We start from the raw sequence: 72089 nt of genomic DNA, 5'->3' as shown, positions 1-72089 counted from the left end.
TAGTTATTAGCTAGATGGCTTCTTCTCTCTCTTTGGATCTCAATACAAAGTTCTCCTCGATTCTCTTGGAGATCTATTCGATGTAATCTTCTTTTGCGGTGTGTTTGTCGAGATCCAATGAATTGTGGGTTTATGATCAAGATTATCTATGAACAATATTTGAGTCTTCTTTGAATTCTTTTATGTATGATTGGTTATCTTTGCAAGTCTCTTCGAATTATCAGTTTGGTTTGTCCTACTAGATTGATCTTTCTTGCAATGGGAGAAGGGCTTAGCTTTGGGTTCAATCTTGCAGTGCTCGATCCCAGTGACAGTATGGGAAACGACACGTATTGCATTGTTGCCATTGAGGATAAAAGGATGGGTTTTATATCATATTGCATGAGTTTATCCCTCTACATCATGTCATCTTGCTTAAAGCGTTACTCCGTTCTTATGAACTTAATACTCTAGATGCATGCTGGATAGTGGTCGATGTGTGGAGTAATAGTAGTAGATGCAGGCAAGAGTCAGTCTACCTGTCACGGATGTGATGCCTATATACATGATCATACCTAGATATTCTCATAACTATGCTCAATTCTAGCAATTGCTCGACAGTAATTTGTTCACCCACCATAATACTTATGCTATCTTGAGAGAAGCCACTAGTGAAACCTATGGCCCCCGGGTCTATCTTCCATCATATTAATCTTCCGTCAACTAGCTATTTCTGGCACCGTTTATTTTGCTATCTTTACTTTCAATCTATATCATAAAAATACCAAAAATATTTATCTTATTATTATTATCTCTATCAGATCTCACTCTTGCAAGTAGTCGTGAAGGGATTGACAACCCCTTTATCGCGTTGGTTGCGAGGTTCTTATTTGTTTGTGTAGGTACGAGGTGACTCACGCATGGTCTCCTACTGGATTGATACCTTGGTTCACAAAAACTGAGGGAAATATGTATGCTGCTTTGCTACATCACCCTTTCCTCTTCAAGGGAAAACCAACGCATGCTCAAGAGGTAGCAAGAAGGATTTCTGGCACCGTTGCCGGGGAGATCTACGCCGTCAAGACATACCAAGTACCCATCACAACTCTTAACCTTCGCACTACATTATTTGCCATTTGCCTCTCGTTTTCCTCTCCCCCACTTCACCGTTGCCGTTTTATTCGCCCTCTATTCCTTTCCTCCTCTCCTTCCGTTCGCTTTTTCTTCTTTTCGCTTGTTTGCTTGTGTGTTGGATTGCTTGCTTGTCATGATGGCTCAAGATAATACTAAATTGTGTGACCTTGCCAATACCAACAATAATGATTTTATTAGCACTCCAATTGCTCCTCTTACCGATGCTGAATCTTGTGAAATTAATACTGCTTTGTTGAATCTTGTCATGAAAGATCCGTTTTCTGGCCTTCCTAGTGAAGATGCCGCTACCCATCTAAACAACTTTGTTGATTTGTGTTCTATGCAAAAGAAGAAATACGTGGATAATGATATTGTTAAACTTAAGCTATTTCCGTTTTTGCTAAGAGATTGTGCTAAAGCTTGGTTTTCGTCTTTGCCTAAAAATAGTATTGCTTCATGGAATAAGTGCAAAGATGCTTTTATCTCTAAGTATTTTCCTCTCGCTAAGATCATCTCTCTTAGAAACGATATTATAAATTTTAAGCAACGTTATCATGAACATGTTGCACAATCTTGGGAGAGGATAAAATTAATGATACGTAATTGCCCTACACATGGATTGAATTTATGGATGATTACACAAAAATTTTATGCAGGATTGAATTTTTCTTCTAGAAATCTTTTAGATTCGGACGCGGGAGGCACTTTTATGGAAATCACTTTAGGAGAATCTACTAAACTCCTAGATAATATTATGGTTAATTATTCTCTATGGCACACCAAAAGATCTACTAGTAAAAAAGTTCATGCGATGAAGAGATTAATGTTCTGAGTGGAAAGATGGATGAACTTATGAAATTGTTTACTAATAAGAGTGCTCCTACTAATCCTAATGATATGCCTTTGTCTACTTTGATTGAGAATAATAATGAATCTATGGATGTGAATTTTGTTGGTAGGAACAATTTTGGTAACAACGCGTATAGAGGTAATTTTAATTCCAGGCCGTTTCCTAGTAACTCCTCCAATAATTATGGTAATTGCTACAACAATTCTTATGGAAATTATAATAAGATGCCATCTGATTTTGAATCTAGTATTAAAGAATTTATTATTTCGCAAAAGAGTTTCAATGCTTTGATTGAAGAAAAATTGCTTAAGATTGATGAGTTGGCTAGGAACGGGGATAGAATTTCTCTTGATGTTGATTCTTTGAAACTTAGATCTATTCCACCTAAGCATGATATCAACGAGTCTCTCAAAGCCATGAGAATTTCCATTGATGAGTGCAAAGAAAGAACCGCTAGGATGCATGCTAAGAAAGATTGCTTTGTGAAGGCGTGTTCTTCTAGTTTTTATGAGAATAAAGATGAAGATCTAAAAGTAATTGATGTGCACCCCATTAAATCCTTGTTTTTCAATATGAATCTTGATAATGATGGGATTGGAGATGAGTCAACTTTAGTTAGAAGGCGTCCCAAAAATTCAGAGTTTTAAGATCTTGATGCAAAATTTGGTAAAAGTGGGATTGAAGGGGTTAAAACTTTAGATAGCAACGAACCCACTATCTTGGATTTCAAGGAATTTAATTATGATAATTGCTCTTTGATAGATTGTATTTCCTTGTTGCAATCTGTGCTAAATTCTCCTCATGCTTATAGTCAAAATAAAGCTTTTACTAAACATATCGTTGATGCTTTGATGCAATCTTATGAAGAAAAACTTGAGTTGGAATTTTCTGTCCCTAGAAAACTTTATGATGAGTGGTAACCTACAATTAAAATAAAAATTAAAGATCATGAATGCTATGCTTTTGTGATTTGGGTGCTAGTGTTTCCACGATCCCAAAAACTTTGTGTGATTTGCTAGGTTTCCGTGAATTTGATGATTTCTCTTTGAACTTGCACCTTGCGGATTCCACTATTAAAAAACCCATGGGAAGAATTAATGATGTTATTATTGTTGCAAATAGGAATTATGTGCCCGTAGATTTCATTGTTCTTGATATTGATTGCAATCCTTCATGCCCTATTATTCTTGGTAGACTTTTCCTTAGAACGATTGGTGCAATTATTGTTATGAAGGAAGGGAATATTAGATTCCAATTTACGTTAAGGAAAGGCATGGAACACTTCCTTAGAAATAAAATTAAATTACCATATGAATCTATTATGAGAGCTACTTATGGATTGCCTACCAAAGATGGCAATACCTAGATCTATCTTCGCTTTTATGCCTAGCTATGGGCGTTAAACGGTAGCGCTTGTTGGGAGGCAACCCAATTTTTTTTGTTCCTGTTTAGTAATAAATAATTTATATAGCCTCTGTTTTGGTTGTGTTTTTTGTGTTTAGTTAGTGTTTGTGCCAAGTAGAACCGTTGGGAAGACTTGGGGAAAGTCTTTTTAATCTTGCTGTAAAAAACAGAAACTTTAGCGCTTGCGAGAATTGCTGCCATTTTTTATTGGAGACATATATTTAGTTAATTCTTTTTTAAGATGATTAATAAATAAATTCCTCACGTGCAGCAATTTATTTTAGAATTTTTGGGGTTCCATAAGTTTGCGTTAGTTACAGATTACTACAGACTGTTCTGTTTTTGACAGATTCTGTTTTTCGTGTGTTGTTTGTTTATTTTGATGAATCTATGGCTAGTAATGGAGTTTACAAACCATAGAGAAGTTGGAATACAGTAGTTTTAACACCAATATAAATAAATAATGAGTTCATTACAGTACCATGAAGTGGTGTTTTGTTTTGTTTCGCTAACGGAGCTCACGAGATTTTCTGTTAAGTTTTGTGTTGTGAAGTTTTCAAGTTTTGGGTAAGGATTTGATGGATTATGGAACAAGGAGTGGAAAGAGCCTAAGATTGGGGATGCCCAAGTCACCCCAAGGTAAAATCCAAGGACAGCAGAAAGCCTAAGCTTGGGGATGCCCCGGAAGGCATCCCCTCTTTTGTCTTCGTTCATCGGTAACTTTACTTGGAGCTATATTTTTATTCACCACATGATATGTGTTTTGCTTGGAGCGTCTTGTATGATTTGAGTCTTTGCTTTTTATTTTACCACAATCATCCTCTCTATACACACCTTTTGAGAGAGACACACATGAATCATAATTTATTAGAATACTCTATGTGCTTCACTTATATCTTTTGAGCTATATAGTTTTTGCTCTAGTGCTTCACTTATATCTTTTAGAGCACGGTGGTGGTTTTATTTTATAGAAATAATTGATCTATCATGCTTCACTTATATTATTTTGAGATTCCTTTAGAACAGCATGGGAATTTTCTTTTGATATTATAAAAAAACTTTCATATAAGTGCATTGAATACTAAGAGAAGTTTGATATTTGATGATTGTTTTGAGATATGGAGAGAGTGATATTAAAGTTATGCTAGTTGAGTAGTTGTGAATTTGAGAAATACTTGCGTTGAAGTTTGCAAGTCCCGTAGCATGCACGTATGGTAAACGTTGTGTAACAAATTTGCAACATGAGGTGTTATTTGATTGTCTTCCTTATGAGTGGCGGTCGGGGACGAGCGATGGTCTTTTCCTACCAATCTATCCCCCTAGGAGCATGCGCGTAATACTTGGTTTTTGACAACTTGTAGATTTTTGAAATAAGTATGTGAGTTCTTTATGACTAATGTTGAGTCCATGGATTATATGAACTCTCACTCTTCCATCATTGCTAACCTCTTCGGCACCGTGCATTGCCCTTTCTCACCTTGAGAGTTTGTGCAAACTTCGCTGATACATCCAAACCCCGTGATACGATACGCTCTATCACACATAAACCTCCTTATATCTTCCTCAAAATAGCCACCATACCTACCTATTATGGCATTTCCATAGCCATTCCAAGATATATTGCCATGCAACTTTCCATCGTTCCGTTTGTTATGACACGCATCATCGTTGTCATATTGCCTTGCATGATCATGTAGTTGACATCGTATTTGTGGCAAAGCCACCATTCATAATTCTTTCATACATGTCACTCATGAGTCATTGCACATCCTGATACACCGCCTGACGTATTCATATAGAGTCATATCTTGTTCTAGTATCGAGTTGTAATCATTGAGTTGTAAATAAATACATAGAAGTGTGATGATCATCATTAATAGAGCATTGTCCCAAAAAAAGAGAAAGGCCAAAAAAAGAGAAGGCCCAAAAAATAAAAAAATAAAAGGGGCAATGCTACTATCCTTTTTTTCCACACTTGTGCTTCAAAGTGGCACCATGATCTTTATAATAGAGAGTCTCTTGTTTTGTCATTTTCATATACTAGTGGGAATTTTTCATTATAGAACTTGGCTTGTATATTCCAACAATGGGCCTCCTCAAGTGCCCTAGGTCTTCGTGAGCAAGGAAGTTGGATGCACACCCACTTAGTTTCTTTTGTTGAGCTTTCATACATTTATAACTCTAGTGCATCCGTTGCATGGCAATCCCTACTCCTTGCATTGACATCAATTTATGGGCATCTCCACAGCCCATTGATTAGCCGCGTCAATGTGAGACTTTCTCCTTTTCGTCTTCTCCACATAACCCCCTTCATTATATTATATTCCACCCATCGTGCTATATCCATGGCTCACGCTCATGTATTGCGTGAAAGTTGAAAAATGTTTGAGATTACTAAAGTATGAAACAACTGCTTGGCTTGTCATCAGGGTTGTGCATGATGAGAGCTTTCTTGTGTGACGAAAATGGAGCATGACCAAACTATATGATTTTGTAGGGATGAACTTTCTTTGGCCATGTTATTTTGAGAAGACATGATTAGTTAGTATGCTTGAAGTATTATTATTTTATGTCAATATTAAACTTTTAGCTTGAATATTTTGGATCTGAACATTCATTCCACACTAAATAAAATTACATTTAGAAATATGTTTGGAAGCATTCCACATCAAAAATTTTGTTTTTATCATTTACCTACTCGAGGACGAGCAGGAATTAAGCATGGGGATGCTTGACAGGTCTCCAACGTATCTATAATTTTTTATTGCTCCATGCTGTTATATATTCTATTTTGGATGTTTAATGAGCTTATTTATACACTTTTATATTATTTTTGGGACTAACCTATTAACCGGAGGCCCAACCCAAATTGCTGTTTTTTGCCTATTTCAGTGTTTCTTAGAAAAAGAATATCAAACGGAGTCCAAACGGAATGAAACCTTCAGGGGCGTGATTTTTGGAACAAACGTGATCCAGAGGACTTGGAGTGGATCTCAAGCAACCAACGAGGAATCCACAATGCAGGGGGCGCGCCTACCCCCTGGGCACGCCCTTCACCCTTGTGGGCCCCTCGTGGCTCCACCGACCTACTTTTTCCTCCTATATATACCTACGTACCCTGAAAACATCGGGGAGCACCACGAAAACCTAATTCCACCGCCGCAACCTTCTGTACCCGTGAGATCCCATCTTGGGGCCTTTTCCTGTGCTCCGCTGGAGGGGGCATTGATCACGGAGGGCTTCTACATCAACACCATAGCCTCTTCGATGATGTGTGAGTAGTTTACCTCAGACCTTCGGGTCCATAGTTATTAGCTAGATGACTTCTTCTATCTCTTTGGATCCCAATACAAAGTTCTCCTCTATTCTCTTGGAGATCTATTCGATGTAATCTTCTTTTGCGGTGTGTTTGTCGAGATCCGATGAATTGTGGGTTTATGATCAAGATTATCTGTGAACAATATTTGAATCTTCTCTGAATTCTTTTATGTATGATTGGTTATCTTTGCAAGACTCTTCGAATTATCAGTTTGGTTTGGCCTACTAGATTGATCTTTCTTGCAATGGGAGAAGTGCTTAGCTTTGGGTTCAATCATGCGGTGCTCGATCCTAGTGACAGTAGGGGAAACGACATGTATTGTATTGTTGCCATCGAGGATAAAAAGATGGGGTTCATATCATATTGCATTAGTTTATCCCTCTACATCATGTCATCTTGCTTAAAGCATTACTCCGTTCTGATGAACATAATACTCTAGATGCATGATGGATAGCGGTCGATGTGTGGAGTAATAGTAGTAGATGCAGGAAGGAGTCGGTCTACTTGTCACGGACGTGATGCCTATATACATGATCATACCTAGATATTCTCATAACTATGCTCAATTCTATCAATTGCTTGACAGTAATTTGTTCACCCACCATAATACTTATGCTATCTTGAGAGAAGCCACTAGTGAAACCTATGGCCCCCTGGTCTATCTTCCATCATATTAATCTTTCGTCAACTAGCTATTTCTGGCACCGTTTATTTTGCAATCTTTACTTTCAATCTATATCATAAAAATACCAAAAATATTTATCTTATTATTACTATCTCTATCAGATCTCACTCTTGCAAGTGGTCGTGAAGGGATTGACAACCACTTTATCGAGTTGGTTTCGAGGTTCTTATTTGTTTGTGTAGGTACGAGGTGACTCGCGCGTGGTCTCCTACTGGATTGATACCTTGGTTCTCAAAAACTGAGGGAAATACTTACGTTGCTTTGCTGCATCACCCTTTCCTCTTCAAGGGAAAACCAATGCATGCCAAAGAGGTAGAATCATTCAACTTAGTAAGATGTGCCACAATAGTTTTAGATTCATAACCATAGAAAGGATCAGATTCAACCAAAGTAATTAACTCAAGATCGACAAAGAATTCATAATCCTTATCAGTAACAAAGATAGGTGAAGTAGCAAAGTTGGGATCATATTTCATTCTAGCTTTCAAGGATTTTCCTTTCAGCTTAGCCAACAATTTCTTAAGATCCTCTCTATCATTGCAACCAAAGAAGTCTCTAGCAGTTTCTTCATCCATAACATAACCCTCAGGTACAACAGGCAATGCATATCTAGGGGGAGAATCATAATATTCAGTTTCAATAATATCATCCGTTTCAGTAATTTCATTCTTTCTAACCCTTGCAAGTTGTTCATCAGGAAATTCACCTAGTGGCACAATACTATCAAGCAGAGAAGTAGTTTCATCATAAGCATCATGCATAGCAGAAGTGGCATCGAAGTTTCATCATAAGCATCATGCATACTATAATGTAGGCATGCATTCCGAATATAGTCATACATGGTTATGGAAAAGAACTTGCATGACATCTTTTGTCCTACCCTCCCGTGGCAGCGGGGTCCTAATGGAAACTAAGGGATATTAAGGCCTCCTTTTAATAGAGTACCGGACCAAAGCATTAGCACTTAGTGAATACGTGAACTCCTCAAACTATGATCATCACCGGGAGTGGTCCTGACTATTGTCACTCCGAGAGTGGTCCTGACTATTGTCACTCCGGGGTTGCCGAATCATAACACGTAATAGGTGACTATAACTTGCAATATCGGATCAAGAACACAAATATATTCATGAAAACATAATAGGTTCAGATCTAAAATCATGGCACTCGGGCCCTAGAGACAAGCATTAGGCATAGCAAAGTCATAGCAACATCAATCTTAGAACATAGTGGATACTAGGGATCAAACCCTAACAAAACTAACTTGATTACATGGTAAATCTCATCCAACCCATCACGGTCCAGCAAGCCTACGATGATATTACTCATGCACGGCGATGAGCATCATGAAATTGGTGATGGAGGATGGTTGATGATGACGATGGCGACGGATTCCCCTCTCCGAAGCCCCGAACGGACTCCAGATCTGCCCTTCCTGAGGAAGAACGGGCTTGGCGGCGGCTTCGTATCGTAAAACGTGATGAACCCTTCTCTCTAATTTTTTTCTCCCCGGTGAATTTATGGAGTTGGAGTTGAGGTCGGTGGAGGTCCAGGGGGACCCACAAGGATGGGTGGCGTGCCCCCACCCTTGTGGCCAGGGTGTGGGCCCCCTTCACTTGATTCTTTCACCAATATCTTTTTTATTAATTTTAAAACTGATCTCCATGAATTTTCAAGACATTCTGAGAAATTTTATTTCTGCACAAAAATAACACCATGGCAATTCTGCTGAAAACAGCGTCAGTCCGGGTTAGTTCCATTCAAATCGTGCAAATTAGAGTCCAAAACAAGGGCAAAGCAGTTTGGAAAAGTAGATACAACGGAGACATATCAGCAAGTCTCTTTACTCATTCCGTAATACATCATCTTGCAACTAACTCCTTAGTCACTTTCCTTGCAAGGCTTCTTGTGATATGTATTACCGAGAGGGCCCAGAGATACCTCTCTGATATACGGAGTGGCAAACCCGAATCTTGATTCATGCCAAACACCTTCAGAGATACCTGTAGAGCATCTTTATGATCACCCAGTTACGTTGTGACGTTTGATAGCACACATGGTATTCCTCTGGTATCCGGGAGTTGCATGATCTTATGGCCGAAGAAACATGCATTTGACATTAAGAAAGTAGTAGCAATAATTTGAACGATCATATGCATGCTAACGGATGGGTCATGTGTTGGAAATATGCCCTAGAGGCAATAATAAGGTGGTTATTATTATATTTCCTTGTTCATAATAATTGTCTATTGTTCATGCTATAATTGTGTTATCCGAAAATCGTAATACATGTGTGAATACATAGACCACAACATGTCGCTAGTGAGCCTCTAGTTGACTAGATCGTTGATCAATAGATGGTTATAGTTTCCTGACCATGGACATTGGATTTCATTGATAACGGGATCACATCATTAGGAGAATGATGTGATGGACAAGACCCAATCCTAAGCCTAGCATAAGATCGTGTAGTTCGTCTGCTAGAGCTTTTCTAATGTCAGTATCATTTCCTTAGACCAGGACATTGCGCAACTCCCGGATACAGTAGGAGTGCTTTGGGTGTGCCAAACGTCACAATGTAACCGGGTGGCTATAAAGGTGCACTACGGGTATCTCTGAAAGTGTCTGTTGGGTTGGGACGAATCGGGACTGGGATTTGTCACTCCGTATGACGGAGAGGTATCTCTGGGCCCACTCGGTAAGACATCATCGTAATGAGCTCAATGCGACTAAGGGGTTGGTCACGGGATGATGTGTTATGGAATGAGTAAAGAGACTTGCCGTAACGAAATTGAACGAGGTATCGGTATACCGACGATCGAATCTCGGGCAAGTAACGTACCGATTGGCAAAGGGAATTGTATACGGGATTGGTTGAATCCTCGACATCGTGGTTCATCCGATGAGATCATCGTGGAACATGTGGGAGCCAACATGGGTATCCAGATCCCGCTGTTGGTTATTGGCCGGAGAGTTGTCTCGGTCATGTCTGCATGGTTACCGAACCCGTAGGGTCTACACACTTAAGGTTCGATGACGCTAGGGTTATTAGGAATATTTGTATGTGATTACCGAATGTTTTTCGGAGTCCCGGATGAGATTCCGGACGTCACGAGGAGTTCCGGAATAGTCAAGAAGTGAATATTTATATATGGGAAGTCATCATACGGTCACCGAAAATATTCGGGGGTATGCCGGTATTGTACCGGGACCACCGAAGGGGTTCCGGGAGGTCCACCGGGAGGGTCCACCTGCCTTGGAGGGCCTTATGGGCTGTAGGTGGAAGGGAACTAGCCCCTAGTGGGCTGGGCGCCATCCCACCCTATGGCCCATGCGCCTAGGGTTTGGGGGAACCCTAAAGGGGGGCGCCACCCTTGCTTGGGGGGCAAGCCCCCTCCCCCTTGGCCGCCGCCCCCCTCTAGATCTCATCTAGAGGGGCCGGCCCCCCTTCCCCCTTCTCCCAATAAATAGAGGGGCGAGGGGAGGGCTGCAGCACCACATCCAAGGCGCAGCCCCTCCCCTCCCCAACACCTCTCCTCCTTCGCGTGAGCTTGGCGAAGCCCTGCCGGAGAACTGCCACTCCGTCACCACCACGCCGTCGTGCTGCTGTTGGAGCCTTCTTCCTCAACCTCTCCCTCCTCCTTGCTGGATCAAGGCGTGGGAGACGTCACCGGGCTGCACATGTGTTGAACGCGGAGGCGCCGTTGTTCGGTGCTTAGATCGGATTCGGCCGCGATCTGAATCGCTACGTGTACGACTCCTCCAACCACGTTCTTGCAAAGCTTCCGACTCACGATCTTCAAGGGTATGAAGATGCACTCCCCTCTCTCTCGTTGCTAGTTACTCCATAGATTGATCTTGGTGATGCGTAGAAATTTTTTAATTTCTGCAACGATCCCCAACAGTGGCATCATGAGCTAGGTCTATGCGTAGTTTCTATGCACTAGTAGAACACAAGTTGTTGTGGGCATCGATTTTGTGAATTTACTTGTCGTTACTAGTCTTATCTTGATTCGGCGGCATCGTGGGATGAAGCAGCCTGGACCGACCATACACGTACGCTTACGTGAGACTGGTTCTAGATTGACATGCACTAGTTGCATAAGGTGGCTAGCGGGTGTCTGTCTCTCCCACTTCAGTCGGATCGGATTCGATGAAAAGGGTCCTTATGAAGGGTAAATAGAAATTGGCATATCACGTTGTGGTTTTGGCGTAGGTAAGAAACGTTCTTGCTAGAAACCTATAGCAGCCACATCAAAACTTGCAACAACAATTAGAGGACGTCTAACTTGTTCTTGCAACATATGTCGTGCGATGTGATATGGCCAAAAGGATGTGATGAATGATATATGTGATATATGAGATTGATCATGTTCTTGTAATAGGAATCACGACTTGCATGTCGATGAGTATGACAACCAGCAGGAGCCATAGGAGTTGTCTTAATTTATTTATGACCTGCGTGTTAACATAAACGTCATGTAATTACTTTACTTTATCGCTAACCATTAGCCATAGTAGTAGAAGTAATAGTTGGCGAGACAACTTCATGAAGACACGATGATGGAGATCATGATGATGGAGGTCATGGTGTCATGCCGGTGACAATGATGATCATGGCCCCCTGAAGATGGAGATCAAAAGGAGCAAAATGATATTGGCCATATCATGTCACTATTTGATTGCATGTGATGTTTATCATGTTTTACATCTTATTTGCTTAGAACGACGGTAGCATAAATAAGATGATCCCTCGCAATAATTTCAAGAAAGTGTTCCCCCTAACTGTGCACCGTTGCTAAGGTCCGTTGTTCCGAAGCACCACGTAATGATTGGGTGTGATAGGTTCTAACGTGCGCATATAACGGGTGTAAGCCAGATTTACACACGCAATACACTTAGGTTGACTTGACGAGCCTAGCATGTACAGACATGGCCTCGGAACACGGAAGACCGAAAGGTTGAACATGAGTCGTATAGAAGATACGATCAACATGAAGATGTTCACCGATGATGACTAGTCCGTCTCACATGATGATCGGACACGGCCTAGTTGACTCAGATCATGTATCACTTAGATGACTAGAGGGATGTCTATCTGAGTGGGAGTTCATTAAATAATTTGATTAGATGAACTTAATTATCATGAACATAGTCTAAAAATCTTTGTAATATGTCTTGTAGATCAAATGGCCCACGCTAATGTTGCCCTCAACTTCAACGCGTTCCTAGAGAAAACCAAGCTGAAAGACGATGGCAGCAAATACACGGACTGGGTCCGTAACCTGAGGATCATCCTCATAGCTGCCAAGAAAGCATTTGTCCTTGATGCACCGCTAGGTGAAGCACCTATTTTCCCAGCAGATCAAGACGTTATGAACGCCTGGCAGATGCGCAGTGATGATTACTCCCTGGTTCAGTGCGGCATGCCTTACAGCTTAGAACCGGGGCTCCAAAAGCGTTTTGAGCAACACGGAGCATATGAGATGTTCCAAGAGCTGAAAATGGTTTTCCAAGCTCATGCCCGGGTCGAGAGATATGAAGTCTCCGACAAGTTCTACAGTTGTAAGATGGAGGAGAATAGTTCCGTCAGCGAGCACATACTCAAATGTTTGGGTTGCACAACCGCTTGTCTCAGCTGGGAGTTAACCTCCCGGATGATGCGATCGTTGACAGAATCCTTCAGTCGCTCCCACCTTGCTACAAGAGCTTTGTGATGAACTTCAATATGCATGGGATGGAAAAGACCATTCCTGAGGTATATTCAATGCTGAAATCAGCGGAGGTGGAAATAAAAAAGGAACATCAAGTGTTGATGGTGAATAAAACCACTAAGTTCAAGAAAGGCAAGGGTAAAAGGAACTTCAAGAAGGACGGCAAGGGAGTTGCCGCGCCCGGTAAGCAAGCTGTCGGGAAGAAGACAAAGAATGGACCCAAGCCTGAGACTGAGTGCTTTTATTGCAAGGGAAATGGTCACTGGAAGCGGAACTACCCCAAGTACTTAGCGGATAATAAGGCCGACAATGTCAAAGGTATATGTGATATACATGTTATTGATGTGTACCTAACCAGCGCTCGTAGTACCTCCTGGGTATTTGATACCGGTGCGGTTGCTCATATTTTTAACTCAAAACAGGAGCTGCGGAATAAACGGAGACTGACGAAGGACGAGGTGACGATGTGCATCGGGAATGGTTCCAAGGTCGATGTGATCGCCGTCGGCACGCTACCTCTACATTTACCTACGGGATTAGTTTTAAACCTCAATAATTGTTATTTAGTACCAGCTTTGAGCATGAACATTGTATCTGGATCTCGTTTAATGCGAGATGGCTACTCATTTAAATCTGAGAATAATGGTTGTTCTATTTATATGAGATACATGTTTTATGGTCATGCCCCGTTGGTCAATGGTTTATTCTTATTTAATCTCGAACGTGATGTTACACATATTCATAGTGTGAATGCCAAAAGATGTAAGGTTGATAATGATGGTCCCACATACTTGTGGCACTGCTGCCTTGGTCACATTGGTGTCAAATGCATGAAGAAACTCCATGCAGATGGACTTTTGGAGTCTCTTGATTATGAATCATTTGACATGTGCGAACCATGCCTCATGGGCAAAATGACCAAGACTCTGTTCTCCGAAACAATGGAGCGAGCAACCAACTTATTGGAAACCATACATACTGATGTGTGCGGTCAATGAGTGTTGAGGCTCGCGGAGGCTATCGTTATGTTCTCACCCTCACCGATGACTTGAGTAGATATGGGTATGTCTACTTAATGAAACACAAGTCTGAGACCTTTGAAAAGTTCAAGGAATTTCAGAGTGAGGTTGAGAATCAACGTGACAGGAAAATCAAGTTCTTACGGTCAGATCGTGGGGGAGAATATTTGAGTCACGAATTTGGCACGCACTTAAGGAAATGCGGAATTGTTTCACAACTCACGCCGCCTGGAACACCTTAGCGTAATGGTGTGTCCGAACGTCGTAATCGCACTTTATTGGATATGGTACGATCTATGATGTCTCTTACCGATCTACTGCTGTCATTTTGGGGTTATGCTATAGAGACTGCCGCGTTCACTTTAAATAGGGCTCCATCGAAATCCGTTGAGACAACACCGTATGAATTGTGGTTTGGTAAGAAACCTAAGCTGTCGTTTCTGAAAGTTTGGGGATGCGATGCTTATGTCAAGAAACTTCAACCTGAAAAGCTCGAACCCAAATCGGAAAAATCCGTCTTCATAGGATACCCTAAGGAAACTATTGGGTATACCTTCTACCTCAGATCCGAAGGCAAGATCTTTGTTGCCAAGAATGGATCCTTTCTAGAGAAAGAGTTTCTCTCGAAAGAAGTAAGTGGGTGGAAAGTATAACTTGATGAAGTATTGCCTCTTGAACCGGAGAGTGGCGCAGCTCAAGAAAATGTTTCTGAGGTGCCTGCACCGACTAGAGAGGAAGTTAATGATGATGATCATGAAACTTCAGATCAGGTTGCTACTAAACTTCATAGGTCCACAAGGACACGTTCCACGCCAGAGTGGTACGGCAACCCTGTCCTGGAAATCATGTTGTTAGACAATGGTGAACCTTCAAACTATGAAGAAGAAATGGCGGGCCCAGATTCTGACAAATGGCTGGAAGCCATGAAATCTGAGATAGGATCCATGTATGAAAACGAAGAATGGACTTTGACTGACTTGCCCGATGATCTGTGAGCCATAGAAAATAAATGGATCTTTAAGAAGAAGACAGACGCGGATGTTAATGTGACCATCTATAAGGCTCGGCTTGTCGCTGAGGGTTATCGACAAGTTCAAGGGGTTGACTACGATGAGACTTTCTCACCCGTAGCGAAGCTGAAGTCCGTCCGAATCATGTTAGCAATTGCCGCATTCTATGATTATGAGATATGGCAAATGGACGTCAAAACAGCATTCCTTAATGGTTTCCTTAAGGAAGAATTGTATATGATGCAGCCAGAAGGTTTTGTCGATCCTAAGAATGCTGACAAGGTGTGCAAGCTCTAACGCTCAATCTATGGGTTGGTGCAAGCATCTCGGAGTTGGAACATTCGATTTGATGAGATGATCAAAGCGTTTGGGTTTACGCAGACTTATGGAGAAGCTTGTGTTTACAAGAAAGTGAGTGGGAGCTCTGTAGCATTTCTCATATTATATGTGGATGACATACTATTGATGGGAAATGATATAGAATTCTTGGAAAGCATAAAGGTCTACTTGAACAAGTGTTTTTCAATGAAGGACCTTAGAGAAGCTGCTTATATATTAGGCATCAAGATCTATAGAGATAGATCGAGACTCCTCATTGGTCTTTCACAAAGCACGTACCTTGACAAGATATTGAAGAAGTTCAATATGGATCAGTCCAAGAAGGGGTTCTTGCCTGTATTGCAAGGTATGAGATTGAGCACAGCTCAATGCCCGACCACGGCATAAGATAGAGAAAAGATGAGTGTCGTCCCCTATGCCTCGGCCATAGGGTCTATTATGTATGCCATGCTGTGTACCAGACCTGATGTAAACCTTTCCGTAAGTTTGGTAGGAAGGTACCAAAGTAATCCCGGCATGGAACATTGGACAGCGGTCAAGAATATCCTAAAGTACCTGAAAAGGACTAAGGATATGTTTCTCGTTTATGGAGGTGACGAAGAGCTCGTCGTAAAGGGTTACGTCGATGCTAGCTTCGACACAGATCTGGATGACCCCACGTCACAAACCGGATACGTGTATATTTTGAATGGTGGGGCAGTCAGCTAGTGTAGTTGCAAGCAAAGCGTCGTGGCAGGATCTACATGTGAAGCGGAGTACATGGAAGCCTCGGAGGCAGCACAAGAAGCAATCTGGATGAAGGAGTTCATTACCGACCTAGGAGTTATTCCCAATGCGTCGGGCCCGATGACTCTCTTCTGAGACAACACTGGAGCTATTGCCCTTGCCAAGGAGCCCAGGTTCCACAGGAAGACCAGGCATATCAAGCGTCGCTTCAACTCCATTCGTGAAAATGTTCAAAATGGAGACATAGATATTTGTAAAGTGCATACGGACCTGAATGTCGCAGATCCGTTGACTAAACCTCTTCCTCGAGCAAAACATGATCAACACCAGAACTCTATGGGTGTTCGATTCATCACAATGTAACTAGATTATTGACTCTAGTGCAAGTGGGAGACTGTTGGAAATATGCCCTAGAGGCAATAATAAAATGGTTATAATTATATTTCCTTGTTCATAATAATTGTCTATTGTTCATGCTATAATTATGTTATCCGAAAATCGTAATACATGTGTGAATACATAGACCACAACATGTCCCAAGTGAGCCTCTAGTTGACTAGCTCGCTGATCAAAAGATGGTTACAGTTTCCTGACCATGGACATTGGATGTCATTGATAACGGGATCACATCATTAGGAGAATGATGTGATGGACAAGACCCAATCCTAAGCCTAGCACAAGATCATGTAGTTCGTCTGCTAGAGCTTTTCTAATGTCAATATCATTTCCTTAGACCATGAGATTGTGCAACTCCCGGATACCGTAGGAGTGCTTTGGGTGTGCCAAACGTCACAATGTAACTGGGTGGCTATAAAGGTGCACTATGGGTATCTTCGAAAGTGTCTATTGGGTTGGGACGAATCGAAACTGGGATTTGTCACTCCGTATGACGGAGAGGTATCTCTGGGCCCACTCGGTAAGACATCATCATAATGAGCTCAATGTGACTAAGGGGTTGGTCACGGGATGATGTGTTATGGAACGAGTAAAGAGACTTGCCGTAACGAGATTGAACGAGGTATCGGTATACCAATGATCGAATCTTGGGCAAGTAACGTACGGATTGACAAAGGGAATTGTATACGGGATTACTTGAATCCTCGACATCGTGGTTCATCCGATGAGATCATCGTGGCACATGTGGTAGCCAACATGGGTATCCAGATCCCACTGTTGGTTATTGGCCAGAGAGTTGTCTCGGTCATGTCTGCATGGTTCCCGAACCCGTAGGGTCTACACACTTAGGGTTCGATAACGCTAGGGTTATTAGGAAGATTTGTATGTGATTATCGAATGTTGTTCGGAGTCCTGGATGAGATCCTAGATGTCACGAGGAGTTTCGGAATAGTCCGGAAGTGAAGATTTATATATGGGAAGTCATCATACGGTCACCGGAAATATTCGGGGGTATGCCGGTATTGTACCAGGACCACCGGAGGGGTTCCGGGGGTCCACCGGGAGGGTCCACCTGCCCCGGAGGGCCTTATGGGCTATAGGTGGAAGGGAACCAGCCCCTAGTGGGCTGGGTGCCATCCCACCCTAGGGCCCATGCGCCTAGGGTTTGGGGGGAACCCTAAAGGGGGGGGCCACCCTTGCTTGGGGGGCAAGCCCCCTCCCCCTTGGCCGCCGCCCCCCTCTAGATCTCATCTAGAGGGGCCGGCCCTCCTTCCCCCTTCTCCCTATAAATAGAGGGGCGAGGGGAGGGCTGCAGCACCCGCAGCCCTCCCCTCCCCAACACCTCTCCTCCTTCGCGTGAGCTTGGCGAAGCCCTGCCGGAGAACTGCCACTCCATCACCACCACGCCGTCGTGCTGCTGTTGGAGCCTTCTTCCTCAACCTCTCCCTCCTCCTTGCTGGATCAAGGCGCGGGAGACGTCACCGGGCTGCACGTGTGTTGAACGCGGAGGCGTCCTTGTTCGGTGCTTAGATCGGATTCGGCCGCGATCTGAATTGCTACGTGTATGACTCCTCCAACCGCGTTCTTGCAACGCTTCCGACTCATGATCTTCAAGGGTATGAAGATGCACTCCCCTCTCTCTCGTTGCTAGTTACTCCATAGATTGATCTTGGTGATGCGTAGAAATTTTTCAATTTCTGCAACGATCCCCAACATCTTGTCCATCACATCGTTCTCCTAATGATGTGATCCCGTTATCAAATGAAAACTCATGTCTATCGTTAGGAAACCTTAACCATCTTTGATCAACGAGCTAGTCTAGTAAAGGCTCACTAGGGACATGGTATTTGTTTATGTATTCACACATGTATTTAAGTTTCCGGTCAATACAATTCTAGCATGAATAATAAACCTTTATCATGAATAAGGAAATATAATAATAACAACTTTATTATTGCATCTAGGGCATATTTCCATTAGTCTCCCACTTCCACTAGAGTCAATAATCTAGTTCACATCATCATGTGATTAGCACCCATAGTTCACATCGCCATGTGACTAACACCCAAAGAGTTTACTAGAGTTAATAATCTAGTTCACAATACCATGTGATTAATACCCAAAGAGTACTAAGGTGTGATCATGTTTTGCTTCTGAGAGAAGTTTAGTTAATGGGTCTGCTATATTCAGAACCGTATGTATTTTGCAAATTTCGATGTCTACAATGCTCTGCATGGAGCTACTCTAGCTAATTGCTCCCACTTTCAATATGTATCCAGATTAAGACACAGAGTCATTCGAATCAGTGTAAAGCTTGCATCGACATAACCCTTTACGACGAACTCTTAATCACCTCCATAACAGAGAAACATTTCCTTAGTCCTCTTGGGTAACTAAGGATAATTTTGACCGATGTCCAGTGATCCACTCCTGGATCACTATTGTACCCCCTTGCCAAAATCATGGCAAGGCACACAACAAGTCTAGTACACAACATTGCATACTTTATAGAACCTATGGTTGAGGCATAGGGAACAACTTTCATTCTCTCTCTATCTTCTGCCACAATCGGGCTTTGAGTCTTACCAGACCTTTCTTTCACACCTTGCAACATAGGCAAGCACCCTTTCTTTGACTGATCTATTTTGAACTTCTTCGAAACTTTGCCAAGGTATGTGCTTTGTGAAAGTCCTATTAAGCGTCTTGATCTATCCCTATAGATCTTGATGCCCAATATGTAAGTAGCTTCACTGAGGTCTTTTATTGAAAATTCTTATTCAAGTATCCTTTTATGCCATCTAGAAATTATATATCATTTCCAATGAACAATATGTCATCCACATATAATATCTGGAATGCTACAAAGCTCCCACTCACATCTTGTAAATACAGGCTTCACCAGAAGTCTGCATAAAACCATATGCTTTGATCACCTCATCAAAGCGTATATTCCAACTCCAAGATGCTTGCACTAGTCCATAGATGGATCGCTGGAGCTTGCATACTTTGTTAGCACCTTTAGGATCGACAAAACCTTCTGGTTGCATCATATACAACTCTTCTTTGAGAAAACTGTTAAGTAATGTCGTTTTGAGGTCCATTTGCCAGATTTCATAATCATAAAATGCAGCCATTGCTAACATGATTTAAACATGCTTAAGCATCACTACGGGTGAGAAAGTCTCATCGTAATCAACAATGTGTCTCCAACGTATCTACTTTTCCTAATGCTTTTCCTCTTGTTTTGGACTCTAATTTGCATGATTTGAATGAAACTAACCCCGGACTGATGCTGTTTTCAGCAAAACTGCCATGGTATTGTTTTTGTGCAGAAATAAAAGTTCTTGGAATGGAATGAAACTTTGTGAGGATTTTTTATATCAATAAAGAGAATTTCTGGAGCCAAGATCCATCGGAGGTGGGCACCTGGGTGGGCACAACCCACCAGGGTGCGCCCCCTCCTGGCGTGCCCAGGTGGGTTGTCCCCACCTGGTGGCCCCGCAGACCTCAACCCTGATACTATAAAATCACATATTCAGAGAAAAAATCAGGGAGAAAGAATTATCGCGATCCACGAGACGAAGCTATCGTCACCTCCTATTCTTCATCGAGAGGCCAGATCTCGAGTCCGTTTGGGGCTCCAGAGAGGGGGATCTTTGTTCTTCGTCATCACCAACCCTTCTCCATTGTCAATTGCATGATGCTCCCCACCGGGAGTGAGTAATTCCTTTGTAGGCTCGCTGGTCGGTGAGGAGTTGGATGAGATTCATCATGTAATCTAGTTAGTTTTGTTAGGGGTTGATCCCTAGTATCCACTATGTTTTGAGATTGGTGTTGCTATGACTTTGCCATGCTTAATGCTTGTCACTTTGGGCCCAGGTGCCATGATTTCAGATCTGAACCGTTTATGTCATCACCATTATATCTATGTTGTAGATCCGATCTTGCAAGTTATAGTCACCTACTACGTGTTATGTACCGGCAACCCTGGAGTGACAATAGTCGGGACCACTCCCGATGATGACCGTAGTTTGAGGAGTTCATGTATTCACCGTGTGTTAGTGCTTTGTTCCGGTTCTTTATTAAAAGGAGGCCTTAATATCCCTTAGTTTCCAATTGGACCCCGTTGCCATGGGAGGGTAGGACAAAATATATCATGCAAGTTCTTTCCATAAGCACGTATGACTATTTACAGAACACATGCCTACATTATATTTATGAAATGGAGCTAGTGTCGTATAGCCCTAGGTTATGACTGTCACATGATGAATATCATCCAACAAATCACCGATCCAATGGCTACGAATTTATCTTATACTGTTCTTGCTAAGTTACCACTGCTATCCTTACTGTTGCACTTGCTACTAAATTACTGCTATCACTGTTATCGTTGCTATTGGTATTTTTACTACTATCAAAACTATCATATTACTATGCTACTGATCACTTTGCTGCAAATAATTAATCTCCAGGTGTAACTGAATTGACAACTCAGTTGCTAATACTTACAAATATTCTTTGGCTCCCCTTGTGTCGAATCTACAAATTTGGGTTGAATACTTTACCCTCGAAAATTGTTGCGACCCCCTATACTTGTGGGTTATCATGTCCTTTTTCTAGCGCCGTTGCCGGGGAGCATAGCTATATTTGTTGAGTCACTTGGGATTATTATCAATTTATCACTATGAAGAATCTGAAGATGCTAAGACTAATATTTATCCCTCTAAGACGAGGGGAGGTAAGGAAATGCCATCCAGTTCTGCTTTAGATTCACCTTCTGTTATAAGTAAACTTGCAACACCACCACATGCCATTAATCCTGATATGTTGCAAGTTATTGATGATGCTACTTCTGCTATGAATGATACTTATGATGATGCTAGTACCTTGCTTGATGTTAATGATGTGCCACTTGGTGATTTTCTTGATGAACAAATTGCTAGAGTAATACAACATGATGTTGTTGAATCTGATGATGAGCTTGAACCTGAAACTCCTAAAACACCTGGTAGAACTAGCGTTCTTAGATATGAATTGCCTAAGGTACCGACAGGTTATGTTATGAATGAGGAGACAACTAGAGATATTCTTGCTTGTAAGGATGGAGATGATCTAGAGGAATTATTATGCTAGTATAAAGAAAAATCTCTGAATGCTAGAATGCAATATGATCCTAAGTTTGCTACTTCACCTATCTTTATTGATGATAATGATTATGAATTCTCTGTCAACCCAGAGTTAATTACTTCGATTGAATCTGATCCTTTCCATGTTTATGAAACTGTTGTGGCACATCTTACTAAGTTGAATGACATAGCCACCCTTTTTACTCATGATGAGAAAACTCGTTATTACTTTATTCTCAAATTGTTTTCGTTCTCATTAAAGGGTGATGCTAAAGCTTGGTACAATACTCTTGCTCCTGGTTGTGTGCGTAATCCCCAGGATATGATTTATTACTTCTCTGAAAAAATATTTCCATGCTCATAAGAAACAAGCTGCCTTGCAAGAAATATTTAACTTTGTGCAAATTAAGCAAGAGAGTCTCCCACAAGCTTGGGAGAGGCTTTGCCTAATCATCCTCTTATGAAAAATGAAATACTTGATATCTTCTATAGTGGACTAACCGATGATTCTAGGGATTTTCTAGATAGTTGTGCTGGTTGTATTTTCAGGGAACGAACTGTTTGGCAAGCCGAAGAATTATTGAATAACATATTGAAAAATTATGATGATTGGACTCTTCCTGAACCACCGGCTAAACCCACTCCGAAGAAGAGGGGTATATTATATCTCAGTTCTAAAGATATGCAAGTGGCAAAGAAATCTATGAAGGAAAAAGGTATTAAAGTCGAGGATGTCGAAAATTTACCCCTATTGAAGAAATACATGGGCTCGATACACCACCAACACCTAAGGTGGTAGAGGTAAATTCTCTAATGAAGTTCAATGATAATGATAATCCTCACAATATGCACACTAGCCAATGCCTTTATGAGTTTGAAAACTATATTAGAAAACAAGATCAACTTCAATGCAAATGTTATGAAACAATTGAAGTATAATTCTGATATGATTGCTCGCTTGACTTGTTATTTAGAATCTCAAATGATGTTAGAGGTGTTGGAAATCATGCTTCTATGGTACAAACCCAGTTAGAACAAGTTGCTAAATCTCAAAGAGAGTTGCTAGATGAAATGAATAATAGCATACATGACTTTGCTGTTAGAGTTCTAACTAGAGGAGGTCAAATGACTCAGGAACCACTTTATCTTGAGGGACATCCAAAAAGAATTGAACAGGATTCACAAAGGAACAACACCACTGCACCTAGTCCTTCTAAAAAGAAAAAGAAAAAGAAAAATGATAGGACTTCACATGCTTCTACTGAACCTGAAGTAGAAAAACCTCTTGATAATGATAATGAAGTTTCTATCTCTGATGCTGAAACTCAACCTGGTAGTGAACACTCACCTTCTGATAATGAAGAAGTTAATGATGAGGTTCATGAAGATATTCAACCAAATAATAAAGAACCAGACAATGATGTTGAGATAGAACCACTAGTTGATCTTAATAACCCACAACCTAAGAATACAAGATATGATAAAAGAGACTTCATTGCTAGAAAACATGGTAAAGAAAGAGAACCGTGGGTTCAAAAACCTTTTCCCTTTCCACCCAAGTTAACTAAAAAGAAAGATGAAGAAGAATTTGAACGCTTTGCTAAAATGCTGAGGCCGGTCTTTTTGCATACTCGCTTGACTGGTATCTTGAAAATTCCTCCTATGCAAAGTATATGAAAGACATCATCACTAATAAGAGAAAAATACCGGAAGCTGAAATCTCCACCATGCTAGCTAATTATACTTTTAAGGATGGAGTCCCTAAAAACTTGGAGATCCGGGAATACTAACTATACCTTGCTCTATCAAAAAGAATTATGTGAAAACTGCTTTGTGTAATTGAGGAGCTGGTGTTAATGTTATGCCTTTCTCTTTATATAAAAAGACTTGATTTCAATAAACTCACACCTACTGAAATATCTTTGTAAATGGCTAACAAATCAACTGCCATACCTATCTGTATCTGTGAGGATGTGCCCGTTGTTTTTGCTAATGTTACTATTTTGACAGACTTTGTTATTCTTGAGATGCCCGAGGACGACAACATGTCGATTATCCTTGGTAGACCCTTCTTGAATACTGCAGGGGCTGTTATTGATTGCAATAAAAGCAAGGTCACTTTTCATATCAATGGTAATGAGCATACGGTGCACTTTCCGAAGAAACAATTCCAAGTGAATGGTATTAATGTTATAGAAAAGTCTCCGACAATCACTATTGGAAGTTTTCAAATACCTCTACCTACTGCCAAAAAGAAATATGAAATGCTTATTGTTGGGGACATTCATATCCCCGTTGAGGTAACTTAGTGATTTACGAAAGTTCTTTGGTTTCATGCTAATCGAAAGTGGTTGTTAATAAGACCTGATCAACCTTATTAATGGATCAACCATATTAATGATATCCAGGCAATGATCATTACATAGGCATCACGTCCAAGATTAGTAGACCGACTCTTGCCTGCATCTACTACTATTACCCCACGCATTGTCTGCTATCCAGCATGCATCTAGTGTATTAAGTTCATGGGAAAACGGAATAATGCAATAAGAACGATGACATGATGTAGACAAGATCTATCTATGTAGAGATAGACCCCATCGTTTTATCCTTAGTAGCAACGATACATACGTGTTTGTTCCCTTTCTGTCACGGGGATCAAGCATTGTAAGATCGAACCAACTACAAAGCACCTCTTCCCATTGCAAGATAAATAGATCAAGTTGGCCAAACAAAACCCAAATATCAGAGAAGAAATACGAGGCTACAAGCAATCATGCATAAAAGAGATCAAAGAAACTCAAATAACTTTCATGGATATAAAAAGATAGTTCTGATCATAAACTCAAAGTTCATCCGATCCCAACAAACACACCGCAAAAGGAGTTACATCATATGGATCTCCAAGAGACCATTGTATTGAGAATCAAACGAGAGAGAGGAAGCCATCTAGCTACTAACTATGGACCCGAAGGTCTACAAATAACTACTCACGCATCATCAGAGAGGCACCAATGGAAGTGGTGAACCCCTCTGTGATGGTGTCTAGATTGGATCTGGTGGTTCTGGACTCTACGACGGCTGGAATTGATTTTCGACGACTGCCCTAGGGTTTATGGAATATCAGGGTATTTATAGAGCAAAGAGGCGGTCCGAGGGGCACCCGAGGTGGGCACAACCCGACCAGGCGCGCCCTGGTGGGTTGTGCTCTCCTCGGAGCACCCCCCAGGCACTACCTTGGCCCATTAGGTGTCTTCTGGTCCATAAAAAATCTCCTTAAAGTTTTGCTGCATTTGACTCCGTTTGGTCTACGATGTAAAAAACATGCAAAAAATAGCAACTGGCACTTGGCACTATGTCAATAGGTTAGTACCAAAAAATGATATAAAATGAATATAAAATGATTATTAAACATCCAAGATTGATAATATAACAGCATGGAACAATAAAAAATTATAGATACGTTGGAGACTTATGAGCATCCCCAAGCTTAACTCCTACTTGTCCTTGAGTAGGTAAGTGATAAAAACAGAATTTTTGATGTGGAATGCTGCCTATCATGTCATGCATATTTTTTTTCCTCTTGGCATGGACATGTTGGACTTTTATATTGTTCAAAGCAATAGTCTAGTTTTGACATGATAACTTAAATACTCAAGCATATCAACAAGCAACCATGTCTTTCAAAATATAAATGCTAAAATAAGCTATCCCTAGCCCATCATGCTCAATCATTGATCCATTCATGAAACACACTCGCATATTAACTACACCCAATGATCAAGTATGATCATAGTGCCTCCTAGTTGGTGCTTTTGTAAGAGAAGATGGAGACTTAAATTCAAAAATAAAAAATGCATAAAGTAAAAGAAAGGCCCTTCCCAAAGGGAAGTCGGGATTTGTTGAGGTGCCAGAGCTCAAAGCGAAAAACGTAGAGCTAAAACCATTTGGGAGGTGTGTCCTTCCCACCAATGAAAATGACTTAGAGTTCCCAACACTTTCCATGCTAGATATATCATAGGCGGTTCCCAAACAGAAAATAAAGTTTATTCCTTTTTCCACCATACTTTCACTTTCCATGGCTAACCATATCCATAGGTGCCTTCCATACCAACACTTTCCAGGGAATTTATTATTTGACAACATAAAGTAAATTCATTTTTCATTTCGGGACTGGGCATCCCTAATACCTTTGCCTTACTCTCATGCAATCACAAGTGAATAAACACTCATCGTGAGTGTCGACATTCTGGGAACGGGGGTCCCCAGACTTGCCTGCCTGCGGCCCACGACATGGCTTTGCTGGCAGGCCTATACGGGCCATCTTCATCAACAAGGAATCAAGACCCTCGCGAGGGGCCAAGCCTTGCGAGGCGGACGACACAAGACTTCCACAGGAGCGGCCTCACAAGGCTGGCTCGTGAGGGGTGGAGAGTTCAAGGTCAGGCAAACCTTGCGAGGTTCTCGTGATGTAAGCCGTGACGATCGAGACTAGGCGGGCGCCAGCGCGTGCAGCGTCCTTGTTTCCTCTTTGGTGCTAAGGGGGCAAGCGCAGGCGCGGAGTACCGAGGCATCAAGCAAAGGTTTCCATATTGGTGTAACAAGACCAAGACCAGAAGGACGGCAAGACGGAGGTCACCATGGAGCCCAGGACGGCATCACCACTAGAACCTTTGGCAGGCGAAGACCACCTTTTGTCAGGATAGCTTGTACTAGTTGTCCCCTTTCAAACTAGCCGTTGTTGGCTCCCTTCCCGCTCAATATTTGGGAAGAGGACCAGGGCCCCTATAAATAGGACTAGCCACCACCAGAGACAGGATCATTGAAGGTCATCCTCAACCACACAAGTTCACCAAGCACAAGAACACCTCAACCTCAGGAGGCTGTTCTTCCCCTTGTACTGTTCGTCCTCAGCCCAAGAGGCAATCCACCACCACCACACCGGAGTAGGGTATTACACCACAACGGTGGCCCGAACCAGTATAAATCTGGCGCCCTTTGTGTTGCGAGTTTGTCGAGTTAGTTCGTGAGATCTTAGACAAGTTAGGACATGGATCGATAGGGGGAGATCTTCGCACGCACCCTAGTGTTTGAACCTTAAGGGTCTTGCCGGAACCAGTGATCCAACATTTGGCGCGCTAGGTAGGGGTGCGCCGAAGCTTCCCTTTCGTCGCTTCATCGTATCCATGGCGGACGCATGTCGCGCCTGTGTCGAGCGCCGGGCTGCCCTCACACTTGCGTTGCTCAGACGGCCCCCGTTGGCGGGCCACCCCGTCACTCTCTGTCTCCTGCCACCAACGCTGCCACTGGCCCGGCGGGGAACGAGCAGCAAGCATCCTCACTGCCCCCCTCGGTGCCACAGGACGGCCGCACCGCCACTCCATCACTGACTCCCACTGGTTCGCGATGCATGGCCCGCGATCCTCATGGCGCACGAGCTTCTACGCTACCGCCCAGTCGACGACCACTACAAGGACTGGCTTGACCGCATTACAGAGCTTGTCCGCGCCGCAGGGGGCTCCACTGCGTCGTCCCACTCTCTGCCTCGCCCTCCGCCAGCCACGGGCGATGCAGCTCATGAAGCACCTCCACCATCTCTGCCCCAAGATGGCGCCCTAGCGCCAAGGCAGGCGGCTCCGCGGGGCGACCCACCGCATCCGGCACCTGCACGTGAAGAAAGAAGCTGTCAAGAAGTACCTCGATCGCAAGCGAACGCCCCACCACTCCTCGCTCTACCGCGCCAGGATCTTTTGCTGTGGCAAGGCCCCGTGACATTCGCCGTAGCGGCGCGCGGGTGCCAAGACCATGCTCCACCTCCAAGGTGGGCACCGGTGACCATGGACGGCTGTCGTGCCTTTACCCCCGAGCCGCGTAGCGTTGCCTGGCCGGGAAAATTCAAGCCAAATCTGCCTCCTCGCTACTACGGCACCCCGACCCCGCGGAGTTCCTGCAGCTCTACGAGCTGAGCATCAAGGTGGCCAACGGCGACGAGAAAGTCATGGCGAACTGGTTTCCCATGGCTCTCTAGGATGGCCCCCGCTCCTGGCTCCTAAACCTGCCTCCAGGCTCACTTTCCTCCTGGGACGAGATGCGCAACCGCTTCATCGTTAACTTCCAGAGCACTCGCGACCGCCCCCCGGACGCAGGTGACCTATGCCGCATCAAGCAACAACCAGGAGAGACCCTACAGAAGTAAATTCAGTGCTTCAACAGCGCACGAATCAATATCCCCAAGGTGACCGACGAGGCCATCATCTCAGCGTTCTCCGACGGTGTCCGCGACGTCAAGATGAAGGAGGAGCTCGCCATCCATGAGGAGTTGTGCACGACCCTGGAGCTGTTCAACATCGCGACCAAGTGTGCAAGAGCTGAGGAGGGGCTCCTCTCCCTCCTCGAGCTCCCTGCTGCGGACCCAGAGGAGAAAAAGACCAAGGCCAAGGACGTGAAGCGCAAGGGAGCAGCTGTGCTCGCGGCGGAGCTAGACACCAAGCGCGGTAGGGACCAGCCTGAGTCATCCAAGGGCAGCCGGCCGTTCTGCGCCTTTCATAACCTGCATACCCACAACACCATCGACTGTAAAGAGCTCAGAGCCATTCGAGAAGGACGCTTTGGTCGATGCCCCGAGCGCGGCGACCGGGGCTACGGCCAAGGAGGAGGACATGATGGCGGATGCTGGGACAACCGTGGCTCGCGCCAGGAGTGGCACGACCGGCCTCGCGAGGACCACTGGCAGGATCAGCCTCGCGAGGGCGCCTGGAGGGACCAGCCCCGTGAGGCTCGTCCTCAAGGCAATGCTGGCCTTCCTCCATTACCGCCACCACCCAGAAGGAATGACGACCAGCATCAAGATGAGGGGGCTGGGGGCTTCCAGGAGCCACACGCTATCGCCTGCATCTTGGGTGGAGCTCAAGCCCCAGCCTCACAGCGTATCTTCGAACAATTTGCCCGTGAAGTGAATGTAGTTCTCCCCAAGCTTGAGGCCACACGCCCGCTCAGATGGTCCAGGTGCCCCATCATGTTTAGTTCAGCAGATCGGCTCAAGTGCGCGGCTACTGCAGGCGTCCTCCCAATGCTATGTTCACCAGTCTTCAGCAATGTGCAAGTTACCAAGACCCTCATCGATAGCGGCGCAGGGCTCAATGTCCTGTCCGTCGACACGTTCAACAACCTCCAAGTGCCATATGACCAGCTTCAGCCTACCAAGCCTTTCTTAGGAGTGACCGACGGCTCTACTACCCTGATCGGGCAGGTGCACCTCCCCGTTAGCTTCGGAGAACGCAACAACTACCGCACCGAACTCATCGACTTCGACGTCGCCTACATCCACCTGCCATACAACGCCATCCTCGGGTATCCAGCCCTTGGCAAGTTCATGGCGGTGACCCATCACGGATACAATGCCCTCAAGATGCTGGGAAGCGGTGGAATCATCATAGTCCCGTGTGAAGAAAGAGACGCGGTGTGCTCCCTCGAGCGTGCCTTCCAAGCTGCAGCAAACGACGACCCCGACAGTCAGGGTGAGCACCCTCCCGAGGCCACCCCCAAGAAGAAGAAGCAACTGCGTCACGCAGGGCCTCAGGCAATCGGCACCTCGTCAGGATCGACGCCTGCGCCTGGGGCGCCTCCCTCCATTGCATAGGGAAGCGCGCCCAGCGCCCCTCTCGGGCAGGGCTCGGGGGCTCTCTTTTGGAGGGCCTCAGACTTTGCCAGCATCACGAGGGATGCGCTTGGGCACCACTTGAAGGCGTGCTTCGCAGCATGTTTCCCTCAGGAGAACACAGGGCAAGGAGTGCCCACCGCTCAGGAGTTCATCACCAGGACCACTCAGGAACTGCAAGACGCGAGGGCCATGCGCGGCAGCCGCCGCTCACCAGGCGCAGCTCCCCATCCAGGCGAGGATGCCGGGCTACGCGTCTGCATCGACATCCTAGGGCTCAATCGGGCCGCCTCTCAGGAGCTTCTCTGGCCTTCGCGCGTGGGACGCTGCGAGGGCCCACCTCACGGCTACTTTCGCATGCCCTTTGGCCTGCCCAGCATGGCGGCCGCCTATCAACGCAACCTGCAGAGCATCCTGGCGACTCAGGAGGCCAGGCACCATGCGGTGCGGACGGAGATGAAGACGGTCCTCAAGGAACCCCCTGGACCCCCAGAGCCTCCCGAGGCTCAGGGCGCCGATGGCTCATGAGGGGTAGCCCTCTCGCCGCACACCTTCAGCTACCCCAACTCTCCTTCATCAACAGGACCAGGTGACATTTTCCGAAGTTCATTCAGCTCGGAGCGCCCCCACGGCTGCATCATTCCCAGGCCGTGTGGGTCCGTCCCTGTGGCATGTATCTTTCCTTTTATGTCTTTAGCTTACCCTGTTGGGGGCGCCCCTCGGGCTGCATCATCCCCAAGCCGCTCGGGTCGGACCCGGTGGCATGCATCTTCCCTGCATTTACCTGAGCTAGGTTGCTTTCCATGCTTAATCTATCTATGACTATCGCCTGCTTGATGGTCACCCACCGTGGGAGCCGCGCGTCGGCCGTCTTTCTTCAGGACCCTTCGTGTTGTCTAACCATTTCGCAGGACCAAGACAGCGAACAAGAACCAAGACCAGGCGCAACCCGCCTTGAGGTAGGGCCTCATGAGTCCCGCGCTGGCTCACGAGTGCCCAGATACACCTCGTCTAGCCCCGCCGTGCAAGCCACGTGTCAGGGCGGGGCTGTACACGCCCCGGGGGCTCTCCGTAGTAGGGAGTCCCCACTCACACACCAGAAGCAAATCAGCAATCACCACGGCGACCGGTTCCCTTCCTCGTGCTAGCTTGCAGGAACTTCATGAGGGCCACAGCAGGGGGTACCACGGACTCTCTCTTCTCTCATGCGATTCGCTTGCACGTTAAAAGGGGGGCTCCTGATTATCACGCCTCATGAGCTCTTACTGGCTCTCCAGCCCTCACCCCCTGGCCTTGACCATGGCACGCGACCTAGCATACCAGTGGCGGCTGAGCTCGCTCGAGGGCCGGGACTGAGGATGCAGAGCACCAAGAAGGACATGGAGGGGAGGGGGAGGCCCGCATGGGCCAGACCTAGCCGCACCACAACGACCTACGTACAAGTCCGACACGACTCGAGGAGCTGACCCCAGTCAGCCAAGATAAGTTCTCGCTCTAGATCCACCAGTCGCTTGCGGCACGAGATCCTCGCTCACTCCCTTCGCTGCCCTGCTGTGGCAACGTCTTCTTCCTTTCTCGTCCTAAGACAGCTGCTTGCGTGCTAAGGGGGACCTCTTGAGCATCGCGCCTCAGGAGCTCTTACTGGACCTCGGGCCGCTCACCTCCTGGCCTTGACCATCGCACGCGACCTGGCATACCAGCGACGGTTGCAGCCTGCCTGGGGACTGGGACCTGTCAGCGTAGAGCACCAAGCTGCCAAAAGATTGGAAAGGGGAGGCCGAGCCTCGGCAGGATATGCGCACACAAGTCTTCAGAATGAGGGCTATATTGACAAAAGGCATTACAGACGCTTTACACACCTCCACGGGGACCGTTACTCGATTCCTTGCAGGGAACAAAAGGGAAGGAATTCCTAGGGGTTCTATCTACGCGCACCAGGCGTCGCTGACGCCATCATCAATAGTGAGCCACGTGAGGCCGACGCCAACCCCATCCAGATCAGCGGCGACGGCGGCTGGACGCCGCGGCCCTACTCCGGGCTCGGCGGGAGCTCGGGGCACGTAGCTGTCGTCGCTCGTCTCCAGAGACTCCAAGGGCTCAGGAGAGTCGCTGGACCACCAGGAGTCGCCGCTGTCGCTGGAGGAGCTGCAACCAAGACCGGCGGTGGGCCCCGCACCCGCCGCAACATCACCCTGGCGACCTCCTTTAGGGCAGCACTCCAGGCAGCGGCCTTCCTCGTCGAAGACCTTGAAGAACAGCATGGAGGCGCCGTCGTACTCGAAGTGGATCGCGAGGGCGCCCTCCACGCGACAGACTCGGGCAATCTCATCCCAACCTCGGGTCATGAAGATCTTCCCGGAGGCGATGGTACCAATCTCCACTCCAGTCACTGGGGCATCGTAGTCGGGATGCTGCAGCCAAAGTTCACGAAGGCCCCTCGGCGGCATCTCGGCGGTGAAGAACGGCGGGAGGCATATCCAGGTGCTCGGGGGCATCGCCGCCCATAGCACAAACTCGCGCAAAGAGTCTGCAGCATGGATCCCTGGGGTGACGGCGTGCGCCTCCGCGGCACGGCGACCATGGCCCTGGCGAGGGCGGCGCCGCTCACTGCTCCTCCCTCCAGAATCGTCGATGTGAGCGTACAAGGGCAGCGAGTACCCTGGAGGCGGCCTCTCATACCAAGGCCGCGAGACCACCAGCCTCACGACCACCTCGCGGCGATGAGACCTCCTTTTCTTCGGCGGGAGCAGCTTGGGCACATTGAGGGGAGCCTTACCCTTCTCTGCGGCTGAGAACCTCTGGATCGGCGCCATGTCCACACAAGCAAGGAGTGGAGCAAGGAAGGAGGAGAAGCGGAAGAGGAAGGATGGGAGACGGGGGCTCCGCCCCCCCCCCATTTATCACAGGAGAAGACCAACCAGCACCCCCCATGATCACAGGTAATGATGGTTTTCCTTGCATGTCGCAGGGACTTGTCACATCGAGAAGTTGCCAAGGCAGCATGGGGAAGCGGAGACGCCCACGTCCAATCAACTGCCACGCGTCGACCGAGGCCACATGCTATTGGGGCCTGTGGCGCTCCGCACTTGACCCTTGGCTTCGCCTCGAAGCCAAGCCCGAGCATGCCTTGGGCCCGGGGGCTACTGTCGGCATTCTAGGAACGAGGGTCCCCAGACTTGCCTTCCTACAGCCCATGGCGTGGCTTTACTGGCAGGCCTGTATGGCCCATCTTCATCAACAAGGAATCAAGACCCTCGCAAGGGGCCAAGCCTCGTGAGGCGGACGACACAAGACTTCCTCAGGAGCGGCCTCACCAGGCTGGCTCATGAGGGGCGGAGAGTTCAAGGTCAGGCAAACCTCGCAAGGTTCTCGTGACATAAGCCACGACGATCGAGACCAGGCGGCCGCCAGGTGGGCGCCAGCATGCACAGCATCCTTGTTTCCTCTTTGGTGCTAAGGTGGCAAGCGCAGGCGCGGAGTACCGAGGCATCAAGCAAAGGTTTCCATATTGGTGCAATGATACCAAGACCAGAAGAATGGCAAGACGGAGGTCACCATGGAGCCCAGGACGGCGTCACCACCAGAACCTTTGGCAGGCGAAGACCACCTTTTGTCAGGATAGCTTGTACTAGTTGTCCCCTTTCAAACTGGCCGTTGTTGGCTCCCTTCCCGCTCAATATTTGGGAAGAGGACTAGGGCCCCTATAAATAGGACTAGCCACCACCAGAGACAGGAAAGACGAGAGGCAGGGATGGATCATTGAAGGTCATCCTCAACCACACAAGTTCACCAAGCACAAGAACACCTCAACCTTAGGAGGCTGTTCTTCCCCTTGTACTGTTCGTCCTCAGCCCAAGAGGCAATCCACCACCACCACACTGGAGTAGGTTATTACACCACAATGGTGGCCCAAACCAGTATAAATCTTGTGCCCTTTGTGTTGCGAGTTCGTCGAGTTAGTTCGTGAGATCTTAGCTGAGTTAGGACGTGGATCGATAGGGGGGAGATCTTCGCGAGCACCCCAGTGTTCAAACCTTAAGGGTTTTGTCGGAACCCGTGATCCGACAGTGAGAATAACACATCTAGCATGGAAAATATTATCCACCCCTCACCGCTACGCGAGCGGAACGCACACACAAAAGAGAAGTTTATTTTGAAAATTAGAGATGCCACATACTAATTTGCTTAGAACATCAAAAGAATACCACATGAGTAGATATAGTGGACTCATGTGGCAAAACTGATTTAAAGGTTTTTGGATGCACAAGTAGTGATCATACTTAGTGCAAAATGAAGGCTAGCAAAATATTGAAAAGCAACCAACCAAGAAACGGATAATCTCATAAGTGAGCATTAAGCATAATTAACACCGAATAATGCACCACAAGTAGGATATAATTTCATTGCATAATTATTGACTTTAGTGCTTGCATAGGGAATCACAAACCTTAACACCAATATTCTTACTAAAGCATAATTACTCATCAACATAACTCACATATCACATCATCATATCTCAAAATCATTACTGAGAATCAAGTTTATTTTGTCCAATGATCTTGATGAAAGTTTTTATTATATCCTTCTTGGATATCTATCACTTTGGAACTAATTGTCATATGTTGCTTTTGATAAGCTCAAAAAAATATAAGTGAAGATCATGAGCATAATATTTCTTTCTCTCAAATTAATCTAAGTGAAGCAAGAGAGCATTTCTTCAAAAAATACTAAAGCACACCATGCTCAAAAAGATATAAGTGAAGCACTAGAGCAAGTCCATAGCTCATAAAAATTTAAGTGAAGCATAGAGAGCAATTCTAACAAGTAATGACATAATATTGGCTCTCTCAAATAGGTGTGTCCAGCAAGTAATCAAGACTTAAAACACAAATAAAACAAGCAAAGACTCATATTGTACAAGACGCTCCAAGAAAAACACATAGTATGTGACGAATAAAAATATAGCTTCGAGTAAAATACTGATGGTCGTTAGAAGAAAGAGGGGATGCCACTCAGGGGCATCCCCAAGCTTAGTTGCTTGCTCTCTTTTGGATAATAGATTGGGATGTAGGGGCATCCCCAAGCTTAGGCTCTTCTTACTCCTTATTCCTTCATCCATTGTAAGATAACCCAAAACTTGAAAACTTCAATCACACAAAACTCAACAAAAGCCTTCGTGATATCCGTTACTATAAAAAACAAATCACTACTATAAGTGCTATAGTAAACCAATTCATACTTTGTTCTTGCATTTTATCTACTGTATTCCAACTTTTCTATGGCAAAAACTCATTAAAGAAAACCATAGAGCCATCAAAACAAGCACACAACGCCAAGAAAAGAGAATCTGTCAAAAATAGAACAGTCTGTAGCAATCTGGGTGTCAAATACTTATGTAACTCCAAAAACTCTGAAAACTTAGGATGGACTGAGCAATTTGTATATTAATCTTCTGCAAAAATAATTGGTATTTTATCGCTCTCTGGTTAAAAATTAGAATTGTTTTCGTGGGCACGAAAGTTTCTATTTTTCAGCAAGATCAAACAACTATCACCCAAGAAGATCCTATAGGCTTTACTTGGCACAAACACTAATTAAAACACAAAAAACACAATCATAAGAGTAGCATAATTTTGCAAACACTCAAGAATAGAAAGCCAAAAGCCAAAATAAATTGTATTCATTGGGTTGCCTCCCAACAAGCGCTACTATTTCACGCTGATACGTCTCCAATGTATCTATAATTTTTGATTGCTCCATGCTATATTATCTACTGTTTTGGACATTATTGGGCTTTATTATCCACTTTTATATTATTTTTGGGACTAACCTATTAACCAGAGGCCCTGCCCAGAATTGCTGTTTTTTGCCTGTTTTAGGGTTTCGAAGAAAAGGAATATCAAACGGAGTCCAAACGGAATGAAACCTTCGGGAACGTGATTTTCTCAACGAATAATACCCGGGAGACTTGGACCCTACGTCAAGGCACAAGAGAGGAGGCCACGAGGTAGGGGGTGCGCCCACCCCCACCAGGCACGCCCTCCACCCTCGTGGGCCCCTGTTGCTCTACCGACATACTCCTTCCTCCTATATATATCCACGTACCCCCAAACGATCAGAACAGGAGCCAAAACCCTAATTCCACCATCGTAACTTTCTGTATCCACGAGATCCCATCTTGGGGCCTGCTCCGGAGCTCCGCCGGAGGGGGCATCGATCATGGAGGGCTTCTACATCAACACCATAGCCTCTCCGATGAAGTGTGACTGGTTTACCTCAGACCTACGGGTCCATAGTTAGTAGCTAGATGGCTTCTTCTCTCTTTTTGGATCTCAATACAATTTTCTCCCCCTCTCTTGTGGAGATCTATTCGATGCAATCTTCTTTTGGCGGTGTGTTTGTTGAGACCGATGAATTGTGGGTTTATGATCAAGTCTATCTATGAATAATATTTGAATCTTCTCTGAATTATTTTATGTATGATTGGTTATCTTTGCAAGTCTCTTCGAATTATAAGTTTGGTTTGGCCTACTAGATTGATCTTTCTTGCAATGGGAGAAGTGCTTAGCTTTGGGTTCAATCTTGCGGTGTCCTTTCCCGGTGACAGTAAGGGCAGCAAGGCATGTATTGTATTGTTGCCATCGAGGATAACAAGATGGGGTTTTCATCATATTGCATGAGTTTATCCCTCTACATCATGTCATCTTGCTTAAGGCGTTACTCTATTTCATTAACTTAATACTCTAAATGCATGCTGGATAGCGGTCAGTGAGTGGAGTAATAGTAGTAGATGCAGGCAGGAGTCGGTCTACTTGTCTCGGACGTGATGCCTATATACATGATCATACCTAGATATTCTCATAATTATGCTCAATTCTGTCAATTGCTCAACAGTAATTTGTTCACCCACCATAGAATACTTATGCTCTTGAGAGAAGCCACTAGTGAAACCCATGGCCCCCGGGTCTATCTTTATCATATTGATCTCCTACTACTTAGTTATTTCCTTTGCTATTTACATTGCCTTTATTTTACTTTGCATCTTTTATCACAAAAATACCAAAAATATTATCTTATCATATCTATCAGATCTCACTCTCGTAAGTGGCCCTATAGGGATTGACAAACCCTATTTGCGTTAGTTGCGAGGATTTATTTGTTGTGTGCAGGTGCGAGGGACTCGCGCGTAGCCTCCTACTGGATTGATACCTTGGTTCTCAAAAACTGAGGGAAATACTTATGCTACTTTGCTGCATCATCCCTTCCTCTTCGGGGAAAACCAACGCAGTGCTCAAGAGGTAGCAAGAAAGTTTTCTGGCGCCGTTGCCGGGGAGGTCTACGCAAAAGTCAACATACCAAGTACCCATCACATACCCTTATCTTCCGCATTACATTATTTGCCATTTGCCTCTCGTTTTCCTCTCCCCCACTTCACCCTTGCCATTTTATTTGCCCTCTCTCTTTCTATCCTCCCTCTCTATTTGCCTCTTTTTGTTCACTTGCTTTTTGTTTTCTTGTGTGTTAGATTGCTTGCTTGTCACGATGGCTCAAGATAATACTAAATTGTGTGACTTCACAAATACCAACAATAATGATTTTATTAGCACTCCGATTGCTCCTCTTACCGATGCTGAATCTTGTGAAATTAATACTGCCTTGCTGAATCTTGTCATGAAAGATCCATTCTCCGGCCTTCCTAGTGAAGATGCCGCTACTCAACTAAATAGCTTCGTTGATTTGTGTGACATGCAAAAGAAGAAAGATGTGGATAATGATATTGTTAAATTGAATCTATTTCCTTTTTCGCTTAGAGATCATGCTAAAGCTTGGTTTTCGTCTTTGCCTAAAAATAGTATTGATTCATGGAATAAGTGCAAAGATGCTTTTATCTCTAAGTATTTTCCTCCCGCTAAGATCATCTCTCTTAGAAACGATATTATGAATTTTAAGCAACTTTAACATGAACATGTTGCACAAGCTTAGGAGAGAATTAAATTAATGATATGTAATTGCCCTACTCATGGTTTAAATTTGTGGATGATTGTTCAAAAAATTTATGCCGGATTGAATTTTGCTTCTAGAAATCTTTTAGATTCGGCCGCGGGAGAAAATTTATGGAAATCACTTTAGGTGAAGCTACTAAATTCCTAGATAATATTATGGTTAATTATTCTCAATGGCACACTAAAAGATCTACTAATAAAAAGGTGCATGCGATAGAAGAAATTAATGTTTTGATTGGAAAGATGGATGAACTTATGAAATTATTTGCTAATAAGAGTGTTTCTTCTAATCCTAATGATATGCCCTTGTCTACTTTGATTGAGAATAATAATGAATCTATGGATGTGAATTTTGTTAGTAGGAACAATTTTGGTAACAACGCGTATAGTGGAAATTTCAATCCTAGGCCTTATCCTAGTAATCACTCTAATAATTATGGTAATTCCTACAACAATTCTTATGGAAACTATAATAAGATGCCCTCTGATTTTGAATCTAATATTAAAGAATTTATTACTTCGCAAAAGAATTTTAATGCTATGATTGAAGAAAAATTGCTTAAGATTGATGATTTGGCTAGAAACGTTGATAGAATTGCTCTTGATGTTGATTCTTTGAAACTTAGATCTATTCCACCTAAGCATGATATCAATGAGTCTCTAAAATCCATGATAATTTCCATTGATGAGTGCAAAGAAAGAACCGCTAGGATGCATGCTAAGAAAGATGCCTTTATAAGAGTGTGTTCTTCTAGTTGCGATGAAAATAAAGATGAAGATCTAAAAGTTATTGATGTGTCCCCTATTAAATCTTTGTTTTGCAATATGAATCTTTATAATGATGGGACTGAATATGATCCACCTTTACCTAGAAGGCGTTCCAAGAATTCGGAATTTGTTGATCTTGATGCTAAATTTGATAAAAATGGGATTGAAGAAATTAAAACCCTAGATGTTGCTAAACCCACTATTATGGATTTCAAGGAATTTAACTATGAAAATTGCTCTTTGATTGATTGTATTTCCTTGTTGCAATCCTTGCTAAATTCTCCTCATGCTTATAGTCAAAATAAAGCGTTTACTAAACATATCGTTGATTCCTTGATGCAATCTTATGAAGAAAAACTTGAATTGGAAGTTTCTATCCCTAGAAAACTTTATGATGATTGGGAACGAACTATTAAAATTAAAATTAAAGATCATGAATTCTATGCTTTATGTGATTTGGGTGCTAGTGTTTCCACGATTCCAAAGACTTTGTGTGATTTGTTAGGTTTCCGTGATTTTGAGGATTGCTCTCTAAACTTGCACCTTGCGGATTCCACTATTAAGAAACCTATTGGAAGAATTAATAATGTTCTTATTGTTGCAAATAGGAATTATGTGCCCACAGATTTTATTGTTCTTAACATAGATTGCAATCGTTCATTTCCTATTATTGTTGGTAGACCTTTCCTTAGAACGATTGGTGCAATTATTGATATGAAGGAAGGAAATATTAGATTCCTATTTCCATTAAGTAAAGGCATGGAACACTTTCCTAGAAAGAAAATTAAATTACCTTATGAATCTATTATGAGAGCCACTTATGGATTGCCTACCAAAGATGGCAATACCTAGATCTATTCGTGCTTGTTATGCCTAGCTAGGGGCGTTAAATGATAGCGCTTGTTGGGAGGCACCCCAATTTTATTTTTATTCCTTGATTTTTTCTCCTGTTTAGTAATAAATAATTTATATAGCCTATGTTTTGGTTGTGTTTTTTGTGTTTAATTAGTGTTTGTGCCAAGTAGAACCGTTGGGAAGACTTGGGGAAAGTCTTTGCGATCACGCTGTAAAAAACAGAAACTTTAGCGCTCACGAGAACTGCTTTCATTTTTATTTGGAGAGTGATATTTAGTTAATTATTTTTGAAGATGATTAATAGATAAAATCCTCACGTCCAGCAATTTATTTTAGAATTTTTGGGGTTCGAGATCTTTTGCTTGCTACAGATTACTACAGACTGTTCTATTTTTGACAGATTCTGTTTTTCGTGTGTTGTTTGCTTATTTTGATGAATCTATGGATAGTAAAATAGTTTATAAACCATAGAGAAGTTGTAATAGAGTAGGTATAACACCAATATAAATAAAGAATGAGTTCATTACAGTACCTTGAAGTGGTCTTTTGTTTTCTTTCGCTAACGGAGCTCACGAGATTTTCTACTTTAAGTTTTGTGTTGTGAAGTTTTCAAGTTTTGGGTAAAGATTTGATGGATTATGGAACAAGGAGTGGCAAGAGCCTAAGATTGGGGATGCCCATGGCACCCCCAAGATAATCTAATGACACCTAGAAGCCAAAGCTTGGGGATGCCCCGGAAGGCATCCCCTCTCTCGTCTACTTCTATCGGTAACTTTACTTGGAGCTATATTTTTATTCGCCACATGATATGTGTTTTGCTTGGAGTGTCTTGTATTATTTGAGTCTTTGCTTGTTAGTTTACCACAATCATCCTTGCTGCACACACCTTTTGATAGAGCCATACATGATTTGGAATTTGTTAGAATACCCTATGTGCTTCGCTTATATCTTTTGAGTTATATAGTTTTGCTGTAGTACTTCACTTATATCTTTTAGAGCATGGTGGTGGATTTGTTTTATAGAAACTATTGATCTCTCATGCTTCACTTAGATTATTTTGAGAGTCTTAATAGCATGGTAATTTGCTTAAAATCCTAATATATGCTAGGTATTCAAAGTTAGTAAAATTTTCTTAAGAGTGTTTTGAATACTAAGAGAAGTTTGATGCTTGATGATTGTTTTGAGATATGGAGGTAATAATATCAAAGTCGTGCTAGTTGAGTAGTTGTGAAATTGAGAAGTACTTGTGTTGAAGTTTGCAAGTCCCGTAGCATGCAAGTATGGTAAACGTTATGCAACAAATTTGAAACATGAGGTGTTATTTGATTGTCTTCCTTATGAGTGGCGGTCGGGGACGAGCGATGGTCTTTTCCTACCAATCTATCCCCCTAGGAGCATGCGCGTGGTACCGAGGTTTTTGATGACTTGTAGATTTTTGCAATAAGTATGTGAGTTCTTTATGACTAATGTTGAGTCCATGGATTATACGCACTCTCACCCTTCCATCCTTGCTAGCCTCTTCGGTACCGTGCATTGCCCTTTCTCACATTGAGAGTTGGCGCAAACTTCGCCGGTGCATCCAAACCCCATGATATGATACACTCTTTCACACATAAACCTCCTTATATCTTCCTCAAAACAGCCACCATACCTACCTATTATGGCATTTCCATAGCCATTCCGAGATATATTGCCATGCAACTTTCCATCATTCCGTTCATCATGACACATTCATCATTGTCATATTGCTTAGCATCATCATGTAGTTGACATAGTATTTGTGGCAAAGCCACCATTCATAATTCTTTCATACATGTTACTCTTGGTCCAATGCATATCCCGGTACACCGCCGGAGGCATTCATATAGAGTCATCTTTTGTTCTAGTATCGAGTTGTAATCATTGAGTTGTAAATAAATAGAAGTGTGATGATCATCATTTTCTAGAGCATTGTCCCAAGTGAGGAATAAATAATAAAAAGGAGAAAGGCCATAAAAAAGGAAGGCCCCAAAAAAATAGAAAGGCCATAAAAAAAGAGAAATGCCATAAAAAACAAAAAAATAGAGAAAAAGAGAGAAGGGACAATGTTACTATCCTTTGCCACACTTGTGCTTCAAAGTAGCACCATAATCTTCATGTTAAAGAGTCTCTTGTTTTGTCACTTTCATATACTAGTGGGAATTTTCATTATAGAACTTGGCCTGTATATTCCAACAGTGGGCCTCCTCAAGTGCCCTAGGTCTTCGTGAGCAAGCAAGTTGGATGCACACCCACTTAGTTTCTTGTGTTGAGCTTTCTTACATTTATAGCTCTAGTGCATCTGTTGCATGGCAATCCCTATACCTTGCATTAACATCAATCAGTGGGCATCTCCATAGCCCATTGATTAGCTCTGTTGATGTGAGACTTTCTCCTCTTTTGTCTTCTCCACATAACCCCCCTCATTATATTCTATTCCACCCATAGTGCTATGTCCATGGCTCGCGCTCATATATTGCGTGAAAGTTTATAGGTTTGAGATTACTAAAGTATGAAACAATTGCTCGGCTTGTCATCGGGGTTGTGCATGATGAGAGCATTCTTGTGTGATGAAAATGAAACATGACTAAACCATATGATTTTGTAGGGGTGAACTTTCTTTGGCCATGTTATTTTGAGAAGACATAATTCCTTAGTTAGTATGCTTGAAGTATTATTATTTTTATGTCAATATGAACTTTTGTCTTGAATCTTTCGGATCTGAATATTCATACCACAATTAAGAAGAATTACATTAAAATCATGCTAAGTAGCACTCCGCATCAAAAATTCTGTTTTTATCATTTACCTACTCGAGGACGAGCAGGAATTAAGCTTGGGGATGCTTGATACGTCTCCAACGTATCTATAATTTTTGATTGCTCCATGCTATATTATCCACTGTTTTGGACATTATTGGGCTTTATTATCCACTTTTATATTATTTTTGGGACTAACCTATTAACCGGAGGCCCAGCCCAGAATTGCTGTTTTTTCCTGTTTTAGGGTTTCGAAGAAAAGGAATATCAAACGGAGTCCAAACAGAATGAAACCTTCGGGAGCGTGATTTTCTCAACGAACAAGACCCGGAAGACTTGGACCCTACGTCAAGGCACAAGATAGGAGGCCACGAGGTAGGGGGGCGCGCCCACCCCCACCAGGCGCGCCCTCCACCCTCGTGGGCCCCCTGTTGCTCCACCGACATACTCCTTCCTCCTATATATATCCACGTACCCCCAAACGATCAGAACAGGAGCCAAAACCCTAATTCCACCGCCATAACTTTCTGTATCCACGAGATCCCATCTTGGGGCCTGTTCCGGAGCTCTGCCGTAGGGGGCATCGATCATGGAGGGCTTCTTCATCAACACCATAGCCTCTCCGATGAAGTGTGAGTAGTTTACCTCAAACCTACGGGTCCATAGTTAGTAGCTAGATGGCTTCTTCTCTCTTTTTGGATCTCAATACAATGTTCTCCCCCTCTCTTGTGGAGATCTATTCGATGTAATCTTGTTTTTGCGGTGTGTTTGTGGAGGTCGATGAATTGTGGGTTTATGATCAAGTCTATCTATGAATAATATTTGAATCTTCTCTGAATTCTTTTATGTATGATTGGTTATCTTTGCAAGTCTCTTCGAATTATCAGTTTGGTTTTGCCTACTAGATTGATCTTTCTTGCAATGGGAGAAGTGCTTAGCTTTGGGTTCAATCTTGCGGTGTCCTTTCCCGGTGAGAGTAAGGGCAGCAAGGCACGTATTGTATTGTTGCCATCGAGGATAACAAGATGGGGTTTTCTTCATATTGCATGAGTCTATCCCTCTACATCATGTCATCTTGCTTAAGGCATTACTCTGTTTTTAACTTAATACTCTAGATGCATGTTGGATAGCGGTCGATGAGTGGTGTAATAGTAGTAGATGCAGGCAGGAGTCGGTCTACTTGTCTCGGACGTGATGCCTAGATACATGATCATACCAAGATATTCTCATAATTATGCTCAATTCTGTCAATTGCTCAACAGTAATTTGTTCACCCATCATAGAATACTTATGCTCTTGAGAGACGCCTCTAGTGAAACCTATGGCCCCGGGTCTATCTTTATCATATTGATCTCCTACTACTTACTTATTTCCTTTGCTATTTACTTTGCCTTTATTTTACTTTGCATCTTTTATCACAAAAATACCAAAAATATTATCTTATCATATCTATCAGATCTCACTCTCGTAAGTGGCCCTATAGGGATTGACAACCCCTATTTGCGTTGGTTGCGAGGATTTATTTGTTGTGTGCAGGTGCGAGGGACTCGCGCGTAGTCTCCTACTGGATTGATACCTTGGTTCTCAAAAACTGACGGAAATACTTACGCTACTCTGCTGCATCATCCCGTCCTCTTCGGGGAAAACCAACGCAGTGCTCAGGAGTAGCACACACCCCTAGCTAGGCATAAGATTTCAATGATGCTCACACGAAAGATAATAATTGAAACACAAAGAGAGCATCAAGAAACATATGACAAGCACATTTAAGTCTCACATACTTACTATGCATAGGAATCTTATAAGCAAATAAATTATCAAGGCAAGCAAAAACTAGCATATGCAAGGAAGAAGAAAGAAACAATAGCAATCTCAACATAACGAGAGGTAATTTAGTAACATGAAAATTATCTATAACCATATTTTCCTCTCTCATAATAATTACATGTAGGATCATAATTAAATTCAACAATCTAACTATCACATAAAATATTCTCGTAATGATCCACATGCATGCAAAGTTGATGCTCTTCCACAATGGTGGGATTATTTTTAGCTAAAGTTGACACTCTTCTAGACACTCTTCTAGACCCACTTTTAATATTATAGCAAGCATGTTCATCATGAGGTTTAAATATATTTTCAAGATCATAAGAATCATCACCCCAATCATGATCATTGCAATAAGTAGTGGATATAGCAAAATCAGCATCCCCAAGCTTGGGGTTTTGCATATTATTAGCACAATTGACATTAGTAGAATTTATAATAACATCACTGCAATCATGCTTTTCATCTAAGGGGCTATCATGAATCACTTTATAAATTCCTTCTTTTAACACTTCATCACAATTTTCAGATTCATGAATCTCGAGGAAAACTTCATAAAGATAATCTAGTGAACTCAATTCACTAGCAATGGGTTCATCATAATTGGATCTCTTGAAAAGATTAGCAAGTGGATGAGGATCCATATCAATTGATTTTTAGCAAGCAAAGATGCAAGCAAATACAGGACACATGGTAACACAAGCCAACATGAGATCTGACGAGAAAATGGTGTACGGAAAAGGGGGCAAATAAAACGACAATTTTTTGTGAAGTGGGGGAGAGGAAAACGAGAGGCAAATAGCAAATAATGTAAATTGCGAGGAGATGAGATTTGTTATTAGGAACCTGGTAGATGTTGATGATGTCTCCCCTGCAACAGCACCAGAAATTCCTTTTGATGTCGCTTGAAGCTACGTCGGTATTTCTCCAAAGAGGAAGGGATGATGCAGCACAGCGGCAGTAGGTATTTCCCTCAGATATGAAACCAAGGTTATCGAACTAGTAGGAGAACCAAGCAACACAACGTAAACAACACTTGCACACAAATAACAAATACTCGCAACCCGGCGTGTAAAAGGAGTTGTCAATCCCTTTCGGGTAACGGCGCCAGAAATTGGCAAACGGACATGAGCGAGTTGTAAATATTGATAGATCGAACGCCAAATAAAATAAATTGGAGCAAGGTAATTTTGTATTTTTGGTTTAATAGATCTGAAAATAAAAGGCAAATAAAATAGATCGCGAAGGCAAAATAATATGAGAAAGAGACCGGGGGTCGTAGGTTTCACTAGTGGCTTTGCTCAAGAAAAATAGCAAATGGTGGGTAAAAAAATTACTGTTCGACAATTGATAGAACTTTAAATAATCATGACGATATCCAGGCAATGATCATTACACAGGCATCACGTCCAATATTAGTAGACCGGCTCCTGCTTGCATCTACTACTATTACTCCACACATCAACCGCTATCTAGCATGCATCTAGTGTATTAAGTTCATGAGAAAACGGAGAAATGCAATAAGAACGGTGAGATGATGTAGACAAGATCTATCTATGTCGAGATAGACCCCATCGTTTTATCCTTAGTAGCAACAATACATACGTGTCAGTTCCCTTTCTGTCATTGGGATCAAGCACCGTAAGATCGAACCCACCACAAAGCACCTCTTCCCATTGCAAGATAAATAGATCAAGCTGGCCAAACAAAACCCAAATATCGGAGAAGAAATACAAGGCTATAAGGAATCATGCATATAAGAGACCAATGAAACTCAAATAAATTTCATGGATATAAAAAGATAGATCTGATCATAAACTCAAAGTTCATCTGATCCCAACAAACACACCGCAAAAGGGTTACATCATATGGATCTCCAAGAGACCATTGTATTGAGAATCAAAGGAGAGAGAGGAATACATCTAGCTACTAACTACGGACCCGAAGGTCTACAAAGAACTACTCACTAATCATCGGAGAGGCACCAATGGAAGTGGTGAGCCCCTCTGTGATGGTGTCTAGATTGGATCTGGTGGTTCCGGACTCTATGGCGGCTGGAATTGATTTTCGACAACTCCCCTAGGGTTTCTGGAATGTTGAGGTATTTATAGAGAAAAGAGGCTATCCTGGGGGCACCCGAGGTGGGCACAACCCACTAGGGCGTGCCTGGGCCTCCTGGCGCGCCATGGTGGGTTGTGCTCTCCTCAGAGCACCCCCGAGACGCTGCCTTGGCCCATTAGGTGTCTTCTGGTCCATAAAAAATCTCTGTAAAGTTTCACTGCATTTGGACTCCATTTGGTATTGATTTTCTGCGATGTAAAAAACATGCAACAAAATAGCAACTGGCACTTGGCACTATGTCAATAGGTTAGTACCAAAAAATGATATAAAATGACTATAAAATGATTATGAAACATCCAAGATTGATAATATAACAGCATGGAACAATAAAAAAATTGATACGCTGGAGACGTATTAATAGGAAAAACATGAATATCTTTAGGAAGTATGTTCCAAGAAGAACTCCAAGGGAGTTATTGGGGAATCGTCTGACAGTGATCTCCACCCCCGGAGGTTGGCAGAAGTACGGCTGTGTGAATGGCCGCATACCCCATTCATGGAAGAGGCTGGAATCTTGCAAGAGTTTACAAAATATGCTGCTAATGCCGGCCTCACTGACTTCATCACAGCTGAATGTGAACATTATCAACTCCTCACAAACACCTTTGTTCAACATTTTAATTTCTTTCCTAGGAATAATCCTCCCGAGGTGCAGTTTAATTTATATGCTGAAACCCGTCAGATACCACTTACTGAATTTTGTAACATATGCATGATCCCTTCTGATGGGTGCTTAGTTGAGTCTAGGCCGGTAGAGTTTCAGGCTTTTTATCGTAGCTTGACAATGGGAGATGAGAGAGGCGTGTCGGCTATCACTGCCGCTGGCTTGCATTTTCCTGCCGTTCATTACTTTACTCTTTTCATTGCAAAATGCTTGCTTGCTAGAGAGAAGGTGGGTGCACTTAGTTCACCAGACCTTGTTGTTTTACGTCGTGCACTAGAGGGCGACAACACTTATAGCTTGGGAGGTATTGTGGCTCGTTGCCTCCACATTAAAAAGTCTAAGGGTAAATTACATGGTGGGATTTTTGCTACTCGTTTGGCGGCTCACTTTAATGTTGAGATACGCCTTCATGATTACCCTATGACCAAGGCTTACCTAGACCGCGCAGCCATGGAACACCACCATTTCATTGCCTGAGATTACCCTAACATTCATATTCCGTATAACCTGGTTCTAGCATTGAAACTCATGATATTATCCCATTGCATGCTCCTATTTTGTTTGATCCTGTTGCCAGGGGCGGATATAGGATTATGCCTGCGGATACCATTGCCTACCGGAACGACCAGGCTGCAGCAGAGGAGGAGCCTCAACAGTGGGATGCATGGATGCCCGCTCCTTAGCACCCCGAGTACTATCCAGGCTAGTGATCGATTACCAAGCTAGGCCAAAAGCCTAAGCTTGGGGGAGTACGTGTTTCTCACTGACACTATATTCATGTTCACACATCTCATTCCAGTTGTCGGTGTTTACACTTTTTCATTGTATCATCCATGCTTAATTTTATTTTCTAACTTTCTTCTTGTGTGTTTGAAAATCCTTAGAAAAACCAACAAAAAAATTAGTTGTAGTTAGTTTACTTTCTATGCATGCTTAGTTGTAGTACTAAAAAGAAAACCCAAAAAGATTTCCTTGTTCTTCTTTTGCTTGTTGGGAGCCTTCCCGTGTAAATAGTTTTTCTCATTTTTGCTTTTCTCTTTTATTTGCTTGTTCAAGAAAACCAAAAACTCCAAAAATATTTCAGTGTGTTTCTCTAAATTTCTTTTTTATTCGAGTCGTACTGAGGAAAAGACCACGATGAAAATGTTGAGTGGCTCTCATATGAATAATTGTTGATCTTATAAAGGGCCAATTTTGCGTTGTGTTCTCCTGTTGAATAAAAAGTTTGCAGATTCCAGCTTAGTCAATGGCACTCTTGCACTGTTATTATTTTCACTCTGTTTGGTCGTGCAAGTGAAAGGCAATAATGACGATATGCAAGGAACTGGCTGTGGCAGAGAGAAACTAATATGAACTCGACTTGTTCTGTTTTTGTAAATATGTTTAACCTAGTATCCATGATTCAGCCCATTATGATTAAACATGTTTGCAATGACAATTAGAGATTATAGTTTCTCATACCATGCATAAGTAGCTAGGAGTGGATAATGATTTATCTTGGATATCAACATTGCGTTAAAATGATTGTGATGTAGTATGATGATATGGTATCCTCCTTTGAATGTTCGAGTGGCTTGACTTGGCACATGTTCATGCATGTAGTTGAATCAAAACCAACATGGACTCTATGATATTTATGTTCATGGTGTTCATATCCTACTCATGCTAGTGTCTAAGTTAATTATGCACAATGCATGTTCATGACCGTTGTTGCTCTCTAGCTAGCCGCTTCTCAATCTAATTGCTAGCATTTGCCTGTACTAAGTGGGAATTCTTCTTATACATCAAAAACTTGAACCCAAAGTTATTCTAGATGAGTCCACCATACCTACCTATAGGCGGTATTACCCTGCTGTCCTAAGTAAATTTGCATGTGCCACCTCTACATACTTCTAACAAATATCCCTTTTGTGTGCCGGGATCGTTCATGGAATGACATGAGGTGGTCGGTATCCTCCATGCTAAATGGGTTATTCTCAGGTCGACTATTTATTCACTCGCCATCGCACAAGAAAAGGGCGGTAATAGGGATGCCCAGTCCCAAACTGCAAACAGAAAAAGCTTACAAATAATCAAACAAAAACTCCCAATGGAGTCAAAACCTTTACTTTATTGCTTGGGAACCACCACTAGCGTGCTATGCATGGAAGATATTGATAACAGATGGTCGTGAAGTAAACAAGAAGGGTGCATGTCTCAAAATATCATTTACTTCTGTTTTAAAACTTGAGCTCTGGCACCTCTGCAAATCATTGTTTCCCTCTGTGAAGGGACTATCTATTTACTTTTATGTTGTGTCATCACCTTCTAAAATAAGCGCCAGAACATGAGAGCACTGCTGTCATGCTTATGCATTGTGCGTAGATAATGTTGGGTGCATCATGACTGGATCTTTTCTACCATGAATTACAATGTTTAGTCATTGCTTGAACTTTGGAGGTGCTCTGCATTTATGTTTTGCGGTCTCAGAAAGGGCTAGCGAGATACCATTATTGTCATATTATATCATGGTTGTTTTGACAATATGTTGCCGTTTGAGACATCTTATTATTGCCCACTAGCTGATTATGTCATTGATATGAGTTAATATAATTTTTAAGAGTTATTGTCGGCATGGTTAGTTATAATATTGGCTGAAAACCTGGGTGCTATTTAAGCTTATTTATGCAAACAAGAGCAAAAGAGTTCGTAAATTTTTTTCTTTTTCACTTTCAGTTTATCAACTGAATTGCTTGAGGACAAGCAAAGGTTTAAGCTTGGGGGAGTTGATACGTCTCCAACGTATCTACTTTTCCTAACGATTTTCCTCTTGTTTTGGACTCTAATTTGCATGATTTGAATGAAACTAACCCCGGACTGACGTTGTTTTCAGCAGAACTACCATGGTGTTGTTTTGTGCAGAAATAAAAGTTCTCGGATTGGAACGAAACTTTGCAAGGATTTTTTATATCAATAAAGAGAATTTTTGGAGCCAAAATCCACCGGAGGGGGGCACCTAGGTGGGAACAACCCACCAGGGCATGCTCCCCTCCTAGCGCGCCCAGGTGGGTTGTCCCCGCCTGGTGGCCCCGTATACCTCAACCCTGATACTATAAAATCAGAGATTCAGAGAAAAAACAGGGAGAAATATTTATTGCGATCCACGAGACGAAGCCGCAGTCACCTCCTGTTCTTCATCGGGAGGCCATATCTGGAGTCCGTTTGGAGCTCCGAAGAGGGGGATCTTAGTTCTTCGTCATCACCAACCCTTCTCCACCGTCAATTCCATGATGCTCCCACCAGGAGGGAGTAATTCCATCGTAGGCTCTCTGGTCGGTGAGGAGTTGGTTGAGATTCATCATGTATTCTAGTTAGTTTTGTTAGGCTTGATCCATAGTATCCACTATGTTCCGAGATTGATGTTGCTATGACTTTGCCATGCTTAATGCTTGTCACTTTGGGCCCAGGTGCCATGATTTCAGATCTAAACCGTTTATGCCATCACCATTATATCTATGTTCTAGATCCGATCTTGCAAGTTATAGTCACCTACTACATGTTATGATCCGACAACCCCGAAGTGACAATAGTCGGGACCACTCCCGGCGATGACTGTAGTTTGAGGAGTTCATGTATTCACCGTGTGTTAATGCTTTGTTCCGGTTCTCTATTAAAAGGAGGCCTTAATATCCCTTAGTTTCCAATTGGACCCCGCTGCCATGGGAGGGTAGGACAAAAGATGTCATGCAAGTTCTTTGCATAAGCACGTATGACTATTTACGGAACACATGCCTACATTATATTTATAAACTGGAGCTAGTGCCGTATCGCCCTAGGTTATGACTGTCACATGATGAATATCATCCAATAAATCACCGATCCAATGCCTACAAATTTATCTTATATTGTTCTTGCTAAGTTACCACTACCATCGTTACCGTTGCACTTGCTACAAAATTAGTGCTATCACTGTTACCGTTGCTATTGCTATTGTTGCTACTATCAAAACTATCATATTACTATGCTATTGATCACTTTGCTGTAGATAATTAATCTCCAGGTGTGACTAAATTGACAACTCAGTTGCTAATACTTACAAATATTCTTTGGCAACCCTTGTGTCGAATCTATAAATTTGGGTTAAATACTCTACCCTCGAAAACTTTTACAATCCCCTATACTTGTGGGTTATCAATCAACTCCTTGAACTTGTCAAAAACCTTTTGCGACAAGTCGAGCTTTAGACAGTGATATTACCATCAGCGTCCATCTTTCTCTTGAAGATCCATTTTTTTCAATGGCTTGCCGATCATCGGGAAAGTCCACCGAAGTCCACACTTTGTTCTCATGCATGGATCCTATCTCAGATTTCATGGCCTCAAGACATTTGTCGGAATCTGGGCTCGCCATAGCTTCTTAATAGTTCATAGGTTCAACATTTTTTAACAACATGAATTCCAGGAAAGGATTACCGTACCACTTTGGTGCGGAATGTGTTCTAGTCGACCTACGAAGTTCAGTAGTAACTTGATCCGAAGTTTCATGATCAACATTATTGGCTTCCTCTCTAGTTGGTGTAGGCATCACGGGAACAATTTTCTCTGATGTGCTACTTTCCAGTTCAAGACAAGATATAATTATCTCATCAAGTTGTACTTTCCTCCCACTCACTTCTTTCGAGAGAAACTACTTCTCTAGAAAGGACCCATTCTTGGCAACAAAGATCTTACCTTTGGATCTGTGGTAGAAGGTGTACCCAATTGTTTCTTTAGGGTATCCTATGAAGACACACTTCTCCGATTTGGTTCGACCTTATCAGGATGAAGCCTTTTGACAAAAGCGTCACATCCCCAAACTTTAAGAAATGACAGCTTAGGTTTTTGCCAAACCATAGTTCATATGGTGTCGTCTCAACGGATTTAGACAGTGCCCTATTTAACGTGAATGTGGCTGTCTCCAATGCATAACCCCAAAATGATAAAGGCAAATCGGTAAGAGACATCATAGAACGCACCATATATAATAAAGTACGATTACGACGTTCGGACACACCATTACACTATGGTGTTCCAGGTGGCGTGAGTTTGGAAACAATTCCACATTGTTTTAAATGAAGGCCAAACTTGTAACTCAAATATTAACCTCTGTTATCAAAACATAGAAACTTTATTTTCTTGTTACGAGGTTTGTCCACTTCACTCTGAAATTCTTTGAAATTTTCAAATGTTTCAGACTTGTGTTTCATCAAGTAGATATACCCATACCTACTCAAATCATATGTGAAGGTTAGAAAATAACGATACCCACCGTGTGCCTCAACACTCATCGGACCACATACATCAGTATGTATTATTTCCAATAAGTCATTAGCTCACTCCATTGTTCGGAAAACGGAGTTTTAGTCATCTTACCCATGAGGCATGGTTCAAAAGTATCAAATGATTCATAATCAAGTGATTCCAAAAGTCCATCCGCATGGAGTTTCTTCATGACCTTTACACCAATATGACCTAAACAGCAGTGCCGCAAGTATGTTGCATTATCATTATTAACTTTGTATCTTTTGGCATCAATATTATGAATATGTGTATCACTACGATCGAGATTCAATAAGCCATTTACATTGGGTGTATGACCATATAAGGTTTTTTCATGTAAATAGAACAACAATTATTCTCTGATTTAAATGAATAACTATATTTGCAATAAACATGATCTAATCATGTTCATGCTCAACGCACACACCAAATAACATTTATTTACGTTCAACAATAATCTCGAAGGTAGAAGGAGTGTGCGATGGTGATCATATCAATCTTGGAAACACTTCCAACTCACATCATCACCTCACCCTTAACTAGTCTTCGTTTATTCTGCAACTCCTGTTTCGAGTTTCTAATCTTGGCAACTGAACCGGTATCAAATACCGAGGGGCTACTTACGAGCACCAGTAAGGTACGGATCAATAACATGTATATCAAATATACCTTTGTTTACTTTGCCATCCTTCTTATTTGCCAAGTATTTGGGGCAGTTCCACTTCCAGTGACCATTTCCTTTGTAGTAGAAGCACTTAGTTTCAGGATTGGGTCTAGCTTTGGGCTTCTTCATGGGAGCGGCAACTTGCTTGCCATTCTTCTTGAAGTTCCCTTTCTTTCCCTTGCCCTTTTCTTGAAACTAGTGGTTTTATTAACCATCAACACTTGATTCTCTTTCTTGATTTCTACCTCCACGGATTTCAGTATCGCGAAGAGCTCGGAAATCATTTCAGTCATTCCTTGCATATTATCGTTCATCACGAGGCTCTTCGTAGCTTGGTGATAGTGACTGGAGAATTCTATCAATCACTATCTTATCTAGAAGATTAACTCCCACTTGATTCAAGCGATTGTAGTACCCAGACATTCTGAGCACATGTTCACTGGTTGAGCTATTCTCCTCCATCTTGTAGGGAAAGTACTTGTCGAAGGTCTCATACCTCTCAACACATGCATGAGCTTAAAATACCAATTTCAGCTCTTGGAACATCTCATATGTTCCATGGCGTTCAAAACGTCTTTGGATCCCCGATTCTAAGCCATAAAGCATGTCGCACTAAACTATCAAGTAGTCATCGGATCAAGCTTGTCAAACGTTCATAACGTCTGCATCAGCTCCTGCAATAGGTCTGTCACATAGCGGTGCATCAAGGACATAGTTCTTCTGTGTAGCAATGAGGATAATCCTCAAGTTACGGACCTAGTCCGTGTAGTTGCTACGATCCTCTTTCAACTTAGCTTTCTCTAGGAACGCATTAAAATTCAGGGGAACGGTAGCACGGGCCATTGATCTACAATATAGATATGCAAAACTATTAAGACTAAATTCATGATAAATTAAGTTCAATTAATCAAATTACTAATTAACTCCCACTTAAAATAACATCCCTCAAGTTATCTAAGTGATACATGATCCAAATCAACTAACCCATGTCCGATCATCATGTGAGATGGGGTAGTCATCAATGGTGAACATCTCTATGTTGATCATATCTACTATATGACTCACATTCGAACTTTCGGTCTCCAGTGTCCTGAGAGCATGTTTGTACATGCTAGGCTCGTCAAGTTTAACCCAAGTATTCTGCATGTGCAAAACTGTCTTACACCCGTTGTATGTGAATGTAGAGTCTATCACACCTAATCATCACGAGGTGCTTCAAAACGACAAACTTTGCAACAGTGCATACTTAGGGAGAACACTTTTATCTTGAAATTTAGTGAAGGGATCATCTTATAATGCTACCGCTGTTCTAAGCAAAATAAGATGGATAAAGGATAAACATCATCTTGTGCTTTTGATCTCCATCTCCAAAGCATTGCCATGATCTCCATCGTCACCGTCTTGACACCTTGATCTCCATCATTGCGCCAGGGTCATCTCGCCAACTATTGCTTATACAACTATTGCTAACGCATAGCGATAAAGTAAAGCAATTACATGGCGCTTGCATTTCATACAATAATTAAGAGACAACCCTAAGGATCCTGCCGGTTGTCGATATTACAAAAAATGATCATCTCATACAATAACATATATCACATCATATCTTGACCATATCACATTCAACATGACGTGGAAAAACAAGTTAGACGTCCTCTACTTTGTTGTTGCAAGTTTTACGTGGCTGCTACGGGCTTCTAGCAAGAACTGTTATTACCTACACAAAACCACAATGGTGATTATCAAGTTCGTTGATTTAACCTTCTTCAAGGACTAGCCATATTAAAATTCGATTCAACTAAAGTTGGAGAAACAGACACCCGCCAACCACCTTTATGCAAAATAAGTTGCATGTCAGTCGCTGGAACCGGTCTCATGTACGTGGACATGTAAGGTTGGTCCGGGCCGCTTCATCCCACAATACCACTGAATCAAAATAAGACGTTGGTGGTAAGAAGTATGACCACACCACCCACAACTCCTTTGTGTTCTACTCATGCATATCATCTACGCATAGACCTGGCTCGGATGCCACTATTGGGGAACGTTGCATGGAAAACAAAAAATGCTACACACACGCAAGATCTATCCATGGAGATGCATAGCTACGAGAGGGGGAGATCATCTACATACCCTTGCAGATCGCTAAGCGGAAGCGTTTATCACACGGTTGATGTAGTCGTACTCTTCGCGATCCAATCACGATCCAACCGACCTAGTGCCAAACGGGACGACACCTCCGAGTTTAGCACACGTGCGGCTCGATGACGTCTCGTCCTTATCGATCCAGCAAGCAGGATAGGAGAAGTAGATGGGATCACAACCAACACAATGGCGTGGTGGTGATGCTGGTGGTGGAGCACCGACAGCGCTTCACTAAGCATCGCCGGGACGAGGTAATGGAACTACAGAGTAACGAGTTAGAGAGGGGGATCAAGGGCTTGGTGTGTCCTCTTGGGGTGCCCCCTCCCCTCTATATACAGGTGGAGGGGCGTGGGAAACATCCCCTCCAAGCCCTAGGGCACAACTAAGGGGGAGAGGACTTGGACTCCAAGTCCAATCCTATTCCTACTAGGACTCCTTCCTTTTTTTCCTTCCCTAGCCACATGGGCTTTTGAGGACTTGGTGCGCCTAGACCAATAAGGCCAGGGCACCTCCCCGCAGCCCATGCTAGCCCTTGGGTCGTGGTCGATCCTCTTGTGGACTTACGGACCCCTCCGGCATCCTCTGAAACCTTCTGGAAGCTTCCCGGTACAATACCGAAAAACCTGCACCTTTTTTTGGAACCCAAAATATGACTTCCCATATATTAATATTTACCTCCCGATCGTTTCGAGACTCATCGTGATGTCCGGGATCTCATTTGGGACTCCGAACAACATTTGGTTACCGCTCATCAAATATCCCAATACTACTCTAGTGTCAACGAGCGTTAAGCGTGCGACCCTGCGGGTTCGGGAATTATGTAGTAATGACTGAGACACCTCTCCGGTCAATAACCAATAGCGGGACCTGGATGCCCATATTGATTCCTACATATTCCACGAAGATCTTTTATCGGTTGAACCTTTATGACAACATACGTAATTTGCTTTGTCTGTCGGTATGTTACTTGCCCGAGATTTGATCGTCGGTATCTGCATACCTAGTTCAATCTCGTTACCGGCAAGTCTCTTTACTCGTTTCGTAATACATCATCTTGCAACTAACTCCTTAGTCACTTTGCTTGCAAGCTTCTTGTGATGTGTATTATGGAGAGGGCCCAGAGATACCTCTCCGATATACGGAGTGACAAATCCCATTCTTGATTCACGCCAACTCAACAGACACCTTCGGAGATACCTGTAGAGCATCTTTATGATCACCCAGTTACCTTGTGACGTTTGATAGCACACAAGGTATTCCCCTAGTATCCAGGAGTTGCATGATCTCAGGGTTGAGGAAACATGTATTTGACATTAAGAAAGCAGTAGTAATAAACTGAACGATCATATGCTATGCTAACGGTTGGGTCTTTCCATCACATCATTCTCCTAATGACGCGATCCCATTATCAAATGACAACTCATGTCTATGGTTAGGAAACCTTAACCATCTTTGATCAACGAGCTAGTCTAGTAGAGGCTCACTAGGGACACGGTATTTGTTTATGTATTCACACATGTATTTAAGTTTCCGGTCAATACAATTCACTCTGTGCGTTTGGTTTATTCGGTTTACATGGTTCAATTTATATGGTTTTTCGGTTTGTACGGTATTAATACTTCGGTAAATACGTATGAAATTAAAATACGGTTTGGTTTTGGTATATACCAAATTATTTCGGTATGGTTTCGATATATACCATAATAACCAAAGTTGACGCGAATTTGAAAATGATGTAATAATAATTTGAAAATTTATGACTCAAAACACATACTATTTTACACAAATAGTATATAACTATATATATAAGTATATATGCATGCATTGATTCATCTGCTGATGGTTATGGACGTGCTTAGCATTTTTAAAAGGGAAAAATGACTATGTTACAAGAAAAAATTACGTGCTTAGTAGTGAATTTGAATCATGTATAAGAAAAATGACAACTTGTATGGTTGTTCATCACAAGAAATATAAAATTATTTTTTACTTCGGTTTATTCGGTTAACCATTTGGTTTTTCGGTATATACCATAAAAACCAAAGTTCAAATCGGTATGAAAAGTTCATACCATACCAAAACTAGAAACCATAAAAACCATAAATTTTGTTCGGTTCGGTTTATTTTCGGTATGATTTTTCGGTTCGGTTTTCAAATGCACAGAGTGAAATACAATTCTAGCATGAATAATAAACCTTTATCATCAATAAGGAAATATAATAGTACCAACTTTTTTATTGCCTCTAGGGCATATTTCCATGATTACAAGCGCCACCAGGGCTTGTAGCTTCTCACTGGGCCTCCTGCAGTAGATCTTTGCGCCAATATTTTATATATATTTCAAGAGAATTTTCTATAATTTTTGTCCAATTGCGAGAACTTTTTATTTCTGCACAAAAAACAACACCAAGTTAGTTCTGTTGAAAACAATGTTAGACCGGTTTAGTTTCATTCAAATCATGCTAGTTAGAGTCCAAAACAAGAGCAAAAGTGTTTGGAAAGTCGATACATTGGATACATATCAACTCTCTCAAGCTTAACTCATTGCTTGTACTCAAGCAATTTAATTGACAACTGAAAGTGACAAACAATTTTTTTGACAAACTATTTTGTTTCCATTGTCGTATATAAACTTAACATAACTAAGATTCCAGCCAAGATCATGAATTAACCACATATATGATAACGCTTAGGATTCACATTTATTCATATCAAGAAGCCTAAACCCGGACCCAAACCTGAAACTGAGTGCTTCTACTACAAATGAAATGGTCACTGGAAGCAGAACTGCCCCAAAAACTTGGCGGATAAGAAGGATGGCAAAGTGAACAAAGGTATATTTGATATACATGTTATTGATGTGTACATTACTAGTGTTCATAGTAGCCCCTGGGTATTTGATACCAGTTCAGTTGCTAAGTTTTGTAACTCAAAATAGGAGTTGCAGAATGAACAGATACTAGTTAGGTGACGATGTGTGTTGGAAGTGATTCCAAGGTTGATAAGATCACCATCGCACACTCCCTTTACCATCGGGATTAGTGTTGAACCTAAAATAAATGTTATTTGGTGTTTGCATTGAGCATGAATATGATTGGATCATGTTTGTTGCAATACGGTTATTCATTGAAATCAAAGAATAATTGTTGTTCTGTTTACATGAATAAAACCTTCTATGGTCATACACTCAGTATAAATGGTTTGTTGAATCTCGATCGTAGTAATACACATATTCATAATATTGATGCCAAAAGATGCAAAGTTGATAATGATAGTGCAACGTACTTGTGGCACTACCGTTTTGCTCATTTTGGTATAAAGCGCATGAAGAAACTCCGTGCAGATGGACTTTTGGAATCACTTGATTATGAATCATTTGATACTTACGAACAATGCCTCATGGGCAAAATGACTAAAACTCCGTTCTCAGTTACTGACTTATTGGAAATACTACATACCTATGTATGCGGTCCGATGAGTGTTGAGGCTCGCAGCGGGTATCGTTATTTTCTGACCTTTACAGATGATTTGAGCAGATATGGGTATATCTATTTAATGAAACACAAGTCTGAAACATTTGGAAAGTTCAAAGAATTTCAGAGTGAAGTGAAGAATCATCGTAACAAGAAAATAAAGTTTATATGATCTGATCGCGGAGGCGAATATTTGAGTTATGAGTTTCTCCTTCATTTAAAACAATGTGAAATAGTTTCACAACTCACGCCACCTCGAACACCACAACGTAATGGTATGCCTGAACATCGTAACCGTATTTTATTAGATATGGTGCGATCTATGATGTCTCTTACCGATTTACAACTATCATTTTGGGGTTATGCATTAGAGACTTCTACATTCATTTTAAATAGGGCACCGTCTAAATTCGTTGACATGAGACCGTATGAACTGTGGTTTGGCAAGAAACCTAAGATGTTGTTTCTTAAAGTTTGGGGTTGTGATGTGTATGTGAAAAAGCTTCAGCCTGATAAGCTTGAACCCAAATCAGAGAAGTGCGTCATCATAGGATGCCCAAAAGAAACTGTTGGGTACACCTTCTATCACAGATTCGAAGGCAAGATCTTTGTTGCTAAGAATGGATCATTTCTAGAGAAGGAGTTTCTCTCGAAAGAAGTGAGTGGGAGGAAAGTAGAAATTGCTGAGGTAATTGTACCTTCTCTCGAATTGGAAAGTAGCTCATCACAGAAATCAGTTCCAGTGATGCCTATGCCAACTAGAGAGGAAGCTGAAGATAATGATCGTGAAACTTCAGATCAAGTCACTAACGAACCTCGTAGGTCAACTAGAGCACGTTCCGCACCAGAGTGGTACGGTAATCCTATTCTGGAAGTCATGTTACTAGACCATGACGAACCTACGAACTATGAGGAAGCGATGATGAGCCCAGATTCCGATAAATGGCTTGAGGCCATGAAATCTGAGATAGGATCCATGTATGACAACAAAGTGTGGACTTTGGTTGACTTGCCCGATGATCGGCAAGCCATAGAGAATAAATGAATCTTCAAGAAGAAGACTGAAGCTGGTGGTAATGTTACTGTCTACAAAGCTCGACTTGTTGCGAAAGGTTTTTGAAAAGTTCAAAGAGTTGACTATGATGAGACTTTCTCAACCTTAGCGATGCTTAAGTCTGTCCGAATCATGTTAGAAATTGCCACATTTTATGATTATGAAATCTGGCAAATGGACGTCAAAACTGCATTCCTTAATGGATTTCTTAAAGAAGAGTTGTATATGATGCAATCAGAAGGTTTTGTCGATCCTAAAGGTCTTAACAAAATGTGCAAGCTCCAGATATCCATTTATGGACTGGTTCAAGCATCTCGAGTTGGAATATATGCTTTGATGAGGTGGTCAAAGTATATGGTTTTATATAGACTTTTGTAGAAGCCTGTATTTACAAGAAAGTGAGTGGGAGCTCTGTAACATTTCTAATATTATATGTGCATGCCATATTGTTGATTGGAAATGATATAGAATTTCTAGATAGCATAAAATGATACTTGAATAAGAGTTTTTCAATGAAAGAAGTCGATGAAGCTACTTATATATTGGGCAGCGAGATCTATAGAGATAGATCAAGACGCTTAATTGGACTTCCACAATGAATCTGGGATAGGATCCCTGTATGAGAAGAAAGTGTGAACTTTGGTTGACTTGCCCAATGATTGGCAAGCCATGGAGAATAAATGGATCTTCAAGAAGAAGACTGAAGTTGATGGTAATGTTACTATCTACAAAGCTTGACTTGTTCTGAAAGGTTTTCGAAAAGTTCAAAGAGTTGACTACGATGAGACTTTCTCAACCATAGCGATGCTTAAGTCTGTCCGAATCATGTTAGCAATTGGCACATTTTATGATTATGAAATCTGGCAAATGAACATCAAAACTGCATTCCTTAATGGATTTCTTAAAGAAGAGTTGTATATGATGCAATCAGAAGGTTTTGTCGATCCTAAAGGTGCTAACAAAATGTGCAAGCTCCAGAGATCCATTTATGGACTGGTGCAAAGTTTTGATGAAGTTCAAAATGGATCAGTAAAAGAAAGGGTTCTTGCCTGTGTTAGAAGGTGTGAAGTTGAGTAAGACTCAAAACCCGACCACGGCAGAAGATAGAGAGAGAATGAAAGTCATTCCCTATGCCTCAGCCATAGGTTCTATAAAGTATGCATGCTGTGTACTAGACTTATTGTATACCTTGCCGTGAGTTTGGCAAGGGGGTACAATAGTGATCTAGGAGTAGATCACTGGACAGGGGTCGAAATTATCCTTAGGTACCTAAAGAGGACTAAGGAAATGTTTCTCGGTTATGGAGGTGATAAAGAGTTCATTGTAAAGAGTTACATCGATGCAAGCTTTGACACTGATCTAGATGACTCTAAGTCTCAATCTAGACATATATTGAACGCGGGACCAATTAGCTAGAATAGCTCCATGCAGAGAATTGAAGACATAGAAATTTGCAAAATACATACGGATCTAGTTGTGGCAGACCCGTTGACTAAACTTCTCTCACAAGCAAAACATGATCACACCTTAGTACTCTTTGGGTGTTAATCACATAGCGATGTGAACTGTATTATTGACCCTAGTAAACCTTTTGAGTGTTGGTCACATGGCGATGTGAACTGTTGGTGTTAAATCACATGGCGATGTGAACTAGATTATCGACTCTAGTGCAAGTGGGAGACTGAAGGAAATATGCCCTAGAGGCAATAATGAAGTTGTTATTTTATATATCCATATATCATGATAAATGTTTATTATTCATGCTAGAATTGTATTAAACGGAAACTTAACACATGTGTGGATACATAGACAAAACACCGTGTCCCTAGTAAGCCTCTACTAGACTAGCTCGTTAATCAAAGATGGTTAGGTTTCCTAACCATAGACATGTGTTATCATTTGATGAACATAATCACATCATCAGGGGAATGATGTGATGGACAAGACCCATCTGTTAGCTTAGCATATTGATCGTTCAGTTTTATTGCCATTGCTTTCTTCATGTCAAATACATATTCCTTCGACTATGAGATTATGCAACTCACGGATACCCGAGGAATACCTTGTGTGTTATCAAACGTCACAAACATAACTGGGTGATTATAAATATGCGCTACAGGTATCCCCAAAGGTGTTTTTTGGGTTGGCATAGATCGAGATTAGGATTTGTCACTCCTAATATCAGAGAGGTATCTCTGGGCCCTCTCGGTAATGCACATCATAATAAGCCTTGCAAGCAATGTGACTAATAAGTTAGTTGCGGGATGATGTATTACGAAATGAGTAAAGAGACTTGTCGGTAACAAGATTGAACTAGGTATGAAGATACCAACGATCGAATCTCGGACAACTAACATACCGATGACAAAGGGAATAACATATGTTGTCATTACGGTACGACCGATAAAGATCTTCGTAGAATATGTGGGAACCAATATGAGCATCCAGGTTCTGTTGTTGGTTATTGACCAGAGAGGTGTCTCGGTCATGTCTACATAGTTCTCTAACTCGTCGGGTCCGCACGCTTAACGTTCGATGACGATTTTGTATTAGATGAGTTATGTGATTTGGTGACCGAATGTTGTTCGGAGTCCCCGATGAGATCACGGACATGACGAGGAGTCTCAAAATGGTCGAGAGGTAAAGATTGATATATATATATATATAGGGTGCATATCGGGTCACCGGAAGGGGTTCCGGGCATCCCCCCACCAGCAACTACATGGGCCTTAATGGGCCAAGAGGGGGACAGACTAGCCCCTAAGGGGCTGGTGCGTCCCATGTAGGCCAAAATAAAGGGGAAGGACAGAGGAGAAGGGAGAAAGGAATGGGGGGATTTGGCCTCCCCCTTCCTTCCCTCCTCCCTCCTCCTTCCTTCCCCCTCCGGATGAATATGGAAGGGGGGAGGCCGAATTAGGAGGCGCCCAAGTAGGATTCCTCCTACTTGGGGCGGCCCCTTGGCTACCTCCCCTCCCCTCCAACCTACTTAGGGGGCACCGCTAGAACACACATCAACAGTTGTTAGCCGTGTGCAGCGTCCCTCTCCATAGTTTACGCCTCTGGTCATATTCACGTAGTGCTTAGGCGAAGCCTTGCGTAGATTACTTCACCATCACCGTCACCACACCATCGTGTTGACGAAACATTCCGTTGACACTTTGCTGGATCAAGAGTTTGAGGGACATCATCGAGCTGAACGTGTGCAGAACTCGGAGGTGCCGTACGTTCGGTGCTTGATCGTTCGGAACGAGAAGAAGTTCGACTACATCATCCGCGTTGTCAAACGCTTCCGCTTTCGGTCTACGTGGGTACGTGGACACACTCTCCCCCTCTCGTTGCTATGCATCTCCTAGATAGATCTTGCATGAGCATAGTATTTTTTTTGAAATTGCATGCTATGTTCCCCAACAATCTCAAACTTTGGGACGCACTTGTGTGAAATGTGGGGAAGTTACGAACTTAGCCACCGTTTAAAATTTTAGACATCTCGTCGGTTGGGGATAGGACAGTAATCTCGCATCTCCCCAATATTTGTCGATAGTGATTTCGGGCGAGGAAAGGGTGTTTTGCCACCCACGCTTGGTGCCCACGGTGTATGAACGAGGCTGACAAGTAGGGTGGTTGTGTCACGTCTGAGTGAAGTTACACACCTGCCCCTATTTAAAATATTTTCCTACATCGATTTCGGCCGAGGGGAGTTTGTCTTGCCGCCCACGTGTATGAATGTGAAAATGGAGGGAGAGAGAGAGAGAGGTCTTTCGGACGAGTTTGAATCAAATGTGTGTTTACCATCCATGTTTGGCGCCCACCGTGTCTGAATGGGGGGACCGGCAGCCGTGTCACGTTTAATTGAAGTTACTAACCTACCCCCATCGACAGTAGTGGAAATTGGGCCGATTAGGATGTGAAGTGTCAAGGGTAGATCGTAATTTCCATCTCGCAAACACTGGTTTCAGGCAGCCGGCAAAAGAGAATGGGTGTTTTGCCCCTTCGTTCAAAATTTGGGAGAATTAGTATTCACGTTTACCCTTGGGCCCTGGCAACTAAATTCAAATCCAATTTGTATTCAATTACGAATATCCATACATCATTCTACATTTTGTTGTTTATTTTTTCAAATCCACAAGAAAGATTCATTCCACCTTTATATAATAATATGATTTAGAAATGCCATGATCTTCGAATTCAGTAGGTTGGATACACTTTGAGTCAAATAGTTATTTCATACAATACAATTTGCTCACACAAAAATAGTTCACCTTATGTCCATCATACAAGTACTGAGGATTACCTCGCCTAAAAAATTTAGATCTTTACAACACATGCACAACAAAGGGGTCTTACAACATAGTCTATTTAGAGACATGACACAACATGCAAGTATACTAATCTAATGACAATTTCAACTGGTATCTAAAGAAGAACTAGGATTACCCTAGGCTTCAGATAGCCCAAGCAGCAGGACCTCCACCGTCTTCAAATGCAACATTCTTACTTCCTCCAATTCTTGGCTTGCTTGCATAATGCGTGCAGCTAATTGCATAATTTCCAGCCTCAAGATCAAGATTACCTCATTCATGGCAGCCACACCATCTCTTTATGCCTCTAGTAGAGCCTCAAGAACTAGAATATCTATGCTCAGACTGCTCTCCAATGGTGTTTCCTCTGAACTGCTACCATCTGGTAACATGGATGGTGCACTGCTTCCACAAATAGATTATGGGGTTGTAAATTGTGTCCTAATGTGAACTGCATCCTGAAAGGTTTCTGCTGGACATAAGTAAGAGATAGTTATCGGATGATCCAGGTAGTAAAGTTACATGGTAAACGACATACGAATTATTGCCGAGCATGGCATGCTATATTTGAATGGTTCGAAGTAGCATCAGCCAAAAACAAACTAAAATGGTAAGATGGAAGACAGTGTACCATCGCTATATTTAAGTTGCCTAGGCATATAAGTAGTTGAAATAATCTGAGAAAGCACTTAAACAGTGTGAACTCATATAAACTACGAAGACAGTCTTGTGATGAAGTTCATAGGAAAAGTTAAGGAGTCAAATGAATTAGGCATGCATTTCTTTACAATAGTACAATAGGCACTGCTGACATATTGGCCAACTCAACTATAGCCTAACAAGCAACAGACAAGCATTCGAATCAAGCAATACAGCAAAGCAGACAACTGAACTATTTGTAATTATGTAGGATTATAGATTGACGCCCCAAGCCAAGAAAGCAGCACACACGCATTACATTTCACATGTATTAAAACACACTGGCTTACCATATGTTGTTGTGAAGCCTTGCTGATGTTTGCAATGTTCTTTTAAGATATCGTCAGCATCCCATAGTTGCAAATATATTCGTTGTAGTTTATTCTTCCCCCTCTATTTAGGTAAAACTAATTTTAATCACATGCACTGGTTCGAATTGATCATCAATGGTTAATCTATATCTATACCTAATATTAAAGGGCGGAGGCTTTCATGGTTCTCCATACACCACCCATTTTATATCCGTTGAATTTATGTTAACCATAAGAATTGATGGCTGAGATTTAAAGTAGATGTACATAACCGTTTGGAAAAAAACTCCCACGTACGAGAACCTGAGCGCACGCAAGAAAAGGAAACTTACCAGCTATCTTGGGCCTCGCTCAGCCATCCTACCTCGTCGCACACCCCGTTTTCTCCAACAAAAAATTGTAATAGAAAAAAGGCAAGCCCAGATCGATAGCTAGCCACTCACACGATCTCTCTCTCAAAAGAAAAAGCAGCCACACAGACGGTCTCTCAGCTTTTTTCCCCATGAAAACCCCAATGAGGCTACCTGCCCCAAAGAAATCTGGATGGGGGACGCTGGTGGGAGCATGCGGCCGCCTAGCTCCAGCCCGACGCCACAGATCACCAAGCTCCAACTCAGGGGATTTCATTGCCCGGTGATATAGAGACGAGCATGGGATTCGCAATGGAGTAAAAGCGGATGAGAAGAGCAAGCAGACTTTGTAGCAATGGAAGTGTTCAAGAACCCGATGCCGCCATTCGGGACATTGTGGTCGTGATGCAACATATCGACGAAGTTGGCCATGATATAGACGAGCGTGAGGTCTACGAAGTTTCGCCGTCGGCCGTCACCACGTTCCACTCGCACGGCGGCGTCCGCCAACATGATCAGGTACAACGATGACGCCACGAAGCTCTCCAGGGGGTTGTCCGTCACCAGTGCGCGCACACCGTTGATTAGCTGCTCTAGCTTGTGGCCACATCCACGGGCGACGACGGCCATGGCCAGCTATCGCGGCGGCTTATACGCATGTACCCTGCTTGGCTGAACTAGAGCCGGGGACATGCTTTGTTAGACAGGGTGGCGCGTGGAACCATGCAAAGCACATCTGATGTTTCAATCTACCCGTAATCTTGTACACTATATTAATTTATTCCTACATATTCACTTGATGTTGGCGCAGCTTGATTCCGGCGAACCAATACGTCTCTCGTTGATCCAAACTAACAGGAGGGCCATGCCAACATGGCGAACCTGAATACTGGTCTAACACCTCTCAAAGACCCTCCCATCATCCTCATAAAAAAGACCCTCCCATCCATCGAATTGTCAAGTTCTCTATGATGAGCATCTCACCAATTCATTGGCATCAATATTTCTATCATGTACTAATTGTTGTCAAAGTGTCCGGCGCTCGTAATCTCATCGGAATCGTTGTCAAAAAGTAGGGGAACAATCCGGTTCGCCGAAATATTAGTGATCTCTTTGTCTAAATAACTGGATCATGTCTTTCAGAAATCACAGCATGCAGTTGATTTCATACAGCAATCAGGTTTGTCGAGAATCAATTATCTCTTTGTCTAAATAATTGTAAATAATGTATTTCCTTTGATTCGGAAGCATGCATGGTTATAAAAGAAAATCTGAATCATGCACTTGATTTCATGGGAATTATTTATGGCCACACACATTTTAAGTGCACGTTTAAAATTTAGCATCAAAACAATGAACGTCATGGAGGCCATGGTGCAACTAGCAATGCATGTGTTTTAAAGCCATCTTTGGAAGAACAAAGTTTCAAAGTAAATTACCATAGCATGAGACATTGCTATCTTATTAAGCTTAGGAAATGTTATTCAATTGACCTGATATAACTAGGGTAATCTTCTTTGTGAACTCTTCAAAGAAAAAAATCATTTTGATATGGTACGTGCAAATTCAATTATTATGTTTTCTTCTGTATCGAAGAAAATTGAGTTGTACTTTAAGCTATGTAGGTATGTCGTGCAAGCACGGTTAGAAGGAACTCTATAATCAATAACGGGCATTTGCTGACTTACTAATTAAACCTTAATTTCTTATCTGTGAACATACATGTACGATTCTTATGATTTAGGATCTTAATAATATATCAAGTGATGAACGTAATGGCTCCTTACACTTGGCATATTAACTGGGAAGGTAATTTAGATATTTAAATGAACTAATTCTGTACAATGACAACGAACATGTAGTTTATGAGCAATGCTATGTGAATATAGCTCTTTTTTATTTCCTCTGAAGGATGCACATGTTCGTGTGGGCGAAAAACATAATGTACGACATATACACAAAAGCAATGCATCGTGTTCCGTTGTTCCATGCTTTCCTGATTGAAGTGTAGCACTTTATACATGCACCTTTTTGGTTCAAGGCTATCCATAAAATACATTACATGACTGACGCTTCTAGGAATGTCTTAGCAATAGAGGAAGTGTGAGAATATCTCGGCGATTCAACAAAATATGGTCTTGAGCCATTGGGCTGGGAAGTGTGGTTGTTTTTCTCCGGTGCAACGCACAGGCATGTTTGCTAGTCTAAACTAATGAAAGAAGGGTGTGTGCTTACACGACACTATACGTGCTTCACTCTATTTGTATGCTTATTCGAGGTGCCAGCCCCAAAAGAACAAATATTTTGCTTGATGGGGTTGGCAACTCCATAATGAATATAAGCATCAAATTAGCCATGCAACTTGGGAAGATCAAGAGTGCACAAAAAAGTAATGAACATAGGCTCGGAGCAGGGATGTAATAGCTAGCCTCGGAAAATGTAGGGTAAAACCAACAAAAAGCGGTGGAACCACAAGCTAGATTGCTGATGTGTAATTAAGCATAGAGAATATAGGCCCCATTCAGATCCATGGGTTAGAGCTAGTTTGGGCTCAAACAGGCGTAAAGTATCAAACATGAGGGCTAATTTGAGATAGTTGCATCTAACCCACCCAAAAAAACTATCCCACCAAAGAGGTGCTAATTAGAGCTAGTTCTCCTAGTGCATTTATTGTCAATCTAACCTGCTCACTGCCACACGTATGGCCCTACAGGTGCAAGCAGAATAATGCATCTCATGAAAAATTGAATGATGCCCTTAAGAAATTCCAAGGTGCACTACTTATGCAAGAAAGTGAATGTAGGCGCTGACCGTTGGATAATAGTGCCTGGTTCTCGGTGGTGTATGGTCATCGTTGTCATACTGAAAGCTAAGAATTATCGATGGTGGTCATGTTGCGGTTGAGTTCGGGCCGACTGTCGTCATTTCTAAAGTGGCTCCGGTGCTTCGGTTGCGGTGCCTGTCGACATACAAGAAAGGTGATCCATGATAAGTGAATAGTTCCACGATAAAGAAGAGAAAAAAAATCAAAGGAGTACAAATTGAAATAACCTGATGAGGCCGCAACGTCAGTAAAGCAGGGCCGGTGGAGTTGAATATGGCATTCGTGGAGAGGGTCCAGTGTAGTGGACGAAGGCGTCAACGAAGCACGTCTAGCGTGGTGTACAGTGCTTTCGGTGAGGCGGATCTGTTGTGGCAGTCAAGGGCTTGTATGAAGGGCCAGCGATGTGGTGGACGAGGGAGTCGGTGAAGGGCCTACACTGTGATGGACGAGGGTGCCAGTGAAGCAGATCCGGTGCGGTGGACCATGATGGCGGTCAAGAAGATCTAGAGCGGTGGACAAGCTAGTCACTGAAGCGGCTCCGGTGAAGTGGTGAGTTGCCAGTTGGGGGTTCCAAGGTGCGGAAGGTAGATCTGGCGGGGTGTGAGGTCCACCGCTGTGGCGGAGGACTAGATTCGGTGGCTTGGCGGGGTTGGGGGGGAGGAGGCAGGGAGGGGAAGGGGAGGGGCTCTGGGGAAGAATGTTGGGGGCAAAGAGGGGAAAACAATGGAGTTACCAAAGCAGCCATTTTCCGTTCATGTGGCAGGGGTAAAACTGGAATATCGCAGGGCTAAACTTTCGGGCGCGAGATATTTTGATGTGAGCAGGAAGTTTGAAAGTTTTTGGCGGCTGAAATTAAGTGTTCTGCTCTTGTACGGCCGATTATGATATCATGGCTGATAATTTATTTGTCGTGGACGCAAAAAGTGCAAGTTTTGAAAATCAATGTCTCCAGCTCGAAACTTAGATTGTCCATTCAATTCAAATATGGATCATTGAGCTAGTGGAAGCAAATACCATCATTTTCTCCAATTCAAATGAGATTCCAAATGTGTTTATCCTAAATATGATGACAAAAACAAAAATGTGTATGTGTATGAATAAAGTGGATGATTATAAGGTTTGAACATGACCGTATGTATATATCTCTAGGTTTGATATATTAATTTGAAATCACAAAATCCTGGCATAAAAAATGTACCCCCATTTAAATGAATTACAAAAGCTAATAATGGAGTCGAATTCCAAAATTCCAATCTTAGGTTTGTAATTCTGGTACTTCAAAGTATATCACGCATGTTCAAAAGTATCGTTAGCTCATAGTCCAAACCGTGAAACAAATTGATCAACCATGAGTGCACACACTATTGACCATATATATCTCAATTATGCTTAAGTCTCTCAAATATAGACACCTCACTCTTTATCTGAAGCCCACCACCCCGTCCCCATTCCCCCCACAAGCCTTTCTCTCCCCCGGACATGAACACAGGAGCACATTAACCCCCCTCTATCTTCTAACTCTGGACCCCAATATAGGTCTCTATCACTTTGTCTCTCGGGCATGCACGCATCTCTTCCCCCACTCTCTAGGTCTCCCGGCATCTCTCTTCCCCAAGCACACGCACTATATAGTAGTGTATCCTTCCCATACACACAAAACGTCACCCCAAACGTCTATCTCCCAAGTCATGTGGTTCTCGCACACTCTCCACCATCTCTCTATCTCTCTCACACATTAATTAGTACACACCTCACTCACCACCCCCACTACAAACAAATGCCTTTTGTCTCCTTGTGCACCATTGTCCTCTTCCTATCTCTCCCACACGCGGACCTAACCCAGCTCCTTCCCTCTATACATATATGTCCTAACTCTTTCCATAGCTCCCTAGCGTATCATCGTTCTCAATCTCACACGTTGTTCTCTACACCATCTGTTCTAGATCTCTCATGAAGTCTCTATCAGGCACACGATGACTCGCTTTCCTTGCGTCTCCTTACATAGGCCACTTTCGAACAACATCAACCCTGTCTCCCTATCTATATGCTACTTCTGCACACAAATGACCCCTCTCTCCCCCTCTCTTCCTCTCACTCTCTCTCCCTCCCTCCCTCTCTCTCTCTCGCTCCCACACCCCTCTCCCACACACACTCGATGTCTCTTCCAAATAGTCTGCTCCCCGCCCGCACCCATGTTATCCCGCTACTACACATGCCTTTCTCTCTCTTGGACACACATGTCACACCATTCCCCCTTCTCTACTTGGTTTACATCATTAGTGGTATCTCTTCTCCACATACACACACTCCCTCTTGCACACATGCGTGCGCACAAACACACACAAAAATGCACAACACCCATCTATCTGGATCCTTCTGTTAAGACACACACCCTTGCATATTCTCTCCAGCTCTAGGTATATATATACCCCCTCTCTCTAACTCACATGCACACCAAAATTCTCCATCTCTCTAACTCACACATCTCTCCCCATGTCCGCATGTGTATCTCACACTCACTCTTTGATTATGTCTATGTGTCTCCATGTTACACAACACAAAGCCCCATGCACATGTCTCTCTCTATCCTCCACACACAGAGACACACAAAGAATCTCTTGTCATTGCCTCAGTCTCTACATATCACACACATGCGCTATCTCTTTCTCGCACACACGCTCAACCAAGGCTTTCTCGTGAATAACTTATCGTCTATTCATCAACAGTCATAGCAGCACGATGAACACAAGACGTGAAAAAAAATAAATCTACATGTCCGTAGACCACCTAGTATGACTACTAGGACTAGAGCACATCGAAAGCGTGCCGCCGTCACCCCCTCCTTATCGGCGACGGGAAAACCTTTGTGTTAAGGCCCCACATGCTCAGCCGTTAAACAGAATGAAGATCCAAGTTTATGGAAACAAGTATCGATAATACGTTTGTATCTCCATACTTATATACTCCTATAGAAGACTTAGTTGGTGATGGATGGTGTGTCTGTCATCCATCATTTCTGACCATTAGATCTACATCTAACGACTGTGAGGTAAGTTGTTGCCTTTTCGCAACAACATCCCACTTCTCTACCCCAATTTGCACAAAACCCCCTAGTATCTTGAAACCAACCACATCCCTCCCTCACCTCATCAAAACAGCCCAAGGAATATATTCTGATTGAAACATAATATATTTTTAGTGATATATGTATATCAAAATTAGAGTGTTTTCTATCAAGTTTGTGAATAAGTATTATTCTACTTATGATCCGTTGCAACACACATGCACATTGCTAGTATTTCCAACCATACAAAAAAAAACATTGCTAGTATTTCCATAGTTTCGTGTTCTCCATCAAGATATTAGTCACTCATGGTCGATATTTAGTTTGAATTACGTACACATAGGCACTATGTAACTAGCCGTGCTTATTGGCTTCCAAAGCTTAACTTTCCCTCCTACTTACAATATGTAGAGTATTTAGCAAAAAACTACCACATTCAACCGGCCCTAGGAAGAAACTACTATAAAAAAATAGCAAAAACATACCCAAATTTTCTTAATTCGCGCCAAAAAACTACTACCTAGTGGCGATTAGGCTCGTTTAAACCCGTTTATGACAGGGTTGACCCACATGGCCATGTTGACGAGGCAGCTTAAACCAACTCCGTCTGTTTGACTGTTGTGTCGACCGTTAAGACACGAGGGACCCACATCTGAGCATCTATCCTCTTATTCCTCCTCCAATCATTATTTTTCCTGAACATTACTTCAAACAGTCGGATGCGTGTTCATTGGTGGCGCCGGTGATGAGCGAGCTGGCCGCCGCTCCGCCGGACGGGCCGGACATCGCGCTGGCCTGTGCATGGGTTGGCTGGCTAGCCCGAGAGTGGCTCACGCAAGAGCAAGTTGCCGCGCTGGCCTTCGCTCCTGCCAGATGGCTGGCCTTAGCGCAGCACGTGCAAGTAAGCCGCCGCACCGCCGTGCCAACATAACTAGCAAACCTTGCAGATAGGCAGCTGGATGCATCCAGTAGGGTGTATGCTAGCTTGTCTAGCTAGAGGCCGCGAGCGCCGCACGGAGCTGGCATCCGGGCTGCCGCAAGATGGGCTCTGTGCCGCCGGCGCTTTTGACCTCGCCTTCTGCCGGTGGCGCTAGCTGCGTCCCATGGCCGAGGATGACTAGGTGGACGGGCCGGTGGGAGGAGGTCTGTAAAGATTACCCCTCTTGCGACATGCCTACAATGCGGTTATGCCTCTAAGTCGTGCTCCAACACGTGGGAGATATAGCCGCATCATGGGTGTTAGAAGTTGGTATCAGAGCCTTCCCCGACTTAGGAGCCCCCCTGCTTGATTGAATCGCTAGCGTTGATGAGTCTAGAAAAATGTTTTGAGTCTTATAGGATTATATATATTGGAGAGGAGGATTCTTTTTACTCCTCAGTCCCTTCGTCTCTCTGGTGAGGCATCCTGACGTAGAGTTTTGACTCTTCTCTTCTCAAATTTCACTAAAAAAAATTTAGGATCACGCGGGTATCTTGGAATCGTTCCGATGGTTTTGTGACGAGAACATTGTTCTTGGTGCCTCTTGACATTTAG

Source organism: Triticum dicoccoides, chromosome 3A (genome assembly GCF_002162155.2).
Source record: "Triticum dicoccoides isolate Atlit2015 ecotype Zavitan chromosome 3A, WEW_v2.0, whole genome shotgun sequence".
NCBI classification, from domain to species: Eukaryota; Viridiplantae; Streptophyta; class Magnoliopsida; order Poales; family Poaceae; genus Triticum; species Triticum dicoccoides.
This window is presented reverse-complemented; position numbering follows the sequence as displayed.